The 72,089-nt window shown below is 47.4% G+C and overlaps 1 protein-coding gene and 1 pseudogene across 1 annotated transcript; one reads left to right on the plus strand and one right to left on the minus strand.

Annotated features, from left to right (window-relative positions):
• The first annotated feature begins 2,999 nt into the window (after window positions 1–2,999).
• LOC134984546 (5S ribosomal RNA) lies at window positions 3,000–3,118 on the plus strand (annotated as a pseudogene).
• A 9,055-nt stretch (window positions 3,119–12,173) lies between these two features.
• LOC134984545 (oocyte zinc finger protein XlCOF22-like) lies at window positions 12,174–45,497 on the minus strand. The gene is made up of 7 exons (XM_063950105.1): window positions 45,415–45,497; window positions 43,260–43,451; window positions 42,542–42,620; window positions 42,326–42,423; window positions 41,841–42,166; window positions 17,073–17,307; window positions 12,174–13,292 (listed from the first exon to the last, which is right to left on the minus strand). The coding sequence occupies exons 3-7, from the start codon at window positions 42,582–42,584 to the stop codon at window positions 12,369–12,371; spliced, it is 1,626 nt and encodes a 541-aa protein (XP_063806175.1). The 5' UTR covers window positions 42,585–42,620; window positions 43,260–43,451; window positions 45,415–45,497; the 3' UTR covers window positions 12,174–12,368.
• Between the last annotated feature and the right edge of the window lie 26,592 nt (window positions 45,498–72,089).

Genomic DNA, 72,089 nt, shown 5'->3' on the forward strand with positions numbered 1-72,089 from the left:
TTTATGTGCATGTATTAAGTATCGTCTCACAGTAATATTGAAACTGAGAGTCGCATTGGTAATTGTAAATGCTTACCCAATTAACAAGGGAGGGACTACTTAACCCCGGGCGGTATATGGTTATTAACAGCCGCAGGCAGTAACAAATGAGCATCTCTGTCATATTGCACGTATATGCATTAAGCAATATATAGAAGTAATACTTAATGGTGCATACAAAATTTAGCATCCAGGTACAACGATACTAATTACCGTGTGATGCGCTGTGTATACATCCACCTATTCTGATTGATGTGCACATTTGTGGCACAATTTTAGGTGTCAGATAGTCTCACCGCATGGAACAGACATACTAAGTTTAACGTGAGGCACCCACATTATATATACTATTATTATTAGTGGAGAAACCTTAGTGCCTCTTCAATGATATTTATGAAGAATTGTCAGTCCAAAGCATAATGTAATTTTTGGCAGGACATGGCAGGTTTATTGTTATGTGTGGTAACAAATTAATAAAGCCTGGGAAGCTTTTAACCACCCATAACGTGTATTATCATCATTAACCATTGGAGGCAGTGTGAATGTGGCGAGCTGCCAGTGAATACTCAGAACACCAGCCCTAGCATATCAATATTTCTATCTGGTATTTAATTATCTCAAAAGGGCTTGGCACACAATAGACCTGATTAAATAGGTGTATAACAACCTGTAATACTATTTAAAAGATCATTGTCAATGGAGTCATGATACATGCTACATCTAGACCCATGCAATAGACATGATCTTATTGTATGTGGAAGATTAACTGACAGGGTTTACACCAGGGTCTTGAGCCAATGGAATTCCTTTAATAGGAACTATTGACGACATGCTTTTTTCCTGCTAACAATTCCATCTCATAGTATAATTAACTTACATCACTACATTTAGATGCACAATAAGGGACTAGATTTGTCCTATTATTTTTGACTTCAATACTTACCTTAGGTCTGTTTCATACTGGGACTACTTACCTACATATAATACGTGCAAGATATGCTGTCTTGATTCATATTGATGCATAACAAGTACCAAGATAAGTTGATAATCTAATCATTTAATACCAATAAATAAATGCGTACAAAGTCAGTGACATTTATTCAGAATAAAATTGAGTGAAGCAATTGTCACAGCACAGTGAATCAACTTTTATTTATTAAAAACTTTTCAAGCACATAATTTAATTCACTCCAGTGCACAATTTATTTATACATTTTTTTCACCTATATGTTTCTCAATTGCTAGGCAATTGTTTATTCATTAGATACTAATAAAAGTTATATTTTAAATAAACAAAAATTTTCTCTCTCAAAAGTGCGCCAACGAAGAGACAATCCTTTTTCTGTCCTTTGTCGTTGTCTGCCAACATGGACTGATCCTCCTGCAGCCTACTCGTCTGAGCCATCTTCTGTCCCGCTCATCTGCCCTGCTGTCTACCGAAACGGACTGATCTTCCTGCCGTCTTCCGCAGCCAACCTGTTTGAGTCATCTTCTGTCCCGCTCGCCTGCCCTGCTGTCTGCCAACATGGACTGATCCTCCTGCCACCTCCTGCAGCCTACTCCTCCGAGCCATCTTCTTTCCCGCTCGTCTGCCCTGCTGTCTACCGAAACGGACTGATCTTCCTGCCGTTTTCCGCAGCCGACCTGTTTGAGTCGTCTTCTGTCCCGCTCGCCTGCCCTGCTGTCTGCCAACATGGACTGATCCTCCTGCCACCTCCTGCAGCCTACTCCTCCGAGCCATCTTCTGTCCTGCTCGTCTGCCCTGCTGTCTACCGAAACGGACTGATCTTCCTGCCGTCTTCCGTAGCCAACCTGTTTGAGTCGTCTTCTGTCCCGCTCGCCTGCCCTGCTGTCTGCCAACATGGACTGATCCTCCTGCCACCTCCTGCAGCCTACTCGTCTGAGCCATATTCTGTCCCGCTCGTCTGCCCTGCTGTCTGCCTAAACGGACTGATCTTCCTGCCGTCTTCCGCAGCCGACCTGTTTGAGTCATCTTCTGTCCCGCTCATCTGCCCTGCTGTCTGCCTAAACGGACTGATTCTCTTGCCGTCTTCCGCAGCCGATTCCTCCGAGCCGTTCCACAGGGTCATACTCTCCAGGGAAACAGGAATCTGCATTGCGCTGGATTCCAGCCTCCGCAGCGGCACACTATTTCATTGGTAATCAAAACTTTTCTGCATTTTACATCAGAGACCACCGCTACGGGAGATCAATACTTATATATTATTTTGTAATTATCTACCAGCGGGGCACCACGTCTCTTTTATAATAATGAAAGTGATCCAAACTTGAGCTTATTTACATATATAGCAAGCCTGTCGCAGGATCAACCTGTGGCAACAATATTCACATTTTGATTAGACATATGTTCTCCTAGCTTATCTCTAGTATTTTGCAACACTATTTCATTGCAGTTTCAAATGACATTTGTTATACTATAAAATCTCTTTTCTTCTTTTCTCTTTGTTTTCTGGACCAATTGATTCAATATTTGTGTGCAACATTAGCAGTTTATTGAGTGTTTATATGGAACATTCACACCCCATCTTTCTGCTCGTGATTCATTTAGCCCTTTCTTTATCAGCTATAGTCCTTATAGCCACTAATTGTTAATTAAGCATCTCCCTTATTTTCTTAATTTTTACCACAGTATTACCTGCTAACCCAGCAAGTTGTTTTTGTGTGTTCATCCATACTGTTACTATTTACAGTATTCTTTGTTTGCCAATATCAGGACCTTTTTTAGCACCAGTTTCATATTCCCATGTCAACATTACTTTCTTTCATGTCTTTTCTATCTTTCTGGACTCTCACCAACGATTCAGTCTCCCATCTCTGTCTAACGCTGACAGCAGAGCCATCTATTCTCTTTCCACTTTACTTTTCTGTTGCCACCTGTTTTAATTTTTTCATGAACTCTCATCAGTGACTCCAGAGTGACAAAAATCATCTATGTACCACTCTACTATCATACCACACTGGAAACGCCCGAATCCATCCCATCTTGGAAGCTAATCAGTGTCGGGCTTAATCAGTACTCAGGTAGGAGACTCCTGAGGAAGATCCGGTTTAGTAGAGCACGATTACCATGTCCAGTGTTTAACACTGACAGCAGATTCACACTTTTCTAATTTTTCTACTCTTAATTTTACTCACTCATCACCTTCTTTTGGCGGCTCTCATTGTCTGACCGAACAGATGTCTTGAAATTATTGCATAGGCTCAGGTGTGTTATATATCCCTTTGATCATCGAATTTGATTAAATTATGTACTGTGATCAATCTGTGAACCTACCATATGCAGGATAATCCTCAATTAACTACCAAAGCATAGCAGACAGTAGTGATTTGTAAATTATCACCAATCTTTATTGTTATTTTTGTTATTAATTTTGTTATCTTTAAATAATCAATCAAACTACTGATATATTTTACTAGGAATTTAATAAAAGTGAATTTATTTAATATTTTCATGATTCATTACTTCTATTGACTTTCCTATGATACAAAGAGTGCACCCACAAAAGAGTCTTTTTCTTCTCCCTCTGTGTCTGCAAAGCTTTATACTGACTCAGGGTGCACCACCCAATGTAGATCTGGATCGAAAATATTATTTTCTCAGACTCCATTACTTTAGCTTGGTACTTAGAATCTAACATTATATCTAGCCTGTGCGGCATACCTCCATTGCTAACATTTATACCGACTCACAATATGCATATTGTGAGTCGGTATAAATGTTAGCAATATATACCCAGCGGTAGCCTGCACAGCACATTTTACAGCTAAGAAGCTAGTACAAGAATTTGTATCTAGATATGGTATTCCAGAGATCATTGAGTCCGATCAAGGCACAACTTCACAAGTAAGGTTTTCCAAGAGATGTGTAGGATCATGGGTATAGAGTCCAAACTTTATTGTCCTTATAGACCTCAAGCGGCAGGCCTCGTATAAAGAGTTAATTATACCATAAAGAACAAACTTTCCAAGGTCATAGAAGAGACAGGCCTAAACTGGGTAGAGGCACTGCCCATCGTACTACACAGCATTAGAGTGACTCCCAAACCTCTCAGTCTGTCCCATTATGAGGTGTTATTCAGAAAACATCCCAATCTGATGATAGGCCCAGAAGAAAGCCACTCCACTCTACACGATCTAACCACAAAATATGTCCTAGACTTGCATGAACAATTCAAACAGATACACAAGGGACTAATTCTCTCTAAAGCTGCTAATCAAAGTGACTAGAAATGCCATGATGTGAAACCAGGAGAATTTGTGATGGTTAGAAATTTCTTACGCTCTGGTTCATTTGTAGACAGGTGGGAGGGCCCATACCAAGTACTGTTGACCATGCCCACGGCTATAAAGGTGGCAGAGAAATCGGCTTGGATACATGCATTGCATTGCAAGAAAGTGACTGAGGACGGAAAGAGCAAAGAGTCCCAGAAAAGCCCACCAGAGGAAGAAGCTGCAGAAACATTGAACTTGCAGGCTCTTTTTGAGGAACCCCAGTAACCAGAGACTAAGAGATAAAATGGCCTGGTTTGGTAAGATGTATGTTGAAAATGATATGGGACAATCCGTGTTGCTAAACCCCAACCAGGTGCAGAAAAGATCCAGAAGGGCTACCGAAATTGGAGTATTGGTTCTAAGCCTGGGAGTAATAATATGGATGGGGGGATTGTTGACTTACTACTTACTAACTAGGATGACTGAGGGTCCAAGGCAGGGGCAGTCTGATGAGGTGGCTTCCCCAGAGGGTATGTCTCTGATGACCTTTGAGGATGTAATACATCCCTATCCTAGTCATGTACCTCTCATCACACCCCTAGACACAAGAAACAAAAGAAAAGAGGAAAAAGAAGAGTACCCAAACAGATGTCAACAGCTACCCCTGATAGCCAGATGTATTTGTAAATATTGCGGACGAAACCCTGAACAAAGATGAATAGGTTGGTGCCGCGATGATCCACTGCTTTTTGGAGGTGCACGCACAGTCAGGGCCCCCATAGAACAGACCGAGTGTCACAAGATGGTAAATATGTATAGATGTATCTGTGTACACTGTGGGAGAATCTCCCAGAATGATTGTATAGTATGTTGTTATGAAGGTGAGGAGAGAAATCAGACACAACACTCAGACACACACCATACAATCCATGGGGGAATCAGGAATGATCAGGAATGGCTCCCCGAGGAAAGGGAAAATAAGAATAAAAACACAAAGACAGATGAAAACCCCTATGAGGGCCCAGTGAGAAAAGCTGGAGTATATGAGAGGAACACCTTTGTAGAACTGGCCCCAGCTGCCGCCCATAGTAATGCTTTCTGTGTAGTACCACCCAAACATGTGGGAGAAGCTTATAAGACCTGCTTTATATGCATTCCAATAACAATAGAAGAAATGCAGAAGATAGAATTGCTATCAGGAAAAATATCACCTTTATAGACATTAACATGGAAACATTAGGGACCAACAATCCAGAAGATAAAATCGGGCGGTATCTCACCACCAGGTATAAGCTGGAGATCCAGCCTAGTATATCTGAAAAGAACTGTTGGTATATTATTGGTGGTAAGCCACAGTTTGAGTCTTTAGGGGTTACCCCAAAGTGTATTTCCTTGGTAACAATAAGCAGCCCTAGAATTGACATATACATGCCCAGGGGCTTATTTTTAGTATGCAGAGATATTGCATTCTCCTATTACCCAGCAAATCACAGGAGTTTGTTATTTGGGCAGACTCGCCTTTGTAGCAGCTCATGCAAACATAACTACTTTGGACTCTCACAGTAAAGAAAAAAGGTCTTTAGATCATGATTGCAGATCAGACTTACCATTACTTAGCGAGGCACAATACTCAGCATTAGCCTTTTCACTCATAGGAGCCCCAGGACTCAGCCTGTATAACACAAGGGTGATAAATAGCATAGCCTGTGGATTGGCTAAAACCATAAATGCCACCAGTATGGCTATTGCTCTTATAAATGAAGAACTCAGAGAAGTAAGAGATGGTATGATACAAAATAGAGTAGCCATTGAGTGGTTGTGAACAATTTAAAGGAATGTGTTGTTTTAACATCTGAGATAATTATAACCCCATTGAACAGAAGGTTAAGTTATTGCAGGATATACAAGAACATATGGCCCAATCGGCTGGTTGGGACCCCTTCGGATGGATAGGAGCCAGAATCTCAAAATGGCTTTACCACATACTACACTATGTTATGATAATAATACTTAGAATTTTTATAAGTTATGTAACAATCAAATGACTGCCTGTCCTTGGCCGATTATGTGGTAGAGTACTCACACGGCCTGAAAGGAAGCCAAGAACCAAGCTTATGGTAATGACTCCGGTTACCTACACTGCAGTAGCCACACACAGTGAATCAGTAGTATTATCACACAGTCAGATTATCAGAAATATACCCTAATAGGTACTTACACGCTTCATATATGTACACTTAGTAAGAAGGAACCTCCACCTATAGCCAGGTTGAAGAAGAATAGAACACATTCTGTTGCTACCTCTTTCATTTCCCTCATCTGTCCAAGTTTTCTAGAGAGTTGAGACTTTTTGCATCGATACTCAATGGACTCGTGCTGGCGATTGCATCCACAGAACGGATTTTCCTTTTCCTATCTCATATCTCACACTCATTTGAAAATTAATTTTAATATAATGAAGATTTGATTTACTATATGTTGTGTTTAGAGATGAAACAAAAGACAGGAATGATGGGAGGAAAAATGAAATATACATCTGTATTGCCTCAGAAATTGTGCTTTCAGACTTATAGTTATATATCTGTAATTGGCACTTTAATTCCCATAATGCTCAGTCTTTCTTACAGTGGAGTTTTCTGTCATCCTTTGTCCTAGCTTGTGACTAAGACTGTACGTGTCTAAATAGAAACCCTTGTATTTAGATAACCAGAACTTAATGACATTTTATGGGGTTTGATAAATAAATATCAGATGAACCTTCAGCTCTGAAAAGAGCACCATGACATAGGAACAGGAATAACCTCTTTGCTGACGAAGCTTATTGAGCGACTCTATTGATGTGAATGGGAGATCCAAGACTCATGGAACCAGTCTGCCATCTTCAGGAGAAGATTAGCCATTACATCTAGCCCAGCTGACCATATTTGAGATTTCCTGTTGGTGACCAACAACCAATCTATAATCCCCTTGTTATCTGAATACACGCCCCATTGATTAATCAATTATGAATTATTGTATAATTATGTACTATATATGTAAGCCTGAAATCCCCTGAAGGGACGGACATCATTGATGAAGTCTGTGTAGGGTCACGTCTCTCTGCGCAGAAAAATATAGGCGTGGCCTCTTCTTTGATAATAAATTCTATATGCTGAATATTATCACAATGGAGACTCCCCAATTCTTTTAAAATAATTAGGCATTAACATAGTGATTGACATTAAGTGGGTGTTTCTGGGTGTCAGCTGACCGTTTTCATGGAGTGTTCAAAAAAATGCAGGCGTGCCAGGAAAAACGCAGGCGTGGCTGGGTGAACGCAGGGCGTGTTTGTGATGTCAAATCAGGAACTGAACAGTCTGAAGTGATCACAAGCGCTGAGTAGGGCTGGAGCTACTCTGAAACTGCACAAAATTATTATGTAGCCGCTCTGCGATCCTTTCTTTCGCACTTCTGCGAAGCTAAAATACACTTCCAGTGGGCGGCGGCTTAGCGTTTGCACGGCTGCTTAAAACTGCTAGCGAGCGAACAACTCGGAATGACCCCCACAGTCCTCTGTACTGGACGATCCTCTTTTTTTACATTTATAATAAAAAAAAATTCAAACTTTTTTTTATGTGTTTGAAAAATAGTTGTTGCCCTTACCCTAGTCTCTTACTCCAAGTGACCTGTATTGAGGTCATTAGTACCACAGCGTTGGTTTCTTGACCTCATTGTCCCGGACTTCTGATCATTGTGATCTATGCACTTCTTATGTTCCTTCTAAAAGCATTGTTCAGAAATCTGCACTTCATCTTCTCTCCCCAATGTATGGTGGCAGCGCTGATATTCTGTGGGATACGCCTGATTCCTCTACTGGTTACTGTTGGTATAGTCCTTGCTACAAAGGCTCTTGTTCTCCTGATAGAGTCAATGAATCCAGACCAGAATTGGTGATTTTCTTCTATTTTTTATATATAAAGTTTTTTTTATTTTTTTTACTTGTGTTGTGTTTTTCTTGTTTAATTAATGGCTGTTAATGCAAATGTAATTTTGTGTAACATATTTTTGAAAAAATCACAGGGTCAGCGAGACGTTATGGAGCCAATGTATCATTTACTATTTGCTTCTCATTCCCCCAAAAACAACCGGACCTCCCAAATGTAAGTAGAAGGAACTGAAGCAGGTATCTCCCATACCTTCATACATGGACATTTCCAGGCAAGGGTCAGGTAAGTTTTTTTTTTTAAAACAACAACCCTAATTCACCTACAAGTTGTCAAAGTAAAATTGCACATTTCGATATTTAGAATACACTATGGAATTTACCAATGGATGTGTCCACGATGCATGCGTCAAATACGCATGCTAATGGCTAATACGGTAGGGGCTGCGAATGACTGTAACGGCAAGTTACTGTGCGCATTACGGTAGAAGATGCATTTGTTAATAAATATACTGTAACAAAATAGCAAATATTTCTTACATACACTCAAATGTATTACAGCCAGAAATATAAATTCCTATAGTGTGTAACATACAGTATCAGATTGCTCTGTCCAAACAGCCATTGTTTCCATGGAAGATAGACCTTGGACTGAGTGAATGTGTAAATACCGTTGTTTGCCCCAATTGCTAACACGAACAATTGCGTCTCGGTCCCGTGTTGCTCTAACAAACAATAAGACAGATACGATACAATAGCTAAAGATACACAGATTCTTCATTGTGTACTTAACACACATTCATGCACACCAGAATCCTGTGTATTTATATTCAATAAAATACAGACCAGATATTGATACTTGTATTAAGAGTGATATGTCATATGTATTATGTATTCTGGCTTTATGGTTTACACAGCACTGACCTGTCCCCTACACAATGAGTTATACATAGCCTTTACACAACTGGTTAACTGTGTGTGTGTGTGTGTGTGTGTGTGTGTGTGTGTGTGTGTGTGTGTGTGTGTGTGTATGTATGATATATATATATAGGTATTGTTCCATTGAATATCAAGGACACCGTGTGTGGGATCAAATTGTTCAGGGTCACATAAGTAATAATTCGGTGGTTGTGAGGATATTGTCACATATTGCGGCAACAAGTTATTAGCGATACCGGATTCATGTATATTACTGTATGATACTGTGGTCGGTTTGAACTGGTCTTTAGGTGGGAGCCCAGAAGTAACCTGTAATCACATCACAAGATTAGGTGTCGCTCAGTGTTCCAGCTGACCAATGACCCACGGTGTACTGAATATGTCCCGCCCCTGAACCAATGGAAGATCTTACATTCCCCATTGTACTGTTATTGGAACATTGTATAAAAGGACGCACCTGGCCCAGGTTTCAGTCACCTTTCTCAGAGGTCATCTTGTAAGACGACTGAGGCCTGGAATCCGGTGGTGCAGCGTATGTATGAAGGTAACTGATCCTATTGTATTGGAATAGTTGTATTGCTAATTGTACTTGCATTTATTTCCCGTCTGTTGTATATTATTGTACTTATTACTGTATCTTTGAATTGTATTGTGTTGCTACAGTGCAGCATTGTTATCCCTTTGTGTCCACTAGGGACTAATATATATAGTTATTGGGTTGGACCTTTAATCCAAACTCACCCATCTGTCTCGACTAAGTTATTTTGTTAATCTGGCGAAGCGTCAGGGACACTTCCGACACTCTACTAAGGTCTAAGTGTGTTATATTGCTGTAGCCATATATATTCACCAAGGTGTTACGAGAGCGTCACACCGCTCAAAAGGTACGCTAAGTGGCGCTACACGTAGCGTAACATTGAGGAAACTGCGCAACTGACTTATTGTCCATCGGTTTACTTTAAAAACAGTTTATCACAAAGTAAAAGAAAAAAACAGAACATTTGAATAGACAATTTATTTAAAACCAACAAATTATAAAATTAATTACACAGAGACTCTCCCTCCCCCCCGTAATATCATCCCACTATTCAAATGAGCTGTCAAAATCACACATAGCCAAAATTACACCGGAAATCTTTTGTTTTTAAACAACTTTTTTTCATATCTTTAATACCAATATTTTTGTCTATATTTGAAACTTAAAAAATACTTTACTCTGCACAACAGCCTATGGGGGTCATTCAGACCCAGCCGCTATAGCGGCCCACAGCAGTTTGCTGGTGGTGGCAAAATATACATGCGTAGCAGCCGCGCAGACACACACATTGCGGTCGCATCCCTGAGGGGTGAATGCGGGCGGGGCAGGATCATTTTCCAGGGGCTGTGTGATGTCACATCTGCGATCATGTCTGATTAACCCCCTATAAGCTTCCAGAGTGCACCTCATATCTCATCTTTTCCAAGTTACTACAAATGATATGAGATCGGTAGCAGCACTACTTTCAGGATTATTACACAGAACACACATAAAGGCTGACACAGCAAATAACAGTAACACATACAAGGGATTAATTAGAAAGAATAATAATCATTAAGTCTATCAACTGATTCTGTGCGGAACACATACACCTCTTTACTGTCTCCAGCAGCCCCTGGTACTACACTGCGGCCACTCGCCCTGTCTCCCACCCACTACTGCCACTCGCCCTGTCTCCCCACTACTGCTACCCACCTTGTTTCCCCACCTACTGCCACCTACCCTGTCTCCCCCACCACTGCTACCCATCTCCCCACTACTGCTATCCACCCCGTGTCTCCCCCCACTACTGCCCCCTGCCCTGTCTCCCTCCTCAGCGCTGCTTGGGGACATTACCCACTTAGACACTGCCTCCAGCAGCCCCCGCTACTGCACTACTGCCACCCACCGTCTCCCCTGACATCTAAGCACTGCTTGGGAATCTATGGTACTGCTAACAGTCCTTCATCAACAGATGGAAGAAACCAGGGCAGTACGGAGGCAGAAGCTGCTTCTGGTACCATGGTCATGCAAGGCTGGGAGTCAGTAAATTATTTAATAGAGGGCCTAATTCAGTAAGGATTGCAGATGCTGCTAATTAGTCAAGTTTGAAATACTTTTCCTTGCGCGCTAGGGGCCGCCCATCGCAGGGTAAGGCCACCCAGCATGCTGACCACCGCCTCCCCCCTTGATGAAGCAGAAATTGCAATTGCCTCACAATTTCTGCTCCATCGTAGAAATTAGTGAAGCCTCCTGCTGCCGCAGGAGGCCCGCCGCATTCTCCTCAATCACAGCGGCTGCATCTGATGTCACAAAGCCACCGTGATCATGCCCATTTGTCCTCCTCTGCCCTCCGTTCGTGCCACACTGCCCCCACACTGATCCGTCTCCTCCCTGGAAACGGAGCATTCCCCGCCACCCCAGTGACTGCCTCTGCCTGACAGGCAATCGCATTTTCTGTGGCCCATCCACAGAAAACGCGGGTGGATGCGCCCGCAACTTTTACTGAATAATTCCGTTTGGATCACACACTGCGATCCGACCTGAATTAGGCCCAGAGTCACCATCTTACAGCAGCCGGTGAAGGGAGCAGAGAATGGGTTTATGTGGCAGGAACGGGCTGGTTAGGTAACAGTCTGGCTGCTGCATTCTGTACAAGCTACAAGCGGTGCAATTCTTTTGCTGGGAGACCCAGGTAGAGGACATTGCAGTAGTCTATGCGTGATGAAACAAGTACATGTATGACTGTAGGTAGATCTTCTGAGGGAAGTAAGTGCTGGAGTCTGGCTATGGTCTACAGATGAGGATCTGATTGTGGCTGATACCTGATGTCTAAGTGTCAGTCCACCATCCAGGACACCAATATTCCGCACAGGATCAGCATTTTGTAACTCTGAACCCCCAACCGTAAGTCTGGTTTACGAAGCTGAGCTGTAGCCCTGCCCTTTGTTGGTGAGCTTCTACCATAAGAACCTGTTTCACCAGGACTGAGTAACAGCCAACTGGCATCACCCACACCTGGAGCTCAGCTAGACATTTAGGATTGGTACTGGGTTTTCAGTACGCGGAGCAAAAGACAGATCTGCATAGCAGTGGTAGATGATGGCATGACATCTGATTATTATACCCAGTGGTAGCATGTATATTGAAAAAAGCACAGGAGGTAGGATAAGAACCTTGAAGAACATCGCATGGCAATGATAAGTATACTCCAGAAGATTAAAATGGCTTCTCACCTGTATGTCTTCTCTGGTGTGTAACAAGTTGTGATTTCTGTGTAAAACATTTCCCACACTCAGCACATGGAAATGGCTTCTCACCTGTGTGATTTCTGTGATGTATAACAAGAGCTGATTTGTCTGCAAAACCTTTCCCACACTCAAAGCATGGAAATGGATTCTCACCTGTGTGACTTCGCTGATGTCTAACAAGATGTGATTTTTGTGTAAAACATTTCCCACACTCAGAGCAAGAAAATGGCTTCTCACCTGTGTGACTTCTCTGATGTTTAATAAGATATGATTCATGTGCAAAACATTTCCCACACTCAGAACATGGAAACGGCTTCTCACCTGTGTGACTTCTCTGATGTTTAACAAGTTGTGATTTCCGTGTAAAACTTTTCCCACACTCAGAGCAAGTAATTGGATTCTCACCTGTGTGACTTCTCTGATGTCTAACAAGTTGTGATTTCTGAGTATAACATTTCGCGCACTCAGAGCAAGAAAATGGCTTCTCACCTGTGTGATTTCTCTGATGAAAAACAAGATCTGATTTGTGTGCAAAACATTTCCAACACTCAGAACATGGAAATGGCTTCTCACCTGTGTGACTTCTCTGATGTATAACAAGTTGTGATTTCCGTGTAAAACATTTCCCACACTCAGGACATGGAAATGGCCTCTCACCTGTGTGACTTCGCTGATGTCTAACAAGTTGTGATTGCCGGGTAAAACATTTCCCACACTCAGAGCAAGAAATTGGCTTCTCACCTGTGTGACTTCGGTTATGACTAACAAGATCTGATTTCTGTGCAAAACATTTCCCACACTCAGGACATAGAAATGGCTTCTCACCTGTGTGACTTCGCTGATGTATAACAAGTTGTGATTTCCATACAAAACATTTCCCACACTCAGAACATGGAAATAGATTTTTACCTGTGTGACTTCTCTCATGTGTAACAAGTTGTGATTTCCGGGTAAAACATTTCCCGCACTCAGAGCACGAAAATGGCTTCTCACCTGTGTGTCTTCTCTGATGTGTAACAAGAGCTGATTTGTATGCAAAACATTTTCCACACTCAGAACATGGAAATGGCTTCTCACCTGCCTTAGCTGGCTGATGGGTAATAAGCTTTGTGTTCTGTGTAAAACATTTGGCATCTATAGAACAGGGAAACACTGTATCTCTCAGAGCTGTAACAGATGCTCCAACATTAGAGTGATCAGGAGAACATTTCCCAGGATCAGAGGGATCAGCTGATAGAGCTGGATGTATAATTGGGGAAATGGGGTTATCTCCTGGAGAATCCTGTCTACTGTCATTATCTTTTATGTCACAATCCGGGGATAACATTAGATGTCCTTCTGAGATATTCCTGCTTGTGTGTCCATCTGCTGGAAATAAAATACATTGTGGAAATGTGAAATTTTCTGTAACAATATTAATACTGTAAACAATAGAAGACGACTGTCTGGGACACTTAATTGTAAATGTGTGTGTATAATAAAATATCTTTTAATGAAGGCTTTATAATAATGTCTCCTAACGTTACTCCTGGAAGCATTGGTGAGGTAGCATTCCTTTAAGCGTGTGCTCATACGCTGGTAAGCCTGTACATGTGTTACTCACCCTTATATAAGGTATATTGCTACAGCAGAGTAGGTGTGGAACAAGGTATTTTACATGCAATACACCATATAATACACTGCAATCGTCATCATCATCTGCTAGGTTAACATCCACTCTTACACCCCCATCATCAGTGTCTTACCTCTATATTCACAATAGTAATAAGGATGATGTGTGTACAGTAAGTATGATACAGAGAATTACATATCAGAATCTATACAGCTGCCGCCATACTTCTGCTTCTCATACATGTGCTACTGGCAGCAGTGAACATCCGAGTCAGAGTGCAGGGTAGACAGCAGAGTTTAATGAGAGAGACTGGATCCGCCTTTGCAGGGATATACCACACCTGTCACCCCTGTTAGTATATAAAATAATAAATAAGAGGGGCATGGTCCATCCAGACGTGCTTTCTGGAGCTCTCATTACTAAGTGATTTTCTTATCTACCCTACCTGATAGCTCTGTGCCGCTGCTGGGACCAAGACCCAATCTATTGAGTCTCCTACTGCCCTAAAGCCGCTCACTCCGGGCACCGTTCACTGCTGCAGCCTAGTGACGCAGCTGAAGCCACGGGCTGTATTCTGGGGCTAAGTGTGCCCAGTCTTTCCTGCATGCTCCGGAGACCTGACTTGGAGGTGCTTTTGCCTCAGGTGGGAGCACTGGCTCTTCCACTACTGCTGGGGACAGAACGGGCTGCGCACAGTCACCGGAGCCCGGCAGTGATATTGGAAAGTGAGGTGATGAGCACTCTTGCTCCGTTGCCCTTTCTCCGAATTCCACTAGCCGATCTGCTAAGGTATCCATGTCGCCTCCCCCCCATTCCCAGGACGTTGGACCTCCAGTCCTGCTAGGTATGAGACATGGCTGCTGCTAGTAGAGAGGGTGGGGCTTGTGGGTCTCACCGGTTCAGTACGAAGGTCCACTGGTAGGCCGCCATCTTCGATGCCAACGCCCTTAGCACTCTTTACCGCCGCCTCGCAGGACTCCTCCAAGCTCACAAGTGCCGCCCTCATGACACTTCTGGACTCGTTGAAAGGGATATCCACACCCATCTCCTGATACACGATCTACCAATCGTCCTTAGACATTCCGCTGAAGTCTGCCATCTTGTGCGTACTCCTGCACTGCAGTTACTCCTCTATTAACTTGGCTTCTCCAATCAGGTGACCGAAAAGCCACCTAGGATTATCCCACTGCTATGCCACATGTACGAAAGCCCTCACCCTGCCTTGCGCCCCCGCCCCAGAATGTATGTTTAGGTCACACGGGATCTGGCCAATTATGGGGATTCCTACTTACTGTCAGTAACCACCCACTGCGCTGAATGCACCCTGGACAGCCGGAAAATGGAACTATGTTTGGCATAGCACTGCAGGTTACAGGATGAAGCTGTCATCTTGAGGAAGATGTTTATTCACCCAGTCTTAAAAGAGACTCTTCCCTATTGCTAGGGACAACAGCAATACAGCAAGAGGTTTACAGCAGAGTGAAAATGGTATAATACCTCTGGAGGCTCACAGGCCTCCTCTTTTTATCTTACTCCAATACACATACCACAGGGGGTAAGTCCACCATGCTGTTCTCAACCAATCATTGTTTACCCATGTGATGTGAATGCCTTGGCCACATGCACAGCTATCATTATCCTCTATCGACGGTGGGGAGTAGTCACTCTCCTTTGACCGTCCCATCCTGGAGGGTTAGTATCCGCCCTGGTGACGCTCAGTCTAGGCTGGGGGAAGTTTTCCCATCTAAACTACTTCCATGAATCTGCCCGGGTACCCAGCTCACCATCTCCAGCCTAAACTTGGGCTCCAGAGATGGGCAGCCTAGAGCCCCGGTCAGGGTTTCCTGCCAACGAAGGGTGATCCCTATGGAGCTCCAGAAAACCACTCAGTTTGCTTTAAAGCTGAGCTGCTTCTCTCTCACCCTATGATACTTCCATGTAGGAGGCTAGAGAGGAAGTTATTCCATTTTGGGGGAAAAGTACTGAGGGAATCCAACAGCCTGCACAGTAATGGATTCCCCCCTCCTGGGACACACAACCAAGTGCATTTCACTTTAAATACAATTCAAATACACTATACACATTGTTGCTTAAATACACTGAGCCTGAAGCCTATTGGATTCATTTTCTTGGAGCACTAGCACCAAAGTGACTAAATGAACAGAATCCTTTAAATATTTTTTTGTGATTTTTTTTCTGGTTCGGGGATTCGAGTCTGTTGGGGTCATCTTCCATGGTACACCCATTGTTCCAGCCCTATGCGTATATATTTTTTCGCATAGTTGTATATGTTTGTATTTGTATGTTGTGTTTCTCTTGTTTATTAATTTATGTTTTTATGTATATTTTACACCTTATGTTTGAGTGGCAGTGTGGAGCTGCTTATGCCAGTTCAGCCTTCCCAACATGATTTACTACATATAGGTGGTCATTCCGAGTTGTTCGCTAGCTGCATTCGTTCACTGTGCAGCAATGAGGAGAAAAAAAAGGCAGTTGTGCGCATACGTATGCGGCGCAATGCGAACGCGTGACGTACTATTACAACGAACGATGTCGTTTCAAATAGGGTCTAGCGAAGCTTTTAGGTCGCACTGCTGGCCGCAGAGTGATAGACAGGAAGAGGGCGTTTTTGGGTGTCAACTGACCGTATTCAGGGAGTGTTTGAAAAAACGCAGGCGTGCCAGGAAAAACGCAGGCGTGGCTAGGCAAACGCAGGGCGTGTTTGTGACGTCAAAATTGGAACTGAACAGTCTGAAGTGATCGCAAGCGCTGAGTAGGTTTTGAGCTACTCTAAAACTGCACAAAAAAAACAACTTTGTAGCCGCTCCGCGATCCCTTCGTTCGCACTTCTGCAAAGATAAAATACACTCTCAGTGGGAGGCGGCATAGCGTTGCACGGCTGCTAAGAACTGCTAGCGAGCGACCAACTCGGAATGACCACCCTAAAGCGGTTTCTGGTTAAATTAGTATATTATATGGTCTTAAAGTAAAATATCTAAATATGGCTCCCAGTGTGGGTGTAAAATGTAAATATCGCTGTGTGGGTATATATGTCCCAACCTGCATGATTATCATGTCTGCATTGTGCGGGTCACGTCTACACCACTTCCGCCTTGTGCTTTCCACAGCGGGACCAGCTGACAGGAAATGACACGCATTGGCGGAAGTGGGTGCGTTCCAGCTACAGCAGCGTGCGTTCCACCTGTGGATCACAGCCTCTTCAAAAACGTGTGGGTCCCCGAGGACGCGCTCCGCTGCAGCCAATTCCTGGCTCTCAAATGACTGCTCTTCCTGCCTGTAAAGAGGAGGTGGAGCATTACCACTACCAGTCCTCTGGCGGTGCCTCCCCTTCCTGGTCACATGCAGCCGCGGATTCACACGGGGGCCGGGCAGAGAATGAAGACGGCTCTACGGCTGCTCTACGCTGTGCTGCGGGCGGGAGGTGAGCGCCGGTGACAGCGCAAGTGGTGTGGGGTAGGGTAAGTAGCCTAAGAGCGGGTGGCTGAACTTGGGTGGTGCCTAACCCCCCCTTACCCACAGCCTAAACCTAACCCCCCTTACCCCCAAGCCTAACCCTAACCTCCCCCAGCAGTGCCTAAACCTAACCCCTCTTACCCACAGCCTAACCCTAACCTCCCCCCAGCAGTGCCTAACCCCCCCCTACCCACAGCCTAACCCTAACCTCCCCCCAGCAGTGCCTAACCCCCCCCTTACCCACAGCCTAACCCTAACCTCCCCCCAGCAGTGCCTAAACCTAACTCCCCTTACCCACAGCCTAACCCTAACCTCCCCCCAGCAGTGCTTAAACCTAACCCCCCTTACCCACAGCCTAACCCTAATCTCCCCCCAGCACTGCCGACACCTAACCCTCCCACTCACAGCCTAACCATAACCTCCCCCCAGCAGTGCCTAAACCTAACCCCCCTTACCCACAGCCTAACCCTAATCTCCCCCCAGCACTGCCGACACCTAACCCTCCCACTCACAGCCTAACCCTAACCTCCCTTACCCACAGCCTAACCCTAACCTCCCTTACCCACAACCTAACCTCCCCCCAGCAGTGCCTAATCCTAACCCCCCTTACCCACAGCCTAACCCTAACCACCCTTACCCACAGCCTAACCCTAACCCCCCTTACCCACAGCCTAACCCTAACCACCCTAACCACCCTTACCCACAGCCTAACCCTAACCACCCTTACCCACAGCCTTTTCAGGACACTATAGTGTGTATAATAGCGTCTCTCCCCCTTATTTACACCCCTGTACCAGTTTCCTGTGTATCCTGAGTGTCTGGAGGGGCTGTGTGTACTTGCTGCTGCAGCTGTAAGCAGAGGAAGGCGCAAAAACGCCACTGGTCTCGCTCTAAGGAAGCTCCGCCCCCTTGTAATGGCGGCAGAGCTATACATTTATACTGGCAAATGTCTCCTAACAGGTGTAAAACGTAACATGAATGCCTGTTTCCACCACCGCTGCCAGTGTACACAGGGGGCTATAGCGGATCCCTCCGTAGAGCGTCCGTATGCCGCTCCTGTGATCGCGCTGCAGCAAGAGCCGGGGGACCCCCCTAGCGGGGCCCCCGGTTTGTACTCACCACTCTTCTCACCTCCCGGCATTGTTAGGGGGTGTGCGGCGTGCTGCGATTGCGTTTGCTAATGCACAATGCCCAGCGGTACCAACAACCTCTCAGGACGGTGGTGCTGCAGCGGGGAAGCGGCTCTGACGCCTGAAGAGACCGGTAACCGCCCCCACCCCCCCAACTCCCTCAGTGCAGGTATACTGTTATACTGTTGCCCAAACAGCATACCGACAATAACAACGTTTAAAATAAACGGAGGAAAAATTCTCTGGAGCTCCAGAGTGGCATCCTCTCCTGAGGGCACACTGTTCTAAACTGGCTGCAGGAGGGGGCATAGAGGGGAGGAAGAAAGCACACCCAGTGGAAGAAATCTAAAGTACACCGGCTCCTTTGGACCCCCTCTATACCCCATCGTACAAAGTCCCCAATATCCCTTGTAGATGTTAGAGAAAATAGGATTTTAATACCTACCGGTAAATCCTTTTCTCTTAGTCCGTAGAGGATGCTGGGGTCATCATAAAACCATGGGGTATAGACGGGATCCGCAGGAGACATGGGCACTTCAAGACTTTGAAAGGGTGTGAACTGGCTCCTCCCTCTTAGCCCCTCCTCCAGACTCCAGTTATAGGAACTGTGCCCAGGGAGACGGACATTTCGAGGAAAGGAATTATTGTTAAACTAAGGTGAGATTCTTACCAGCTCATACCTCAAGAATGCCGCAGAACGTGGCATTCAACAGAACACAAGCCAACGGCATGAACAATTGCAGCAACATGCTGACAATAACGTAACACAACGTGTGTGTAACCACAACTAATAACTGCAGATACAGTACGCACTGGGACGGGCGCCCAGCATCCTCTACGGACTAAGAGAAAAGGATTTACCAGTAGGTATTAAAATCCTATTTTCTCATACGTCCTAGAGGATGCTGGGGTCATCATAGAACCACAGGGTTATACCAAAGCTCTAGAACGGAAGGGAGAGTGCGGATGACTCTGCAGCACCGACTGACCAAACTTAAGGTCTTCATTGGCCGAGGTGTCAAACTGTAGAACTTTGCTAATGTGTTTGACCCCAACCAAGTAGCTGCTCGGGAAAGTTGCAATGCCGAGACCCCCCGGGCAGCCGCCCAGGATGAGCCCATTTTTCTAGTAGAATGGGCCTTCACAGATTTCGGTAACGGCAATCCAGCAGTGGACTGAGCATGCTGAATCGTGTTACAGATCCAGCGTGCAATGATCTGCTTGGAAGCAGGACACCCAATCATGCTGGGAGCATACAGGACAAACAGAGCCTCTGTTTTCCTAATCTGAGCCGTTCTGGAGACATAAATCTTCAAAGCTCTAACCACATCCAGAGATTTTGACTCAGCGAAGGCGTCAGTAGCCACAGGCACCACAATAGGTTGTTTCATGTGGAAAGAGGAAACCACCTTCGGTAGAAATTGTTGAGGTGTCTTCAATTCAGCTCTATCTTCATGGAAGATCAAATAAGGGCTCTTGTGAGACAAGGCCGCTAACTCAGACACCCGCCTTGCAGATGCCAAGGCCAACAGCGATGACCACTTTCCAGGTGAGGAATTTCAACTCCATCGTCCGTAAAGGTTCAAACCAATGTGATTGAAGGAACTGCAAGACCACATTAAGATCCCATGGTGCAACTGGAGGCACAAATGAAGGTTGGATGTGCAACACGCCTTTCACGAAAGTCTGACCTTCTGGAAGGGAGGCCAATTGTTTCTGAAAGAAAACCAATAAGGTCGAAATCTGTACCTTAATTGAGCCCAATTTTAGGCCCGCATCCACACCTGCTTGTAGAAAATGGAGAAAACATCCTAGCCGAAACTCTTCCGTAGGAGCCCCCTTGGATTCACACCAAGAAACATATTTTTTCCAAATACGGTGGTAATGTTTAGACGTTACCCCTTTTCTGGCCTGAATAATTGTGGGAATGACTTCACTGGGAATACACTTACGATCTATGATTTTGCGCACAACCGCCATGCCGTCAAACGTAGCTGTGGTAAGTCCTGATACACGCACGGCCCCTGTTGTAACAGGTCCTCGCGCAGAGGAAGAGGCCAGGGATCTCCTATGAGTAATTCCTGAAGATCTGGATATCAAGCCCTCCTTGGCCAATCTGGGACAATGAGGATCGCCCGGATCTTTGTTCTTCTTATGATCTTTAGAACCTTTGGAATGAGAGGAAGTGGAGGTAATACATACACCGACTGAAACACCCATGGTGTCACCAGTGCATCCACTGCAATTGCTTGAGGGTCCCTTGACCTGAAACAATATCTCTGAAGCTTCTTGTTGAGACAAGATGCCCTCATGTCTACTTGAGGAACTCCCCAACGACTTGTCACCTCTGCGAAGACTTCCTGGTGGAGGCCCCACTCTCCTGGTTGGAGATCGTGTCTGCTGAGGAAGTCTGCTTCCCAGTTGTCCACTGCTGGACTGAAGATCGCTGACAGAGGGCTTGTATGCTTTTCCGCCCAGCGGAAAATCCTTGTGGCTTCTGCCATTGCCGCTCTGATTTTCGTTCCGCCCTGATGGTTTATGTACGCTACTGCTGTTACATTGTCCGACTGGATCAGTACAGGCAGATCTCGAAGATGTTCCGCTTGCAGAAGGCCGTTGTAAATGGCCCTCAACTCCAGAACATTTATGTGGAAACAAGTTTCCTGACTTGACCATCTTCCTTGGAAGTTTTCTCCCATTGTGACTGCCCCCCCAGCCTCGGAGGATTGCATCCGTGGTCAGCAGGATCCAGTCCTGTATCCCGAACCTGCGCCCCTCTATGAGGTGAGAGCTGTGCAGCCATCACAGGATTGATACCCTGGTCTTGGAAGACAGGATTATCCTCCGGTGTATGTGTAGGTGGGACCCGGAACACTTGTCCAACAGGTCCCACTGGAACACTCTGGCATGGAACCTGCCAAACTGAATGGCCTCGTAGGCCACAACCATCTTCCCCAGCAACCAAATGCATTGATGGATTGACACTCTTGCTGGTTTCAGAATTTGTTTGCCCAGACTCTGAAGTTCCAGAGCCTTGTCCACTGGAAGAAAGACTCTCTGTAGTTCTGTGTCCAATATCATTCCAAAAACGACAACCGCGTCGTCGGAATCAACTGTGATTTTGGCAAGTTTAGGGGCCAACCATGTTGCTGAAGAACCGTCAGGGAGAGTGCAACGTTTTGCACCAACTGGTCCCTGGATCTCGCCTTTATCAGGAGATCGTCCAAGTATGGGTCATTGCTTGCGAAGGAGAACCATCATCTCCGCCATCACTTTGGTGAAAATCCTTGGAGCCGTGGACAGACCAAACGGCAACGTTTGAAATTGGTAATGACAATCCTGAATTGCAAACCTCAGGTAAGCCTGATGTGGAGGATAAATGGGAACATGTAAGTAGGCATCCTTTATGTCCACCGACATCATAAAATCCCCTTCATCCAGACTGGAGATCACTGCTCCGAGAGACTCCATCTTGAATTCGAATTTCTTTAGGTAGAAATTTAGGGATTTCAGGTTTAGGATTGGTCTGACCGAGCCGTCCGGCTTCGGGACCACAAACAGGCTCGAATAAACACCTTCTCCCTGTTGTGACTGGGGAACCATGACGATAACTTGATTTTGACACAACTTTTGTATTGCGTCGCAAACTACCACCCTGTCCGGAAGAGAAGCTGGTAAGGCCGATTTGAAAAAACGGCGAAGGGAAACATCTTAAAACTCCAGCTTGTACCCTTGGGATACTATTTGTAAAACCCATGGGTCTAGGTCCGAACGAACCCAAAACTGACTGAAGAGTTCGAGACATGCCAATTCCACCGCATAGGAGCCCCAACGTCATGCGGTGGAATTGGCAGAAGCCTGGGAGGACTTCTGCTCCTGGGAGCCTAACAAGGCTGGTGATCGTTTACCTCTTCCCCTTCCTCTAGCAGCAAGGAAGGAAGAACCTCGGCCCTTTCTGTATTTATTGGGCCGAAAGGACTGCATCTGATAGTGATGCGTTTTCTTTTGTTGTGGAGGAACATAAGGCAAAAAGGATGACTTACCTGCGGTAGCTGTAGATACCAAATCATCACGGCCGTCACCAAATAAGGCCTTACCTTTATATGGTAGAGACTACATACTTTTCTTGGAATCAGCATTCCATTGGTGAATACACAACGCTCGTCTAGCTGAGACTGCCATGGCATTGGCCTTTGATCCCAATAGACCAATATCTCTCGCAGCTTCCTTAAGGTATGCTGCAGCGTCCTTGATATAACCCAGCGTTAAGAGGATGCTATCCCTATCTAGGGTATCTATTTCAGAAGACAAGTTGTCTGCCCACTTTTCAATAGCCCTACTTACCCACGCAGACGCAATGATAGGTCTGAGTAGCGTACCTGTGGTCGCATAAATGGACTTTAACGTAGTTTCTTGTTTACGATCCGCAGGATCCTTAAGGGAAGCCATGTCAGGTGACGGGAGAGACACCTTTTTAGTCAACCTAGACAAGGCCTTGTCCACAGTGGGGGGGGGGTGACTCCCACTTTTCCCTATCCGCCGAGGGAAATGGATAAGCTACCGTAATTCTTTTGGGAATCTGAAACTTTTTGTCAGGACCTTCCCAGACTTTTCAAATGGAGTATTCAGTTCATGAGAGGGAGGAAACGTCACCTCAGGTTTCCTTTCCTTATACATACAGGCCCTTTTATCAGAGACAGCCGGGTCCTCAGTGATATGTAATACATCTTTAACTGCCACAATCATGTATTGAATGCTAGTTGCCAATTTTGGATCTAATCTGGAATCGCTATAGTCGACACAGGAATCAGAGTGTGTCGGTATCAGTGTCTGCCAACTGGGCCAACGTACGTTTTTGTGACCCTGAGGGGACCCGACTTTGCAATAACATATCTTCTACAGATTTCTTCCATGCCTGGGTCTGAGACTCAGACTTATCCAGCCTCTTACTAATAAGAGCCACATTAGCATTCAAGGCGTTCAACACATTTACCCAATCCGGCGTCGGCGGTGCAGACTGGGTCACCCCCGCAGTAGTCTGTGTCCCCAATACAGCCTCCTCCTGGGAAGAGCCTTCAGCCTCAGACATGTCGACACACGTGCACCAAACACCCACAGGCAAACTGGGCATATAGGGGACAGACCCACAGTAAAGTCTGTCAGAGAGACGCAGAGGGCTCACAACCCAGCGCTAAATCAACGGGTGTGAAAACACCAAGAAATTGCCTCAGACCTAAAGCGCTTTTACAGTCACATATATATTGCACCAATTGACCTGCCTCCCCCCGTTTTGTACCCCTGGTACTTGTCAGTGTGAGGAGGACCAGCGTCTCTGCAGCCTGCGGAGAAGAAATGGCGCTGTGAGGAAGAAGCTCCGCCCCCTTAATGGCGTGCTTCTGTCTCGCATTTTCTGATATTTATACTGGCGGGGGTTAGGACAGTGCCGTGGCACTAATGTCTCCACTTGCCAGTGGAATAATGAGGATGATTTTAGCTGCCCAGGGTGCCCCCCCCCCCGCGCCCTGCACCCTGTAGTGCTGTGAGTGGGAGCTCAGCGCGCAGCGTCTGCCCGCTGCGCAGTACCTCAGAAAATGCCGTCAGTGAAGCTGAAGTCTTCTTTTCTTCTGCTACTCACCTGTCTTCTGGCTCTGAAAGGGGTGACGGCAAGCTGCGGGAGTGAGGATCGAGGCGTACCCAGCGATCAGACCCTCAGGAGCTAATGGTGTACTGTAGCCAGAAGCAGAGCCATTGAATTCACTGGAAGTGGGTCATACGTCTCTCCCCCAAGTCCCACGAAGCAGGGAGAATGTTGCCAGCAGCCTCCCTGAACATAAATAACCTAACACAAAGTCTTTTCAGAGAAACTCAGTAGAGCTCCCTGTAGTGCGTCCAGTCTCACTGGGCACAATTCTAAAACTGGGGTCTGGAGGAGGGGCATAGAGGGAGGAGCCAGTTCACACCCTTTCAAAGTCTTAAAGTGCCCATGTCTCCTGCGGATCCCGTCTATACCCCATGGTTTTATGATGACCCCCCCAGCATCCTCTAGGACGTATGAGAGTGGTTTATATATAGACTGGCATGTGCTAATAGAGACACTCTCATTGAATACCTGGCATGTAATACTATAGGCAGAGGTACTGCTAGCACACAGTATGGCTGCTGGTGACACACAGTGACATGATGTGAGGGGAGAGCAGGAGTATAATAGGTGGCTGATGTCTCCTGATGTACGAGATACACTAGAGTGTGGGGAGGAGACTGGTCAGATCTCTGGGCTGGAAACACACAGTGACATGATGTGAGGGGAGAGCAGGAGTATAATAGGGATGATGTCTCCTGATGTATGAGATACACCAGAGAGTGTGGGGAGGAGACTGGTCAGATCTCTGGGCTGGTAACACACAGTGACATGATGTGAGGGGGAGAGCAGGAGTATAATAGGTGGCTGATGTCTCCTGATGTACGAGATACACTAGAGTGTGGGGAGGAGACTGGTCAGATCTCTGGGCTGGAAACACACAGTGACATGATGTGAGGGGAGAGCAGGAGTATAATAGGGATGATGTCTCCTGATGTATGAGATACACCAGAGAGTGTGGGGAGGAGACTGGTCAGATCTCTGGGCTGGTAACACACAGTGACATGATGTGAGGGGAGAGCAGGAGTATAATAGGGGCTGATGGCTCCTGATGTATGAGATACACCAGAGAGTGTGGGGAGGAGACTGGTCAGATCTCTGGGCTGGTAACACACAGTGACATGATGTGAGGGGGAGAGCAGGAGTATAATAGGGGCTGATGGCTCCTGATGTATGAGATACAACAGAGTGTGGGGAGGAGACTGGTCAGATCTCTAGGCTGGTAACACACAGTGACATGATATGAGGAGGAGAGCAGGAGTATAATAGAGGCTAATGGCTCCCGACTCCAAATGAGATTTATGGTAAGAACTTACCATTGTTAAAGCTCTTTCTGCGAGGTACACTGGGCTCAACAGGGAATTACATTGGGGTGTAGAATAGGATCTTGATCCGAGGCACCAACAGGCTCAAATCTTTGACCTTCTTCCCAGAAAGCATAGCGCCGCCTGCTCTATAACCCCGCCTCCGTGCACAGGAGCTCAGTTTTTGTTAACCAGTCCAATGCAGTAGCAAGGAAAAGAGACAACTGTTAGTAGCCACACACACACACACAACACATTCTCATGACAGGAGAAAGTGTCAGCGGCTAATGCCATACCAACCCAAAAAAGCTAAGTGCATCAGGGTGGGTGCCTTGTGGAGCCCAGTGTACCTCGCAGAAAGAGATTTAACAACTAGTTCTTACCATAAATCTCGTTTTCTGCTGCGGGGTACACAGGGAATGACATTGGGGATGTCCTAAAGCAGTTCCTTATGGGAGGGGACGCACTGTAGCGGGCACAAGAACCCGGCGTCCAAAGGAAGCATCCTGGCCTCGGAGGCGGAAGTATCAAAGGTATAGAACCTTATGAACGTGTTCACTGAGGACCATGTAGCCGCCTTGCACAATTGTTCAAGGGTTGCACCACGGCGGGCCACCCAAGAAGGTCCAACCGACCGAGTAGAAAGGTCCTTTATGGTAGCAAGAGCTGGAAGGCCAGCCTGTACATAAGCATGTGCAATCACCATTCTAATCCATCTGGCCAGGGTCTGCTTGTGAGCTGGCCAGCCACGTTTGTGAAAAACAAACAGAACAAAGAGAGAATCCGACTTCCTGATGGGAGCGGTCCTCTTCACACAGATACAGAGAGCCCATACCACATCCAAAGACCTCTCTTTGGAAGACAAGTCAGGAGAGGCAAAGGCCGGAACCATGATTTCCTGATTAAGGTGGAAAGAGGACACCACCTTCAGTAAATACCCGGGACGTGTTCTAAGAACCGCCCGATCACGGTGAAAAATCAGATAAGGTAACCTACAAGATAAAGGCACCCAAATCCGACACCTGTCTAGCAGAGACAATAGCCAGCAGAAACAATACCTTAAGGGAAAGCCACTTAAGGTCTGCAGATTCAAGAGGCTCAAACAGAGACCCTTGCAACGCCTCCAGAGCCACCGACAGGTCCCAAAGAGCCACAGGCGGGACATAAGGAGGTTGATTCCGCAACACACCCTGAGTGAACGCATGCACATCAGGTAAGGTCGCAATTTTTCTCTGGAACCAAACCGACAAGGCAGAAATATGAACATTGATGGAGGCCAGACGAAGGCCCAAGTCCAGGTCCTGTTGTAGAGGGGCCAAAAGTTTGGCCGTACTAAACTTGTAAGCGTCATAATTGTTAGATGCACACCTAGCAAAGTAAAAATTCCAGACCCTATGGTAAATCCGAGCAGAGGTCGGTTTCCGGGCCTTCAACGTGGTTTGAATGACCGCCTCAGAAAATCCTTTGGCCTTCAAGACGGAAGCTTCAAGAGCCACGCCGTCAAAGCCAATCGGGCTAAATCCTAATATACACAGGGGCCCTGAACGAGGAAATCTGGACACTGCGGAAGTAGAAGGGGATTCTCTATCGAGAGACCCTGAAGGTCTGAGAACCAATGCCATCTGGGCCACGCTGGAGCGATCAGAAGCAGGATTCCTCCTTCTTTCTTGAACTTCCTTATTACTCTGGGCAGGAGTGACACCGGAGGGAACATGTATGGCAGCCGAAAGTTCCATGAAATTGCCAGTGCGTCCACGAACACTGCTTGAGGATCCCTTGTCCTTGCTCTGAAGACCAGAACCTTGTGATTGTGTCCAGATGCATACGGGTCCACATCTGGAAGGCCCCACTTGTCCACAAGGAGTTGAAACACTTCTGGATGGAGGCTCCACTCTCTGGCATGTACGTCCTGACGAATGAGAAAGTCCGCTTCCCAGTTTAGGACCCCCGGAATGAACACTGCCGATATGGCTGACAGATGACGTTCCACCCACTGAACAATCCGTGATACTTCCCTCAATGCCATGTGGCTTTGAGTGCCGCCTTGATGATTGATGTACGCCACCGTGGTGGCGTTGTCCAACTGTACTTGAACAGGTCTGTTCTGTATTAAATGAGGGCCAAGTTCAATGAGTTGAACACCGCCCGCAATTCCAGAATGTTTATCAGGAGGAGAGACGACTCCTTGATCCACCAACCCTGAAGGGAGTGTTGTTCCAACACAGCACCCCAACCTCTCAGACTGGCATCCGTCGTCAGAAGGACCCAGCTGAAGATCCAGAAGGGACGAACCCTGCTAAATCGTTGGTCCTGAAGCAACCAGCTCAGTGACAGATGGACCTCCAGAGACAAGGAAATCATTTGAGACCTGATCCGGTGAGGCAAGTCGTCCCACTTGGTAAGAATTAGCTTCTGCAGAGGGCAGGAATGGAATTGAGCATACTCCACCATGTTGAAAGCAGACACCATGAGACCTAGCACTTGCATTGCCGAATGTATCGACACTTGCGGACAAGATAGGAAGCATCGAATCCTGTCCTGAAGATTCAGGACTTTCTTCTGAGACAAAAACAACTGCTGGTTGTGAGTGTCCAACAACGCCCACAGGCAGGAGCAGATTGGGAACAAAAAGCATCCCTGGAAAAAATAAGAATTTACTCACCGGTAATTCTATTTCTCGTAGTCCGTAGTGGATGCTGGAAAAGGACCATGGGGAATAGCGGCTCCGCAGGAGACTGGGCACAGATAAGAAAGCTTTAGGACTACCTGGTGTGCACTGGCTCCTCCCCCTATGAACCTCCTCCAGACCTCAGTTAGGGTACTGTGCCCGGAAGAGCTGACACGATTAAGGAAGAATTTTGAATCCCGGGTAAGACTCATACCGGCCACACCAATCACACCGTACAACTTGTGATATTAAACCCAGTTAACAGTATGATAACAAGTGGAGCCTCTGAACAGATGGCTCTCAACAATAACCCGATTAGTTAACAATAACTAATGTACAAGTATTGCAGCAATCCGCACTTGGGATGGGCGCCCAGCATCCACTACGGACTACGAGAAATAGAATTGCCGGTGAGTATATTCTTATTTTCTCTGACGTCCTAGTGGATGCTGGGAACTCCGTAAGGACCATGGGGATTATACCAAAGCTCCCAAATGGGCGGGAGAGTGCGGATGACTCTGCAGCACCGAATGAGCAAACTCAAGGTCCTCCTCAGCCAGGGTATCAAATTTGTAAAATTTTGCAAAAGTATTAGACCCTGACCAAGTAGCCGCTCGGCAAAGTTGTAAAGCCGAGACCACTCGGGCAGCCGCCCAAGATGAGCCCACCTTCCTTGTGGAATGGGCTTTCACTGATTTAGGATGCGGCAGTCCCGCCGCAGAATGTGCAAACTGAATTGTGCTACAAATCCAGCGAGCAATCGTCTGCTTAGAAGCAGGAGCACCCAGCTTGTTGGGTGCATACAGGATAAATAGCGAGTCAGTTTTCCTGACTCTAGCCGTCCTGGAAACATAAATTTTCAGGGCCCTGACAATGTCCAGTAACTGGGAATCCTCCAAGTCACTAGTAGCCGCAGGCACCACAATAGGTTGGTTCAAGTGAAAAGCTGATACCACCTTCGGGAGAAAATGGGGACGAGTCCTCAATTCTGCCCTATCCATATGGAAGATCAGACAAGGGCTTTTACAAGACAAGGCCGCCAATTCTGACACACGCCTGGCCGAAGCCAGTGCCAACAACATGACCACTTTCCACGTGAGATATTTCAGATCCACCGTTTTAAGTGGCTCAAACCAATGTGATTTCAGGAACCCCAAGACCACATTGAGATCCCAAGGTGCCACTGGGGGCACAAAAGGGGGCTGAATATGCAGCACTCCCTTGACAAATGTCTGAACTTCAGGCAATGAAAACCAATTCTTTCTGGAAGAAAATCGACAGAGCCGAAATCTGGACCTTAATGGACCCCAATTTGAGGCCCATAGTCACTCCTGCTTGCAGGAAATGCAGAAATCGACCCAGTTGAAATTCCTCCGTTGGGGCCTTCCTGGCCTCACACCACGCAACATATTTTCGCAAAATGCGGTGATAATGTTGTGCGGTTACATCCTTCCTGGCCTTGATCAGGGTAGGGATGACTTCCTCCGGAATACCTTTTTCCTTCAGGATCCGGTGTTCAACCGCCATGCCGTCAAACGCAGCCACGGTAAGTCTTGGAACAGGCAGGGTCCCTGCTGGAGCAGGTCCCGCCTTAGCGGTAGAGGCCATGGGTCCTCTGTGAGCATCTCTTGAAGTTCCGGGTACCAAGCTCTTCTTGGCCAATCCGGGACCACGAGTATCGTTCTTACTCCTCTCCTTCTTATAATTCTCAGCACCTTGGGAATTAGAGGCAGAGGAGGGAACACATAAACCGACTGGTACACCCACGGTGTCACTAGAGCGTCCACTGCTATCGCCTGAGGGTCCCTTGACCTGGCGCAATATCTTTTTTGTTTTATTGTTGAAGCGGGACGCCATCATGTCCACCTTTGGCCATTCCCAACGGTTTACAATCATTTGGAAGACTTCTGGATGAAGTCCCCATTCCCCCGGGTGGAGGTCGTGCCTGCTGAGGAAGTCTGCTTCCCAGTTGTCTACGCCCGGGATGAACACTGCTGTCAGTGCTAACACGTGATTCTCTGCCCATCGGAGAATCCTTGTGGCTTCTGCCATTGCCCCCCTGATTCTTGTGCCGCCCTGTCTGTTTACATGGGCGACCGCCGTGATGTTGTCTGATTGTATCAGTACCGGCTGGTTTTGAAGCAGAGGTCTTGCCTGGATTAGGGCATTGTAGATGGCCCTTAATTCCAGAATATTTATGTGAAGAGAAATCTCCTGATTTGACCACAGTCCCTGGAAATTTCTTCCCTGTGTGACTGCCCCCCAGCCTCGAAGGCTGGCATCCGTGGTTACCAGGACCCAGTCCTGTATCCCGAATCTGCGGCCCTCTAGGAGATGAGCACTCTGCAGCCACCACAGTAGCGACACCCTGGTCCTTGGCGATAGGGTTATCCTCTGATGCATCTGAAGATGCGATCTGGACCACTTGTCCAACAGGTCCCACTGGAAGGTTCTTGCGTGGAAGCTGCCGAATGGAATTGCCTCGTATGAGGCTACCATCTTTCCCAGGACTCTCGTGCATTGATGCACTGACACCTGTCCTGGTTTTAGGAGGCTTCTTACTAGAGACGACAACTCTTTTGCTTTCTCCTCCGGAAGAAACACTCTTTTCTGGTCTGTATCCAGAATCATCCCCAGGTACAGAAGGCGTGTCGTAGGAACCAGCTGTGACTTTGGGATATTGAAAATCCAACCATGCTGTTGCAACACTTCGTGAGAAAGTGCTACCCCCACCAACAACTGTTCCTTGGACCTCACTTTTATCAGGAGATCGTCCAAGTACGGGATAATTAAAACTCCCTTCTTTCGAAGGAGTATCATCATTTCGGCCATTACCTTGGTAAAGACCCTCGGTGCCATGGATAACCCAAACGGCAGCGTCTGGAACTGGTAGTGACAGTCCAGTACCACAAACCTGAGGTACTCCTGGTGAGGAGGGTAAATGGGGACATGCAGGTAAGCATCCTTGATGTCCAGTGATACCATGTAATCCCCTTCCTCCAGGCTTGAGATAACCGCCCTGAGCGATTCCATCTTGAACTTGAACCTCTTTATATATGTGTTCAAGGATTTAAAATTTAAAATGGGTCTCACCGAACCGTCCGGTTTTGGTACCACAAACATTGTGGAATAGTAACCCCTTCCTTGTTGAAGGAGGGGCACCTTGATTATCACCTTTTGTGAATACAGTTTATGTATAGCCTCTAACACTGCCTCCCTGTCGGAGGGAGTTTTCGGTAAGGCAGATTTTAGGAAACGCCGGGGGGGAGGCGTCTCGAATTCCAGTCTGTACCCCTGAGATACTACCTGAAAGATCCACTTGTGAGCGAGCCCACTGTGTGCTGAAATTCTTGAGACGGGCCCCCACCGTACCTGGGTCCGCCTGCGAAGCCCCAGCGTCATGCTGTGGACTTGGCGGAAACGGGGGAGGACTTCTGCTCCTGGGAGCTGGCTGTCTGCTGCAGCTTTTTTCCTTTACCTCTGCCTTTTGGCAGAAAGGACGCGCCTCTCGCTCGCTTGCCCTTATGGGGCCGAAAGGACTGTGCTTGATAGTACGGTGCTTTCTTTTGTTGGGGGGCAGCTGTCGCTGTCGCCGTGGAAACGAGGTCCGACAGACCTTCCCTAAATAACTCCTCCCCTTTATAAGGCAAAACTTCCATGTGCCTTTACGAGTCGGCATCACCTGACCACTGCCGAGTCCATAACCCTCGCCTGGCGGAAATGAACATTGCACTTACTCTTGATGCCAGCCGGCAAATATCCCTCTGTGCATCACGCATGTATAGGAGCGCATCTTTTATATGCTCTAGAGTCAGTAATATATTGTCCCTATACAGGGTATCAATATTCTCTGTCAGGGAATCTGACCACGCAGCCGCAGCACTATACATCCATTCTGAGGCAATAGCTGGTCGCAGTATAACACCTGTATGTGTGTATATACACTTTAGGATAGCCTCCTGCTTTCTATCAGCAGGTTCCTTTAGGGCGGCCGTATCCGGAGACGGTAGTGCCACCTTCTTTGACAAACGTGTGAGCGCTTTATCCACCCTAGGAGGTGTTTCCCAACGTGCCCTATCCTCTGGCAGGAAAGGGTACGCTAACAATAACCGTTTAGAAATTACCAATTTCTTATCTGGGGAAGCCCACGCTTATTCACATACGTCATTTAATTCCCCAGATGCAGGAAAAAATAAGAATTTACTTACCGATAATTCTATTTCTCGTAGTCCGTAGTGGATGCTGGGAACTCCGTAAGGACCATGGGGGGGGATAGCGGCTCCGCAGGAGTCTGGGCACATCTAAAGAAAGCTTTAGGACTACCTGGTTTGCACTGGCTCCTCCCCCTATGACCCTCCTCCAAGCCTCAGTTAGGATACTGTGCCAAGACGAGCGTAGACAATAAGGAAGGATTTTGAATCCCGGGTAAGACTCATACCAGCCACACCAATCACACTGTACAACTTGTGATCTGAACCCAGTTAACAGCATGATAATAGAGGAGCCTCTAGAAAAGATGGCTCACTACAGCAATAACCCAAAATTCTTTTTGGTAACAATAATTATGTACCAGTATTGCAGACAATCCGCACTTGGGATGGGCGCCCAGCATCCACTACGGACTACGAGAAATAGAATTATCGGTAAGTAAATTCTTATTTTCTCTGACGTCCTAGTGGGTGCTGGGAACTCCGTAAGGACCATGGGGATTATACCAAAGCTCCCAAACGGGCGGGAGAGTGCGGATGACTCTGCAGCACCAAATGAGAGAACTCCTGGTCCTCCTCAGCCAGGGTATCAAATTTGTAGAATTTTACAAACGTATTTGCTCCTGACCAAGTAGCTGCTCAGCAAAGTTGTAAAGCCGAGACCCCTCGGGCAGCTGCCCAAGATGAGCCCACCTTCCTTATGGAGTGGGCATTTACAGATTTTTGGCTGTGGCAGGCCTGCCACAGAATGTGCAAGCTGAATTGTACTACAAATCCAACAAGCAATAGTCTGCTTAGAAGCAGGAGCACCCAGCTTGTTGGGTGCATACAGGATAAACAGCGAGTCAGATTTCCTGACTCCAGCGGTCCTGGAAACATATATTTTCCGGGTCCTGACAACGTCTAGCAACTTGGAGTCCTCCAAGTCCCTAGTAGCCGCAGGCACCACAATAGGTTGGTTCAGGTGAACGCTGAAACCACCTTAGGGAGAAACTGAGGACGAGTCCTCAATTCCGCCCTGTCCGAATGGAAAATCAGATAAGGGCTTTTACAGGAAAAAGCCGCCAATTCTGACACGCGCCTGGCCCAGGCCAGAGCCAACAGCATGACCACTTTTCCTGTGAGATATTTTAACTCCACAGATTTAAGTGGGTCAAACCAATGTGACTTTTGGAACCCAAAAACTACATTGAGATCCCAAAGTGCCACTGAAAGCACAAAAGGAGGCTGTATATGCAGTACCCCTTTAACAAACGTCTGAACTTCAGGGACTGAAGCCAGTTCTTTTTGGAAGAAAATTGACAGAGCCAAAATTTGAACCTTAATGGACCCCAATTTCAGGCCCATAGACACTCCTGTTTGCAGGAAATGTAGGAATCGACCCAGTTGAATTTCCTCCGTCGGGCCTTACTGGCCTCGCACCACGCAACATATTTTCGCCAAATGCGGTGATAATGTTTTGCGGTTACATCCTTCCTGGCTTTGATCAGGATAGGGATGACTTCATCCGGAATGCCTTTTTCCTTCAGGATCCGGCGTTCAACCGCCATGCCGTCAAACGCAGCCGCGGTAAGTCTTGGAACAGACAGGGTCCTTGCTGGAGCAGGTCCCTTCTTAGAGGTAGAGGCCACGGATCCTCCGTGAGCATCTCTTGAAGTTCCGGTTACCAAGTCCTTCTTGGCCAATCCGGAGCCACGAATATAGTGCTTACTCCTCTCCATCTTATAATTCTCAGTACCTTGGGTATGAGAGGCAGAGGAGGGAACCCATACACTGATTGGTACACCCACGGTGTTACCAGAGCGTCTACAGCTATTGCCTGAGGGTCCCTTGACCTGGCGCAATACCTGTCGAGTTTTTCCCAACGGTTTATAATCATGTGGAAGACTTCTGGGTGAAGTCCCCACTCTCCCGGGTGGAGGTCGTGCTGAGGAAAACTGCTTCCCAGTTGTCCACTCCCGGAATGAATACTGCTGACAGTGCTATCACATGGTTTTCCGCCCAGCGAAGAATCCTTGCAGCTTCTGCCATTGCCCTCCTGCTTCTTGTGGCACCCTGTCTGTTTACGTGGGTGACTGCCGTAATGTTGTCCGACTGGATCAACACCGGCTGACCTTGAAGCAGAGGTCTTGCTAAGCTTAGAGCATTGTAAATGGCCCTTAGCTTCAGGATATTTATGTGAAGTGATGTCTCCAGGCTTGACCATAAGCCCTGGATATTCCTTCCCTGTGTGACTGCTCCCCAGCCTCGCAGGCTGGCATCCGTGGTCACCAGGACCCAGTCCTGAATGCCGAATCTGCGGCCCTCTAGAAGATGAGCACTCTGCAACCACCACAGGAGGGATACCCTTGTCCTTGGTGACAGGGTTATCCGCTGATGCGACCCGGACCATTTGTCCAGTAGGTCCCACTGGAAAGTTCTTGCGCGGAAACTGCCGAATGGGATTGCTTCGTAGGAAGCCACCATTTTTACCCAGAACCCTTGTGCATTGATGCACTGAGACTTGGCTCGGTTTTAGGAGGTTCCTGACTAGCTCGGATAACTCCCTGGCTTTCTCCTCCGGGAGAAACACCTTCTTTCTGGACTGTGTCCAGGATCATCCCTAGGAACAGAAGACAAGTCGTCGGAACCAGCTGCGATTTTGGAATATTGAGAATCCAATCGTGCTGCCGCAACACTACCTGAGATAGTGCTACACCGACCTCCAACTGTTCCCTGGATCTTACCCTTATCAGGGAATCGTCCAAGTAAAGGATAACTAAAATTCCCTTCCTTCGAAGGAATATCATCATTTCGGTCATTACTTTAGTAAAGACCCGGGGTGCCGTGGACCAGCCCTACGGCAGCGTCTGAACTGATAGTGACAGTTCTGTACCATAACCTGAGGTACCCTTGGTGAGAAGGGTAAATTTTGACATGAAGGTAAGCATCCTTGATGTCCCGTGACATCATGTAGTCCCCTTCTTCCAGGTTCGCAATCACTGCTCTGAGTGACTCAATCTTGAATTTGAACCTCTGTATGTAAGTGTTCAAAGATTTTAGATTTAGAATCGGTCTCACCGAGCCGTCTGGCTTCGGTACCACAATAGTGTGGAATAATACCCCGTTCCCTGTTGCAGGAGGAGTACCTTGATTATCACCTGCTGGGAATACAGCTTGTGAATGGCTTCCAAAACTGCCTCCCTGTCAGAGGGAGACGTCGGTAAAACCGACTTTTGGAAACGGCGAGGGGGATACGTCTCGAATTCCAATTTGTACACCTGAAATATTACCTGAAGGATCCAGGGGTCTACTTGCGAGTGAGCCCACTGCGCACGGAAATTCATTGAGAACGGGCCCCCACCGTGCCTGAGCTTGTAAAGCCCTAGCGTCATACTGAGGGCTTGGCAGAGGCGGGAAAGGGTTTCTGTTCCTGGGAACTGGCTGATCTCTGCAGCCTTTTTCCTCTCCCTCTGTCACGAGCAGAAAAGAGGAACCTTTTGTCCGCTTGCCAACAAGGACTGCGCCTGATAATACATCGTCTTATTTTAAGAGGCGACCTGGGGTACAAACGTGGATATCCCAGCTGTTGCCGTGGCCCCCAGGTCTGAAAGACCGACCCCAAATGTCCCCTTTTTTAAGGCAATACTTCCAAATGCCGTTTGGAATCCGCATCACCTGACCACTTTACTGGCAGAAATGGACAACGCACTTATACTTGATGCCAGTCGGCAAATATTCCGCTGTGCATCACGCATATATAGAAATGCATCTTTTAAATGCTCTATAGGCAATAATATACTGTCCTTATCTAGGATATCAATATTTCCAGTCAGGGAATCCGACCACGCCAACCCAGCACTGCACATCCAGGCTGAGGCGATTGCTGGTCGCAGTATAACACCAGTATGTGTGTAAATACATTTTAGGATACCCTCCTGCTTTCTATCAGCAGGATCCTTAAGGGCGGCCATCTCAGGAGAGGGTAGAGCCCTTGTTCTTACAAGCGTGTGAGCGCCTTATCCACCCTAGGGGGTGTCTCCCAACGCACCCTAACCTCTGGCGGGAAAAGGTATACTGCCAATAACTTTTTAGAAATGATCAATTGTTATCGGGGGGAAACCCACGCATCATCACACACCTCATTTTATTTCTCAGATTCAGGAAAACTACAGGTAGTTTTTCCTCACCAAACATAATACCCCTTTTTGGTGGTACTCGTATTATCAGAAATGTGTAAACATTTTCCATTGCCTCAATCATGCAACGTGTGGCCCGATTGGAAAACACGGTTGTCTCTTCACCGTCGACACAGGAGTCAGTATCCGTGTCGGCGTCTGTATCTGCCATCTGAGGTAACGGACGCTTTAGAGCCCCTGACGGCCTACGAGACGTCTGGACAGGCACAAGCTGAGTAGCCGGCTGTCTCATGTCAACCACTGTCTTTTATACAGAGCTGACACTGTCACGTAATTTTCAACAGTACATCCACTCAGGTGTCGACCCCCTAGGGGGTGACATCACTATTACAGACAATCTGCTCCGTCTCCACATCATTTTTCTCCTCATACATGTCGACACAAACGTACCGACACACAGCACACACACAGGGAATGCTCTGATAGAGGACAGGACCCCACTAGCCCTTTGGGGAGACAGAGGGAGAGTTTGCCAGCACACACCAGAGCGCTATATATATATATATACAGGGATAACCTTATATAAGTGTTTTTCCCTTTATAGCTGCTGTATGTTTTAATACTACGCCTAATTAGTGCCCCCCTCTCTTTTTTTAACCCTTTCTGTAGTGTAGTGACTGCAGGGGAGAGCCAGGGAGCTTCCCTCCAACTGAGCTGTGAGGGAAAATGGCGCCAGTGTGCTGAGGAGATAGGCTCCGCCCCCTTTTTGGCGGCCTTATCTTCTGTTTTTCTGTATGTTCTAGCAGGGGTTAAATGCATCCATATAGCCCAGGAGCTATATGTGATGTATTTTTTGCCATGTAAGGTATTTGTTTTATTGCGTCTCAGGGCGCCCCCCCCAGCGCCCTGCACCCTCAGTGACCGGAGTGTGAAGTGTGCTGAGAGCAATGGCGCACAGCTGCGGTGCTGTGCGCTACCTTATTGAAGACAGGAACGTCTTCTGCCGCCGATTTTTCCGGACCTCTTCGCTCTTCTGGCTCTGTAAGGGGGCCGGCGGCGCGGCTCCGGGACCCATCCAGGCTGGACCTGTGATCGTCCCTCTGGAGCTAATGTCGAGTAGCCAAGAAGCCCAATCCACTCTGCAAGCAGGTGAGTTCGCTTCTTCTCCCCTTAGTCCCTCGATGCAGTGAGCCTGTTGCCAGCAGGTCTCACTGAAAATAACAAACCTAATCTAAAACTTTCACCAAGAAGCTCAGGAGAGCCCCTAGTGTGCACCCTTCTCGTTCGGGCACAGAGATCTAACTGAGGCTTGGAGGAGGGTCATAGGGGGAGGAGCCAGTGCACACCAGGTAGTCCTAAAGCTTTCTTTAGATGTGCCCAGACTCCTGCGGAGCCGCTATCCCCCCCCATGGTCCTTACGGAGTTCCCAGCATCCACTAGGACGTCAGAGAAACTACGGGTAGTTTTTTCTCACCAAACATAATACCCTTTTTAGTGGTACCTGGGGTAATGTCAGTAATGTGTAAAACATTTTTCATTGCCTCAATCATGTAACCGGTGGCCCTATTGGAAGTTACATTAGTCTCCTCGTCGTCGACACTGGAGTCGGTATAAGTGTCGACGTCTGTATCTGCCATCTGAGGTAGCGGGCGTTTTAGAGCCCCTGATGGCCTTTGAGACGCCTGGACAGGCACAAGCTGAGTAGCCGGCTGTCCCATGTCGTCAAACCTTTTGTGTAAGGAGTTGACACTTTCACGTAATTCCTTCCATAAGTCCATCCACTCAGGTGTCGACCCCGCAGGGGGTGACATCACATTTACAGGCATTTGCTCCGCCTCCACATAATTCTCCTCAACATACATGTCGACACAGCCATACCGACACACAGCACACACACCGGGAATGCTCTGATAGAGGACAGGACCCCACTAGCCCTTTGGAGAGACAGAGGGAGAGTATGCCAGCACACACCAGAGCGCTATATATACTGGGATATCACTATACAGAGTGTTTTCCCTTATAGCTGCTTTTATATCATACACTGCGCCTAAATTGAGTGCCCCCCCCTCTCTTTTTTACCCTTTCTGTAGTGCAGGACTGCAGGGGAGAGCCAGGGAGCGATCCTTCCAGCGGAGCTGTGAGGGAAAATGGCGCCGGTGTGCTGAGGGAGATAGCTCCGCCCCTTTCTCGGCTGACTTTCCCCCGCTTTTTCTGGAAATCTGGCAGGGGTTAATTTACACCTATATAGCCCTTTGGACTATATATGGTGTATATTCGCCAGCCAAGGTGTGTTATTGCTGCTCAGGGCGACCCCCCCCCCAGCGCCCTGCACCCGTCAGTGACCGCAGTGTGAGGTGTGCATGAGGAGCAATGGCGCACAGCTGCAGTGCTGTGCACTACCTTGATGAAGACTGATGTCTTCTGCCGCCGATTTTCTGGACCACTTCTTGCTTCTGGCTCTGTAAGGGGGACGGCGGCGCGGCTCCGGGACCGGACGACAGAGTTTAGGCCTGTGTTCGATCCCTCTGGAGCTAATGGTGTCCAGTAGCCTAAGAAGCCCAAGCTAGCTGCAAGCAGGTAGGTTCGCTTCTTCTCCCCTCAGTCCCTCGTAGCAGTGAGCCTGTTGCCAGCAGGTCTCACTGAAAATAAAAAAAACTAAATCTAACTTTCTTTCTAGGAGCTCAGGAGAGCCCCTAGTGTGCATCCAGCTCAGCCGGGCACAAAGATCTAACTGAGGTCTGGAGGAGGGTCATAGGGGAGGAGCCAGTGCACACCAGGTAGTCCTAAAGCTTTCTTATTTGTGCCCAGTCTCCTGCGGAGCCGCTATTCCCCATGGTCCTTACGGAGTTCCCAGCATCCACTAGGACGTCAGAGAAATATGCACTAGTGGCCCCACATGGGCAGCACCAGAGGTGTAAGGTCTAGCCATGGGCCAGGGCAGCAGCTCCCTCCCCCCAAGACTTTCCAGATAGTGGGCATGTCCAGCATCAAGGGGGAAGTTAAAAATAAATAAAATTACATATTATGAGCACATTATATGATACACCTTCAGAATTTAGGAAACTATATAATTCTTTAGGTAGATATATTTTCTTGCTTATTACACCAACCGCGTATCCCAATCACTATTCACTCACTCTTATATGTCAGCCAAGCAGGCAGACAGAGCATACACTAGATCATCTGCAATCACAGGCTAAGTGGCAAAGTCATTTTCATATATGCAAATTATTTTGTATCTTATTCATTATGTCTATAAAAAGGATCACGTCCTCAAACAAAACAGGCCCCACAGGTGTGTCGGCCTACCGGGAATCTTCCTTGCAAGCCCTATGGCCAATCCGCCTCTACCCACAGGTGCACCATGCTCCAAGCAGGGACCAGGGAAGATTTCTTCCAGTTGATGAGCCACCCGTGGGCTTGCAGAAACTGGATAGTCAGATGCAGATGGCGTAGGAGAGTTTCTGGGGAATTTGCCAGGATCAACAAGTCGTCCAGGTATGGTAGGATCCTGACCCCTTGACGGCGGAGCACAGCCGTCATGACCACCATAACCTTGGTGAAGACTTGCGGAGCCGTGGTCAAACCAAAGAGTAACGCCCAAAATTGGTAATGGAGGTTGCCAACCGCAAACCTCAGGTATTGCGGATGCGACATTGCAATGGGAATATGCAGGTAAGCATCCTGTATGTCCAGGGAGACCATATAATCCCCAGGTTCCAATGCCAGAACAATAGAGCGAAGAGTTTCCATACGAAACTTGGAGACCTTCACAAATTTGTTCAAGGACTTGAGGTTGAGAATGGGCCGGGAAGACCCATTCGGTTTCGAGGACTAGGAACAGCGGTGAATAGTACCCCTTGCCTCTCTGAGCCAGAGGCACCTGTACTACCACTCCTGTGTCCAGTAGGGACTGTACCACCGAATGAAGAGTTTTTGCCTTTACCTGATCCGAAGGGATGTCTATCAGGCAAAATCTATGAGAGGGGCGATTTTTGAAAGATACGGTGTAACCTCAAGTGACGACTTCCCGTACCCAGGCATCGGAAGTGGTCTTCAACCATTCCTGGGTATACCCTAGAAGTCGCCCCCCCACCCTAGGATCCCCCATGCGGCAGGCAATTTAGTTTTGGAAGCAGGCTGACGGGTAGCCCAGGCCAGTTTGTGCTTATTTGGTTTGGAAGTGCGTACCTGTTTCGAGTACGCCTGACCCTTTGCTTACCCTGAAGGACAAAGGAGTACTCTTAGCCTTCGGCAACGAAGGGGCAATACTAGGTAAACACGTTGTTTTAGCAGAAGCTAAGTCAGCCACTATCTTATTGAGGTCTTCTCCGAAAAGAATGTCTCCCTTAAACGGGAGTACCTCCAGGGTTTTCTTAGAAGACAGATCCACAGACAAGGACTGCAACCATAGAATCCGGCGAGCCAGTATGGACGTAGTAGAAACCTTGGCCGCCAGAATACCTGTATCCGAAGCCGCCTCCTTAATGTAATGACACGCTGTGACAATATATGACAAGCATTGTCTAGCATGATCAGAAGCGTTGGACGGCAACTCCGCCTCCAGCTCCTGAGCCCACGCTTCCACAGCTTCTGCAGCCCATGTCGCGGCAATGGTGGGCCTATGTGCAGCACCGGTTAGGGTGTAAATTGCCTTTAAACAACCCTCCACACGCTTATCCGTCGGCTCTCTCAGGGACGTGACAATAGTTACGGGCAGAGCTGAGGATACCACCAGCTGCGCCACCTGCGAATCCACTGGCGGGTGTGATTCCCAATTTTTACTTAGCTCCGCAGCGAGGGGGTAGCGAGCCAGCATCTTCTTGTGAGGCATGAATTTCTTTAAAAAGCTATTTCCTGGGGCTGCAGCACCCGTGTTGTATGCCTGCTTACTGCATGGCACCAACTACAAAACTGAGCTCCTGTGCACAAAGGTGGGGTTATAGAGGAGGCGGCGCTATGCATTCTGGGAAGAAGGTCAAAGCTTTGAGCCTGTTGGTGCATCGGATCAAGAGCCTACTCTACATCCCAATGTCATTCCCTGTGGAGCCCAGTGTACCCCGCAGCAGAAATACATATTCCACATTAGTCTGTACTGACAGAGGAGGGTGTAGGATAAGAGATTGCTGTAGTGACTGAGCAATGAGAATATGTGACTTCTGTAATAAGTGTTTATTACTCACCTGTGCTGATATCTGTAGGGATCTCCTCCTCCTTACACTGCTGATCACCCCTCATACGTATCTTCTTCTTCATCTGCATCTTCTGCCTTCATATCAGTCACATACGTCTCTTCTTCTCCCTTCATATCAGTCACATACGTCTCTTCTTCTCCCTCTATATCTTCTGCCTTTATATCAGTCACATACGTCTGTTCTTCTCCCTCTATATCTTCTGTTTTAATATCAGTCACATACGTCTCTTCTTCTCCCTCTATATCTTCTGCCTTTATATCAGTCACATACGTCTCTTCTTCTCCCTCTATATCTTCTGCCTTTATATCAGTCACATACGTCTCTTCTTCTCCCTCTATATCTTCTGCCTTTATATCAGTCACATACGTCTCTTCTTCTCCCTCTGTATCTTCTGTTTTAATATTAGACAGACGTTCTACCTAGAAATAAAATAACAAAACCTATAATGACATTTGCATACAGTCAGGTTAAACTGAGGTGAAACAATATAATATCAGTGTATAAGACGCACAGCTCCTCTACAGATCATATAGTGACAGTCACTTTGGTATATTGGGGAGACCCTAAATACCGCCTACCTGATCCTCCTGTGGGATCCTGTGATTCTCCTCTGTACAATCCTGGGAATACAGGGGACGGGGACATCTCTCTGGGGTATCTCTGTTACTGGGCCCATCTATAGGAGACACACAGTGACTGAGTACAGTGTATATATGTGATTATCAGGTGATGTGTGTATATAGGGGCCCCCATACCTGTTCTCCCCTGTACAATACATGACAGTCTCCTCTTACCCAGTGATGTGAGGGGCCGGTGATTCTCCATCATCACGTCCATGTAAAGACCCTTGTGTTCCTCTATATACTCCACCTCCTGCATGGAGACATAGACAGTGACATCCTGACACCTTATAGGAACCTGACACACACAGTGATACAGTCATCACCCAGACACATCCCCTGGTGTTACTGTATAATGCTCCATTCCCAGCAGTCACCTCTCCAGTCATCACCCAGACACATCCCCTGGTGTTACTGTATAATGTCCCATTCCCAGCAGTCACCTCTCTAGTCATCACCCAGACACATCCCCTGGTGTTACTGTATAATGCCCCATTCCCAGCAGTCACCTCTCCAGTCACCACCCAGACACGTCCCCCGGTGTTACTGTATATATCCCATTCCCAGCAGTCACCTCTCCAGTCATCACCCAGACACGTCCCCTGGTGTTACTGTATAATGCCCCATTCCCAGCAGTGACCTCTCCAGTCATCACCCAGACACATCCCCTGGTGTTACTGTATAATGTCCCATTCCCAGCAGTCACCTCTCTAGTCATCACCCAGACACATCCCCTGGTGTTACTGTATAATGCCCCATTGCCAGCAGTCACCTCTCCAGTCATCACCCAGACACGTCCCCTGGTGTTACTGTACAATGCCCCATTCCCAGCAGTCACCACCCAGACACGTCCCCTGGTGTTACTGTATAATGTTCCATTCCCAGCAGTCACCTCTCCTTTCAGCAGCTGAATGATCTTGTTGGTGAGTTCCAGGATCTTCTCGTCACTGTGTCTCTCATGTATCAGTGAGTGAGGTGGAGGCACTGTGATGGGGCTGTGGGTCGTGCTTAGTCCGCCTGACACACGAGGATGGCTGCTGGGTGTCTCACACTCACCAGATATCTTCTTCACTACTGTGTAACCCTGCAAAATGGGGAGACATCAATATAGCTGCAAATACTCCCAGATCCCCTCACTTCCCCAGTCACGTCCCTGTATTATTACTAGAGATATAAGTTATGTCACAGTGATGCTCACAGATCCCCTCACCTCCCCAGTGATATTTCTGTATTATAGCTATAGATATAAGTGATGTCATAGTGACACTCCCAGATCCCTTCACCTCCCCAGTCATGTACCTGTACTACAACTATAGATATAAGTGACGTCACTGTGATGGTCCCAGATCCCATCACCTACCCAGTCATATTCCTGTATTATTACTATAGATATAAGTAATGTAAATGTGACGCTCCCAGATCCCCTCACCTCCCCAGTCATGTCCCTGTATTATTACTATAGATATAAGTGATGTCACTATGATGCTCCCAGATTCCCTCACCTCCCCAGTCATGTCCCTGTATTATTACTATAGATATAAGTGATGTCACTGTGATATTCCCAGATGCCCTCACCTCCCCAGTCATGTCCCTGTATTATTACTATAGATATAAGTGATGTCACTGTGATACTCCCAGATCCCCTCAGCTCCCCAGTCATGTTCCTGTATTATTATTATTAGTATTATAGATATAAGTGATGTCACTGTGATATTCCCAGATGCCCTCACCTCCCCAGTCATGTTCCTGTATTATTATTATAGATATGTTATGTCACTGTGACACTCCCAGGAGTCTGATATACATTTACTTCATACTGCTCCAATTATCAGCTGATACACATGCCAGGGATATTACGGTCTCTGCTTTAATACATCCTAGATTTTGAGCAATATTTCCAATCCCCACAGTATCCCTTATCCAAAATGCTTGGGACCAGAGGTATTTTGGATATTGGATTATTCCGTATTTTGGAATAAATTGCATACCATAATGAGATATCATGGTGATGGGACCCAAGTCTAAGCACAGAATGCATTTATGTTACATATACACCTTATACACACAGCCGGAAGGTAATTTTAGCCAATATTTTTTTATAACTTTGTGCATTGAACAAAGTTTGTGTACATTGAGCCATCAAAAAACAAAGGTTTCACTATCTCACTCTCACTCAAAAAAGTCTGTATTTCGGAATATTTGGATATGGGATAATCAACCTGTAGTAATAATAATAACGACACTAAAGGCTGCACCCCAGTATAACAATAATAACAGATGTATTTAAAAGCAGGACACCTCAGACCATTCCTCCTGTATTGTAGGAAATCACCATCACTCCCAATGTATAATAATAATACCAGGACAGCACAAGCTGCTGTCCCTGTATAATAATAACCGCACACAAAAACCTGCTCCCCCTGTATAACACTAATAACAACACACCCCATTCTGCTCTCCCTTTATATTAATAATAAAATCACACAATAGGCTGTTCCCCCAGAAAAAATATAATAGGACACTACAAGTCGCTCCCCCTGTATAATAATAACAGGACACCACATGCTGCTCCTCTGTATAATAATAATAACAGGACACCACAAGCTGCTCCCCCTGTATAATAATAATAATAACAGGACACCACAGGCTGCTCCCCCTGTATAATAATAATAACAGGACACCACAGGCTGCTCCCCCTGTATAATAATAATAACAGGACACCACAGGCTGCTCCCCCTGTATAATAATAATAATAACAGGACACCACAGGCTGCTCCCCCTGTATAATAATAATAACAGGACACCACAGGCTGCTCCCCCTGTATAATAATAATAATAACAGGACACCACAGGCTGCTCCCCCTGTATAATAATAATAACAGGACACCACAAGCTGCTCCCCCTGAATAATAATAATAATAACAGGACACCACAGGCTGCTCCCCCTGTATAATAATAATAACAGGACACCACAGGCTGCTCCCCCTGTATAGTAATAATATCAGGACACCACAGGCTGCTCCCCCTGTATAGTAAGACGCCATTACCTGATCTCCACGTACACTGCGAGGCAGCAAGCAGTCGATGAAAACTCACTTCCTGTATGTGGAACGCACAGTCCGGAAGTAAGGTGGAACGCACAGTCAGGAAGTAGGGCATGATTGGCAAAGGCTGCTTTCTGGTTATTGGCCCCTCCCCTCTACACCACGCCCGCACCTCCGCCCCCAGTAATATTTAAACCATAAAAGTCCTCAGTGCAGGAGGCCGGCGGCCATTTTCTTGTAGACCAGTCCGGCAGCAGCAATAAGAACAAACCGCAATAGATTCCCTGACCGTCTAGTGACGTCATGAGCGGCGGCCATTTTCCCCTGGTCTGAGCTCCGCCTTCCTTCTATCATTCCCACAAGGCAGCAGGAGCAGAGAGCAGCCATTGCTGTGTCTGGCAGCAGGTAATGATATTATTATTATTATTCTATAGGCTGAGCAGCTCTGGTGTCAGGTTCTGTACTACAGGGGGAGCAGCCTCTGGTGCCTTGTTATAGTGCAGCTGGAGCAGCCTCTGGTGCTGCACTATCCCTGTACAGGTGACTGACACTCTAGTGTCCTATTACCGTAATACAGGTGGAGCAGACCCCGCCATTACCGTAATACAGGAGGTGCAGACCCCGCCGTTACCGTAATACAGGTGGCGCAGACCCCGCCGTTACCATAATACAGGTGGCGCAGACGCCGCCGTTACCGTAATACAGGTGGAGCAGACCCCGCCGTTACCGTAATACAGGTGTCGCAGACCTCGCCGTTACCGTAATACAGGTGACGCAGACCCCGCCGTTCCCGTAATACAGGTGGAGCAGACCCCGCCGTTACCTTAATACAGGTGACGCAGACCCCGGCGCTAACGTAATACAGGTGGTGCAGACCCCGACGTTACCGTAATACAGGTGGCGCAGACCCCGCCGTTACCGTATTACAGTGGCGCAGACCCCATAGTTACCGTAATACAGGTGGCGTAGACCCCGTAGTTACCATAATACAGGTGGCGCAGACCCCGTAGTTACCATAATACAGGTGGCGCAGACCCCGCCGTTACCGTAATACAGGCGTCGCAGACCCCGCCGTTACCGTAATACAGGCGTCACAGACCCCGCCGTTACCGTAATACAGGCGTCACAGACCCCGCCGTTACCGTAATAAAGGTGGCGCAGCCCCTGCCGTTACCGTAATACAGGTGGCGCAGACCCCGCCGTTACCGTAATACAGTGGCGCAGACCCCGCCGTTACCGTAATACAGGTGGTGCAGACCCCGCCGTTACCGTAATACAGGTGGAGCAGACCCCGCCGTTACCTTAATACAGGTGACGCAGACCCCGGCGCTAACGTAATACAGGTGGTGCAGACCCCGACGTTACCGTAATACAGGTGGCGCAGACCCCGCCGTTACTGTATTACAGTGGCGCAGACCCCATAGTTACCGTAATACAGGTGGCGTAGACCCCGTAGTTACCATAATACAGGTGGCGCAGACCCCGTAGTTATCATGATACAGGTGGCGCAGACCCCGCCGTTACCGTATTACAGTGGCGCAGACCCTGCCGTTACCGTAATACAGGAGGTGCAGACCCCGCCATTACCGTAATACAGGTGGTGCAGACCCCGGCGTTACCGTAATAAAAGCGGCTTAGACCCCGGAGTTAAAGACCCCGGCGTTACCGTAATACAGGTGGTGCAGACTCCGGCGTTACAGTAATGCAAGCGGAGCAGACCCCGGAGTTTAAGACCCCGGCGTTACCGTAATACAGGTGGCGCAGACCCCAGCTTTACCGTAATACAGGTGGCGCAGGCCCCGCCGTTACCGTAATACAGGTGGCGCAGAGCCCGCCGTTACCGTAATACAGGTGACACAGACCCCGCCGTTACCGTAATACAGGTGGCGCAGACCACGCCGTTGCCGTAATACGGGTGGAGCAGACCCTGCCGTTACCGTAATACGGGTGGCGCAGACCCCACCGTTACTGTATTTCCATAAATGGAGCTTTACAGGTGTTGTGTGTTGTGTCCTTTGGCATTGTACTATACAGGGGGAGCGACCTGTGTTGTATTAATATTCAGGGGAGCAGCATGTGTTGTCATAATATACAGGGGTAGCGGCCTGTACTGTCATAATATACAGGTGGAGGGTCCTGTGGTGTCTTATTATTATTATATAGGGTGAGCGGCATGTATTGGCTTTCTATATTAGCATCCTGTGCTGTCCTAGTATACAGGGGGAGCGGCCTGTGTTGTCATAATATACAGGGATAGCATCCTGTGCTGTCATAGTATACAGCGGGAGCGGCCTGTGTTGTCATAATATACAGGGGTAGCATCCTGTGCTGTCATCGTATACAGGGGGAGCGGCCTGTATTGTCATAATATACAGGGGTAGCATCCTGTGCTGTCATATTATACAGGAGGAGCGGCCTGTGTTGTCATCCTGTGCTGTCATAGTATACAGGGGGAGCGGCCTGTATTGTCATAATATACAGGGATAGCATCCTGTGCCGTCATTGTATACAGGGGAGCGGCCTGTTCTGTCATAGTATACAGGGGCAGTGGCCTGTGTTGTCATAATATACAGGGATAGCATCCTGTGCTGTCATACTATACAGGGGGAGCGGCCTGTGTTGTCATAATATACAGGGGTAGCATCCTGTGCTGTCATCGTAAACGGGGGGAGCGGCCTGTATTGTCATAATATACAGGGGGAGCATCCTGTGCTGTCATAGTATACAGGAGGAGCGGCCTGTGTTGTCATCCTGTGCTGTCATATTATACAGGGGGAGTGGCCTGTGTTGCTATAATTTACAGGGGTAGCATCATGTGCTGTCATGGTATACAGGGGGAGCGGCCTGTGTTTTCATTATATACAGGGGTAGCATCCTGTGCTGTCATAGTATACAGGGGGAGCGACCTGTGTTTTCATAATATACAAGGGTAGCATAATGTGCTGTCATAGTATACAGGGGGAGCGGCCTGTATTGTCATAATATACAGGGGTATCATTCTGTGCCGTCATTGAATACAGATGGAGCGGCCTGTGCTGTCATAGTATACAGGGGGAGGGGCCTGTGGTGTCTTGTTACTATTATTATATAGGGAGAGCAGCATGTATTGGCTTTCTATACAGAAGGAGTGGCCTGTGCTGTCATTGTATACAGGGGTAGCATCCTGTGCTGGCATAGTATACAGGGGGAGCGACCTGTGTTGCTAAAATACACAGGGGTAGCAGTCTGTGTTGTCATAGTATACAGGAGGAGCGGCCTGTGTTTTCATAATATACAAGGGTAGCATCCTGTGCCGTCATAGTATACAGGGGGAGCGGCCTGTGTTGTCATAGTATACAGGAGGAGCGGCCTGTGTTTTCATAATATACAAGGGTAGCATAATGTGCTGTCATAGTATACAGGGGGAGCGGTCTGTATTAACATAATATACAGGGGTAGCATCATGTGCTGTCATAGTATACAGGGGGAGTGGCCTGTGTTTACATAATATACAGGGGTAGCATCATCTGCTGTCATATTATACAGGTGGAGCGGCCTGTGTTGTCATAATATACAGGGGTAGCATCCTGTGCCGTCATTGTATACAGGGGTAGTAGCATAATATACAGGGGCAGCGTCCTGTACTGTCATAGTATACAGGAGGAGCGACCTGTGTTGTCATAATATGCAGGCGGAGAGGCCTGTGGTGTCTTGTTACTATTATTATATAGGGAAAGCAGCATGTATTGGCTTTCTATACAGAAGGAGCGGCCTGTATTGTCATAATATACAGGGGTAGCATCCTGTGCCGTCATTGTATACAGTGGGAGCGGCCTGTGTTGTCATAGCATACAAGGGGAGCAGCCTGTGATGTCTTGTTACTATTATATAGGGTGAGCAGCATGTATTGGCTTTCTATACAGAAGTGGCCTGTGCTGTCATAGTATACAGGGGTAGCATCCTGTGCTGTCATAGTATACAGGAGGAGTGGCCTGTATTGCTGTAATATACAGGGGTAGCATCCTGTGCTTTCATAGTGTACAGGGGGAGCGGCCTGTGTTTTCATAATATAGAGGGATATCATTCTGTGCCGTCATTGAATACAGGGGGAGCGGCCTGTGCTGTCATAGTATACAGGGGGAGGGGCCTGTGGCGTCTTGTTACTAATATTATATAGGGTGAGCAGCATGTATTGGCTTTCTATACAGAAGAAGTGGTCTGTGCTGTCATAGTATACAGGGGTTGCATCCTGTGCTGTCATAGTATACAGGGGGAGCAGTATGTGTTGTCATAATATACATGGGTAGCATCCTGTGCTGTCAAAGTATACAGTGGGAGCGGCCTGTGTTGTCATAATATACAGGTCTAGCATCCTGTGTCGTCATTGTATACAGGGGTAGTGGCATAAGTATAGTTTTTTCACTGGTATGCTACGCTGGGCTTTCTGGCTTATGCTGGTGTTTTGGGGTGCCACACCCTGCACCTAGATATAGCGCTAGGGACCCCAAATATACAGAGACGCCTTGATGCGGCTTTGGGGCTTATTCACACATTTGCGCAAATATGTGTAACGAAGATCTCTGAATTCTATTATCATGTGGGATTTAGATCTGGTTACGGTTATCATTCAGGGTACTGGGGGAAACCAATTGCCTTTCTTTCTTGCTCAGAAATACCCCTCCCTTTCGAGCACCTGAATGATATCACTAAGCTAATTGAGCATCTACCATTATATATGTTTGTAGTGGCATAATATACAGGGGTATCGTCCGGTACTGTCATAGTATACAGGAGGAGCGACCTGTGTTGCCATAATATACAGGCGGAGGGGCCTGTGGTTTCTTGTTCCTATTATTATATAGGGTGAGCGGCATGTATTGTCTTTCTATACAGAAGGAGTGGCGTGTGTTGTCATAATATACAGGGGTAGCATCCTGTACTGTCATAGTATACAAGGGGAGCGGCCTGTGTTGCTATAATATACAGGGGTAGCATCCTGTGCTGTCATAGTATACAGTGGGAGCGGCCTGTGTTGTCATAATATACAGGTCTAGCATCCTGTGTCGTCATTGTATACAGGGGTAGTGGCATAACTATAGTTTTTTCACTGGTATGCTACTCTGGGCTTTCTGGCTTATGCTGGTGTTTTGGGATGCCACACCCTGCACCTAGATATAGCGCTAGGGACCCCAAATATACAGAGACGCCTTGATGCGGCTTTGGGGCTTATTCACACATTTGCTCAAATATGTGTAACGAAGATCTCTGAATTCTATTATCATGTGGGATTTAGATCTGGTTACGGTTATCATTCAGGGTACTGGGGGAAACCAATTGCCTTTCTTTCTTGCTCAGAAATACCCCTCCCTTTCGAGCACCTGAATGATATCACTAAGCTAATTGAGCATCTACCAATATATATGTTTGTAGTGGCATAATATACAGGGGTATCGTCCGGTACTGTCATAGTATAGAGGAGGAGCGACCTGTGTTGCCATAATATGCAGGCGGAGGGGCCTGTGGTTTCTTGTTCCTATTATTATATAGGGTGAGCGGCATGTATTGTCTTTCTATACAGAAGGAGTGGCGTGTGTTGTCATAATATACAGGGGTAGCATCCTGTGCTGTCATAGTATACAAGGGGAGCGGCCTGTGTTGCTATAATATACAGGGGTAGCATCCTGTGCTGTCATAGTATACAAGGGGAGCGGCCTGTGTTGCTATAATATACAGGTGTAGCATCCTGTGCTGTCATAGTATATAGGGGAGCGGCCTGTGTTGTCATAATATACAGAGGGAGCGGCATGTGCTGTCATAATATACAGGGGTAGCAGTCTGTGTTGTCATAGTATACAGGAGGAGCGGCCTGTGTTGTCATAATATACAGGGGTAGCAATCTGTGCTGTCATAGTATACAGGGTGAGCGGCCTGTGTTGTCATAATATACAGGGGTAGCATCCTGTGCTGTCATAGTATACAAGGGGAGCAGCCTGTGTTGCTATAATATACAGGTGTAGCATCCTGTGCTGTCATAGTATATAGGGGAGCGGCCTGTGTTGTCATAATATACAGAAGGAGCGACCTGTGTTGTCATAATATACAGGGATAGCATCCTGTACTGTGATAGTATACAGGGGGAGCGGCCTGTGTTGCTATAATATACAAGGGTAGCATCCTGTGCTGTCATAGTATATAGGGGAGCGGCCTGTGTTGTCATAATATACAGGGCTAGCATCCTGTGTTGTCATAGTATACAGGGGGAGCGGCCTGTGTTGTATTTATTTTAATATTTATTTATTAGCAGTTTCTTATATAGCGCAGCATATTCTGTTGAGCTTTACAATTAAAACAACAGTAATAGAACAAAATTGGGTAAAAACAGACAGACATAGAGGTAGGAAGGCCCTGCTCGCATGCTTACAATATATGGGGAAATAGGCATTGATGCACAAGGATAGATGCTACCTGTTGCATAATGGTCCACCAGCTTGCCAGTTTCTTAATGGGTTGTATGATATGATCACCCAGCGATGAGATGAGGTATAGATTGAGAACAGCAGAGGACTTAAGTCTGAGCCTTGCGGTACTCCAGCTGATAGAGGTAGAGAAGAAGAAATAGAATCAGAGAAGTGACCACTGAAAGAGCGATTAGATAGTTAGGATGAGAACCAGGAGAGGGCCGTGTCCTGAAGACCTAGAGATTGTAGTATTTGTATGAGAAGAGAGTGGTCAGCAGTGTCATAAGCTGCAGAGAGATCTAGAAGAATGAGTAGTGTGTAATGGGCTTTAGATCTAGCAGTGACTAGATCATTCACTACTTTGGTCAGTGCCGTCTCTGTGGAGTGTTGGGCATAAAAGCCTGACTGAAGTGGGTCCAATAAGTAGTGGGAGTTAAGAATGTGTGTAAGGCGAGTGTAGGCAAGTCTCTCAAGTAGCTTGGAGGGACTGGGTAGCTGAGAAATGGGACGGTAGTTAGAGAGTGTGTTTGGGTCAGAGTTGTGTTTGTTTAGAATGGGAGTAATCACTGCATGCTTAAACAGAGAAGGAAAGATACCAGTAGAGAGAGAGAGATTACAGATTTTAGTTAAGGTTGGGATAAGCACAGGAGACAAAGTTTTACTGACCTGTGAGGGTATAGGATCAAGAGGAGAATGTTGATACTTCATCTTCACTTGTGGGATCAAATGAAGAGAAAGTGCCAGAGGGTTCAGGTAGGGAATTGAGCAGGTCACTGGCTGAGGAAGAGCGTACCATTGCATCTCAGATTTTATCACTCTTATCCTTGAAGTAGGAGGCAAGTTCTTGTGCACTGATAGTAGCTAGTGGGGGAGGTGAGGGAGGGTAAAGAAGTGATTTATATGTATTAGAAAGTCGCTTGGGGTTGGTGACATGAGAAGAGATAAAAGATTGGACAAAGTTTGGCAGTGTCCAGAGCCTGTTGATAGGAGTGGTAGGGTGGTCTTATATGTGAGGAAGTCACTTGGATTCTGAGATTTACGCCACTGACGTTCTACTTTACGTGACAGTTTTTGTAGGTGTCTTGATGATTTAGAGTGCCATGGTTGGCATCTAAGCCTACGTGGAGTGTGATGGGAAGCTGGAGCCACTTCATCAAGGGCACTCTCTAGGGTCTTGTGCAGGTGGGATACAGCAGTGTCAGGTGTGGTAAATGTAGAGATTGGTGAGAGCAGTTGTTGCAGAGAAGTGGAAAGTTGGTGAAAATGTATATTGTTAGTATTTCTGCGGGTTAGAGGAGGCTTGCTAGGTTTTAGTGTCATAGAATTTAGAGTAATAGAAGAGATTGTGAAGGTGATCAGGATGTGATCAGAGAAAGGGAAAGGAGTGTTAATGAATTCAGAAACTGAGCAGAGCCTGGTGAACACAAGATCAAGGCAGTGGCCTTCCTGGTGTGTAGAGGAGTCGGACCATTGGGTGAGGCCAAGAGAGGAGGTTAGAGAGAGGAGTTTGGGGGCATGAACAGTTTGTGGAGTGTCAAGAGCTATATTGATATTGACCCATATTGATGGTGGAGATGTCAGGGGATAAGATGTGTGGGAGCCAGGAAGAAAAATCTTCTAGAAATTATTGTTTGGGTTGCCCAGGAGGGCGATAGATAGCTGCAACACCCAGAGAGAAGGAAGTGAAAATCCTGATAGAGTGATCTTCAAATGATGTGAATGCGAGTGATGGAACCTGAGGTAGAACAGTGTATGTCAAAAGTTGGGACAGTAAGATTCCAACCCCACCACCTTTACTATTACCAGGCCTGGGTGGGGGGGGATGAAGTGGAAACCACCGTGTGACAGTGCACGGGAGGCCGTGTCTGATTGTGTGAGCCAGGTTTCTGTTATAGCCAGCAGATTAAAGTTGTGAGATATGAAGAGGTCATGGATGGATGTTAATTTGTTACAAACAGAGCGTGCATTCCATAAGCCACATTTTAGTGACTTGGAGGGGGATGGGAGACACGTGATATTTATGAGGTTAGATGGAGTTCTATGTTGTTTTGAGACAGCTGAGTGTGAGAGGGACAGGTGGTTGGGGCCTGGATTTGGTGATATGGCACCAGCTAATAAAAGCAGAACACTGAGATAAATATTGGTGGATGTTTGCGAGTGTTTATTCTGGTGGCCAATTGTGGTTGTCAAAGTACTTGCAGAGAAGTAAGTATAAAGCTCATGAGTGTTTAGAAGAGGGGAGTGGAGAATAGAAGCTGTAATGTGTACAGAGGGGAGAGTTTTATGGTGAGTGGAGAATGTGTTACATTTGGTGAGAATTTAATGAATTGAAATAAGAAACAGTAGTGTGATGAACATGCTGTGGTTGTTTGTGAGATAATTTTGGGTTAAGTGGTTTAAGTAAGTTACCTTTCCTTGTTGGTGCTCAATGTTTGTTCAGCTGTTTTTTTAACTGTTTGGATAACACACTTCTTAATTCCACACTTATTAAATTCCCCAGCAAGCTGACCCCTTGACACAGTGACATCGGGGGACGTGTCTGGGTGATGACTGGAGAGGTGACTGCTGGGATTGGCGCATTATACAGTAACACCAGGGGATGTGTCTGGGTGATGACTGGAGAGGTGACTGCTGGGAATGGGACATTATACAGTAACACCAGGGGGCGTGTCTGGGTGATGACTGGAGAGGTGACTGCTGGGAATGGGGCATTATACAGTAACACCAGGGGACGTGTCTGGGTGATGACTGGAGAGGTGACTGCTGGGAATGGGACATTATACAGTAACACCAGGGGATGTGTCTGGGTGATGACTGGAGAGGTGACTGCTGGGAATGGGACATTATACAGTAACACCAGGGGATGTGTCTGGGTGATGACTGGAGAGGTGACTGCTGGGAATGGGACATTATACAGTAACACCAGGGGATGTGTCTGGGTGATGACTGGAGAGGTGATTGCTGGGAATTGCACATTATACAGTAACACTAGGGGATGTGTCTGGGTAATGACTGGAGAGGTGACTGCTGGGAATGGGGCATTATACAGTAACACCAGGGGATGTGTCTGGGTGATGACTGGAGAGGTGACTGCTGGGAATGGGGCATTATACAGTAACACCAGGGGACGTGTCTGCGTGGTGACTGGAGAGGTGACTGCTGGGAATGGGACATTATACAGTAACACCAGGGGACGTGTCTGGGTGATGCCTGGAGAGGTGACTACTGGGAATGGGACATTATACAGTAACATCGGGGGGCGTGTCTGGGTGATGACTGGAGAGGTGACTGCTGGGAATGGGACATTACACAGTAACACCAAGGGATGTGTCTGGGTGATGACTGGAGAGGTGACTGCTGGGAAAGGGGACATTATACAGTAACACCGGGGGATGTGTCCGGGTGATGACTGTGGAAGTGACTACTGGGAATAGGGCATTATACAGTAACACCAGGGGATGTGTCTGGGTGATGACTGGAGAGGTGACTGCTGGAAATGGGCCATTATACAAAAACATCAGGGGATGTGTCCGGGTGATAACTGTGGAAGTAAATGCTGGGAATAGGGCATTATACAGTAACACCGGGGGATGTGTCTGGGTGATGACTGGAGAGGTGACTGCTGGGAATGGGACATTGTACAGTAACGCCAGGGGACGTGTCTGGGTAATGACTGGAGAGGTGACTGCTGGGAATGGGACATTATACAGTAACACCGGGGTATGTGTCTGGGTGATGACTGGAGAAATGACTGCTGGGAATGGGACATTATACAGTAACACAGAGGGACGTGTCTGGGTGATGATTGGAGAGGTAACTGCTGGGAATGGGACATTATACAGTAACACCGGGAGAGGTGTCTGGGTGATGACTGGAGAGGTGACTGCTGGGAATGGGACATTATACAGTACCACCAGGGGATGTGTCCGGGTGATGACTGGAGAGGTGACTGCTGGGAATGGGGCATTATACAGTAACACAGGGGGATGTGTTTGGGTGATGACTGGAGAGGTGACTGCTGGGAATGGGGCATTATACAGTAACACCAGGGGATGTGTCTGTGTGATGACTGGAGAGGTGACTGCTGGGAATGGGACATTATACAGTAACACCAGGGGATGTGTACGGGTGATGACTGTGGAAGTAAATGCTGGGAATAAGACATTATACAGTAACACCGGGGGATGTGTCTGGGTGATGACTGGAGAGGTGACTGCTGGGAATGGGACATTGTACAGTAACGCCAGGAGACGTGTCTGGGTGATGACTGGAGAGGTGACTGCTGGGAATGGGACATTATACAGTAACACCGGGGGATGTGTCTGGGTGATGACTGGAGAGGTTACTGCTGGGAATGGGACATTATACAGTAACACAGAGGGACGTGACTGGGTGATGATTGGAGAGGTGACTTCTGGGAATGGGACATTATATTGTAACACCGGGGGAGGTGTCTGGGTGATGACTGGAGAGGTGCCTGCTGGGAATGGGGCATTATACAGAAACACCGGGGGATGTGTCTGGGTGATGACTGGGGAGTTAACTGCCGTGAATGGGTCATTATACAGTAACACCGGTGAACGTGTCTGGGTGATGACTGGAGAGTAGACTGCCGGGAATGAGACATTATACAGTAACACCAGGGGATGTGTCCGGGTGATGACTGGAGAGGTGACTGCTGGGAATGGGGCATTATACAGTAACACCAGGAGACGTGTCTGGGTGATGACTGGAGAGGTGACTGCTGGGAATGGAACATTATACAGTAACACCAGGGGATGTGTCTGGGTGATGACTGGAGAGGTGACTGCTGTGAATGGGGCATTATACAGTAACACCAGGGGATGTGTCTGGGTGATGACTGGAGAGGTGACTGCTGGGAAAGGGACATTATACAGAAACACCAGGGGATGTGTCCGGGTGATGACTGGAGAGGTGACTGCTGGGAATGGGGCATTATACAGTAACACCGGGGGATGTGTCTGGGTGATGACTGGAGAGGTGACTGCTGGGAATGGGGAATGGGGCATTATACAGTAACACCATGGGATGTGTCTGGGTGATGACTGGAGAGGTGACTGCTGTGAATGGGACATTATACAGTAACACCAGGAGACGTGTCTGGGTGATGACTGGAGAGGTGACTGCTGGGAATGGCGCATTATACATGTCACGATCCGGGTATCTGGACGCCATTACTTACCCTTCAGATGCCTCCTAAGGCGGGCTCAGTGTTCCAGGACCGGATTCCGCTGTTCCTGAGTTTCCACATGCAGAGTGTCAGAGTGGTGTTTTCATCAGCCGCGGCCTCCGCTGTGCCCGCGTGGTTAAATGTGCATCTATCAGCCTGGCGTCTCCTGTCTCCGGTGGCCGGCGCCGCCATTACTGTTTCCCAGACCACATGGATTACAAACCAAACTTCCCTCCAAGTGTCTGCATGGGCGCAGCCATCTTGGATTCTGTCATCTGATCATTTCCACCAATCTGCTGTCTGTATTGTTGATTTGCATAATTGCCTAGCCAACCCCTTCCTTGCTGCAGGTATAAGTAAGCTGTACCTGAGCAAGGAAGACGTCAGTGCTTTGGTTGTCAAACCTAGTTCCTGTTTGTCTCTCTCCTGTGATTGTCTTCCAGGTTCCAGCTCCTGTCTCAAGACTTCCACCATAGAGACCCGCACCAGTATTCCACCTGCGGTTTAGCCTGACTCTCCAATCCATTGTGGATTCATCTGTTTCCAGCTACAACATTACCTGCTTCCAGCTCAGCTTCCAGCAGAGTACAGCTTCCCTTAAAGGGCCGGTGTCCTTTCTACACTTTACCACTCTCCACCGGTATTATTATTTCTCCGCTCTCAAGTTCTACATTTCAGTTCATATTTCATCGCTCCCAAGTTCATTTATTATTTAACTGGTTCCAGCCAGTATCCACTCCGTGCTAACAACAGTCTGGTTCCAGCCAGTATCCACAGCAGCTGTTTTACCTTCAGCAACCCAGCTTTTCCTGGAACACCAGCTGGCACAATCCTGGGTTATCTCCATTGCTACAGTCGGGCCTGGTAAGGACTTTCCATCTAGAAGATCATAAGAACTATCTCACACTACCAGTGCCCTGTGGCTCCTGCCACCCTGTAGTACTCAGGAACTGTATTTATTCTTTGCTGACTTTTACGTTTTCTTTCTGCTGCTGTGTTGCGGAGTTGTCATAATAAACATCATTGACTTTTATCCAAGTTGTCGTGGTCACGCCTTCGGGCAGTTATTATTCATGTTACTTACATGTCCAGGGGTCTGATACAACCTCCCAGGTTCCGGTACATCTCAGCCCCTACAACTGAGGCTGCCTCCCGTCAGCTCAGGCCCTCAGTTGTGACAGTAAGCACTGACCTAATGAATCCAGCCGGAGACCAGGATCAAGCGGCCAGGCCGATGCAAGAACTGGCAGCCCGACTAGAACATCAGGAGGCTGCACAGGGCCACATCATCCGCTGTCTCCAGGATCTCTCTACTCGGCTGGATGGGATTCAGACAACTCTCCGTGGATCAGGCGCGTCTGGTGCGTCAACCACAGTGACTCCAGCTATAACCCCACCCACCTTACCCATTTCTGCTCCACGTCTTCATCTTCCAACGCCAGCAAAATTTGACGGATCTCCAAGATTCTGCAGGGGATTTCTCAACCAGTGTGAGATTCAGTTTGAGCTACAACCTGGCAATTTTCCCAGTGACCGTACAAAAATTGCCTACATTATTTCTCTTCTCAGTGGCTCAGCCCTTGATTGGGCATCACCGTTATGGAAGAGGTCCGACACCCTGCTATCTTCTTACACTGCATTCGTGTCAACATTCAGGCGCATCTTCGACGAGCCAGGCCGGGTAACTTCAGCTTCGTCTGAGATTCTCCGTTTACGCCAGGGATCACGTACTGTAGGACAATATCTTATACAGTTCCAGATCCTGGCATCCGAACTGGCATGGAACGACGAGGCCCTGTATGCTGCATTGTGGCATGGTTTATCCGAGCGTATTAAAGATGAGTTAGCTACCAGAGACTTACCCTCCAAGTTAGATGAGCTAATCTCACTTTGTACGAAAGTTGACTTACGTTTCAGAGAGAGAGCAACTGAGCGTGGAAGATCATCTGCTCCAAAATCTTCTGCTCCTCCTCCTCGCCAACTGTCACCAACTAAAGATGAACCCATGCAAATTGGCCGTTCCCGTTTAACTCCTGCTGAGCGCCGAAGACGTCTCTCCGAGTTTCTCTGTCTGTATTGTGCAGCTCCGTCTCACACCATTAATGCCTGTCCCAAACGTCCGGGAAACTCCAAATCCTAGCTCGCCAAGGAGAGGGCCGGCTAGGAGTAATGATCTCCTCTCCATCTTCTCAAGATTGTAACCTCCCAGTCTCGCTTCAAGTTGCTCAACGTTATCAGAACGTCATTGCCCTCCTGGATTCCGGAGCAGCTGGGAACTTTATTACCGAAGCCTATGTTAAACGGTGGTCCCTACCCACCGAGAGACTTCCTTCGTCCTTTTCCTTAACTGCTGTGGATGGCAGTAAAATTTTTGATACAGTTATTTCTCTAAGGACTCTACCAGTTCGTCTGAGAGTGGGAGTTCTTCATTCCGAACTTATTTCACTTTTAGTGATTCCAAGAGCCACACATCCTGTGGTCCTGGGCCTTCCATGGCTCCGTCTTCACAATCCTACAATTGATTGGACGACTACGCAAATCCTGGCATGGGGTTCCTCCTGTACTAAGACATGTTTGTTTAAAGTGTTGCCTGTCTGTTCTTCCTCCCCCAGGTCGTCTGATGTTCCACCTCCTCCATATCAAGATTTCACGGATGTGTTCAGTAAAGCTTCTGCTGATATCCTTCCTCCTCATAGAGAATGGGACTGCCCGATTGATCTCGTTCCAGGGAAGGTTCCACCTCGAGGCCGAACTTATCCGTTGTCTCTCCCCGAGACGCATTCTATGGAGGAATACATTAAAGAGAACCTAGCAAAGGGGTTCATTCGACCTTCTTCTTCTCCAGCCGGCGCAGGCTTCTTTTTTGTAAAGAAGAAAGATGGTGGTCTGCGGCCGTGCATCGACTACAGAGGTTTGAACGACATTACCATCAAGAACCGCTATCCTTTACCCCTGATTACTGAGCTCTTTGACAGAGTTAGCGGAGCTACCATCTTTACAAAGCTGGACCTGAGAGGTGCATACAATCTCATCCGGATCCGTGAGGGTGACGAGTGGAAGACCGCATTTAACACCCGTGACGGACATTATGAGTACCTCGTCATGCCCTTCGGATTGAGCAATGCTCCAGCTGTCTTCCAGCATTTCGTCAATGAGATCTTCAGAGACATTCTATACCGTCATATCGTGGTCTATCTAGATGATATCCTCATTTTTGCCAACGATTTAGAGGAACATCGTTTCTGGGTAAAGGAGGTTCTGTCCCGTCTCCGTGTCAATCATCTCTACTGCAAATTAGAGAAATGCGTCTTTGAAGTCAAGTCCATTCCGTTTCTAGGGTACATTGTGTCCGGTTCCGGACTAGAGATGGATCCTGAGAAACTACAAGCAATCCAGAATTGGCCGGTACCCTTAACCCTCAAAGGGGTCCAGAGGTTCTTAGGGTTCGCCAATTATTACCGAAAGTTTATACGAGACTTTTCCACCATTGTGGCGCCTATTACTGCTTTCACCAACAAGGGTGCTAACCCGTCCAAGTGGTCTGAAGAAGCCATGCAAGCTTTTCATCTTTTAAAACAGAGGTTCATCTCTGCACCTGTCCTGAAACAGCCTGACATCGACTCTCCTTTCATCTTAGAGGTGGATGCCTCCTCCGTTGGAGTAGGAGCGGTGTTATCTCAGAGGGCTAAAGATGGTCATTTACATCCTTGCAGTTTCTTCTCACGGAAGTTCTCCCCAGCGGAGCGCAACTATGCCATTGGCGACCAGGAGTTGCTAGCCATCAAGCTCGCTCTAGAGGAGTGGAGATATCTGTTGGAGGGAGCTTCTCATTCAATCACCATCCTTACAGACCACAAGAACCTTCTATATCTAAAAGGCGCACAATGTCTCAACCCTCGTCAGGCCAGATGGGCACTTTTCTTTTCCAGGTTCGACTTTAAACTCCAGTTCTGTCCGGGCTCTCAGAATCGCAAGGCCGATGCCCTTTCCCGCTCATGGGAGCAAGAAAATGAGTCAGAGTCTTCAGACAAGCATCCTATTAAAAATCCGTTGGCATTCTCCACGGTAGGGATGGACTCTACGCCCCCATCAGGGAAAAGTTTTGTGAAGCCGACACTAAGGAAGAAGCTCATGCATTGGGCCCATGCTTCCCGTTTTGCCGGACATACAGGTATCCAAAAAACCCTGGAGTTTATCTCTAGGTCCTATTGGTGGCCAACTCTGAAAAAGGACGTTTTGGAGTTTATTGCATCTTGCCCAAAGTGTGCTCAACATAAAGTATCCCGCCAGTCGCCTGCTGGGCAACTGGTTCCACTATCTGTTCCCCGTCGACCATGGACCCATTTGTCGATGGATTTTATTACAGATTTGCCCATGTGCAACAAGTTCAATACCATCTGGGTGGTAGTTGACCGGTTCACCAAGATGGCACACTTCATTCCTCTCACCGGTCTTCCGTCAGCTTCCAAGTTGGCTCAAGTATTCATACAAGAGATCTTCCGACTCCACGGTCTTCCAGAAGAAATTATCTCAGATCGAGGAGTTCAATTCACAGCCAAATTCTGGCGAAGTTTATGTCAAGTCCTCCAAGTCAAGTTAAAGTTTTCCACGGCTTACCATCCTCAGACCAATGGTCAAACTGAGAGGGTGAATCAGGACTTGGAGGCCTTCCTCCGCATCTATGTGTCCTCCTCTCAAGATGACTGGGTTCAATTACTTCCCTGGGCCGAGTTCTGTCATAACAACCAGTATCATTCTTCATCTTCTTCAACACCATTCTTCACCAACTTTGGATTCCACCCTAAAGTCCCTGAGTTCCAACCGCTTCCAGCAACTTCTGTTCCCGCAGTGGATATCACCTTGCATCAGTTTGCCAATATCTGGAAGAGCGTACGATCAGCTCTGCTCAAGGCATCGTTCAGGTACAAGAAGTTTGCGGATAAGAAGCGTCGAGCAGTTCCTGCTCTCAAGGTGGGTGATCGGGTATGGTTATCCACGAAGAATTTGAGGTTAAGAGTTCCCAGTATGAAGTTTGCACCTCGCTACATCGGTCCTTTTAAAATTGATCAAGTCATCAATCCTGTTGCTTACAGACTCCAGTTACCTCCCTTCTTAAAAATACCCAGGACATTCCATGTTTCCCTGTTGAAACCGCTAATCTTGAATCGGTTTCATTCCTCACTTCCACCAACTCCGAAAGTCCAAACTCAACGAGGCGTTGAGTATGAAGTGGCCAATATTCTGGACTCACGTCACCGTTACGGTCAACTTCAGTATCTCATTGACTGGAAGGGCTATGGTCCTGAAGAACGCTCTTGGACCAATGCCTCTGACGTCCATGCTCCTGCCTTGGTCCGAAATTTCCACGCAAAGTTTCCTTTAAAGCCTAAGAAGTGTCCTGGGGCCACTCCTAAAGGGGGGGGGTGCTGTCACGATCCGGGTATCTGGACGCCATTACTTACCCTTCAGATGCCTCCTAAGGCGGGCTCAGTGTTCCAGGACCGGATTCCGCTGTTCCTGAGTTTCCACATGCAGAGTGTCAGAGTGGTGTTTTCATCAGCCGCGGCCTCCGCTGTGCCCGCGTGGTTAAATGTGCATCTATCAGCCTGGCGTCTCCTGTCTCCGGTGGCCGGCGCCGCCATTACTGTTTCCCAGACCACATGGATTACAAACCAAACTTCCCTCCAAGTGTCTGCATGGGCGCAGCCATCTTGGATTCTGTCATCTGATCATTTCCACCAATCTGCTGTCTGTATTGTTGATTTGCATAATTGCCTAGCCAACCCCTTCCTTGCTGCAGGTATAAGTAAGCTGTACCTGAGCAAGGAAGACGTCAGTGCTTTGGTTGTCAAACCTAGTTCCTGTTTGTCTCTCTCCTGTGATTGTCTTCCAGGTTCCAGCTTCTGTCTCAAGACTTCCACCATAGAGACCCGCACCAGCATTCCACCTGCGGTGTAGCCTGACTCTCCAATCCATTGTGGATTCATCTGTTTCCAGCTACAACATTACCTGCTTCCAGCTCAGCTTCCAGCAGAGTACAGCTTCCCTTAAAGGGCCGGTGTCCTTTCTACACTTTACCACTCTCCACCGGTATTATTATTTCTCCGCTCTCAAGTTCTACATTTCAGTTCATATTTCATCGCTCCCAAGTTCATTTATTATTTAACTGGTTCCAGCCAGTATCCACTCCGTGCTAACAACAGTCTGGTTCCAGCCAGTATCCACAGCAGCTGTTTTACCTTCAGCAACCCAGCTTTTCCTGGAACACCAGCTGGCACAATCCTGGGTTATCTCCATTGCTACAGTCGGGCCTGGTAAGGACTTTCCATCTAGAAGATCATAAGAACTATCTCACACTACCAGTGCCCTGTGGCTCCTGCCATCCTGTAGTACTCAGGAACTGTATTTATTCTTTGCTGACTTTTACGTTTTCTTTTACTGCTGCTGTGTTGCGGAGTTGTCATAATAAACATCATTGACTTTTATCCAAGTTGTCGTGGTCACGCCTTCGGGCAGTTATTATTCATGTTACTTACATGTCCAGGGGTCTGATACAACCTCCCAGGTTCCGGTACATCTCAGCCCCTACAACTGAGGCTGCCTCCCGTCAGCTCAGGCCCTCAGTTGTGACAATACAGTAACACCGGGGAACGTGTCTGGGTGATGACTGGAGAGTAGACTGCCGGGAATGAGACATTATACAGTACCACCAGGGGATGTGTCCGGGTGATGACTGGAGAGGTGACTGCTGGGAATGGGGCATTATACAGTAACACAGGGGGATGTGTCTAGGTGATGACTGGAGAGGTGACTGCTGGGAATGGAGCATTATACAGTAACACCAGAGGATGTGTCTGTGTGATGACTGGAGAGGTGACTGCTGGGAAGGGGACATTATACAGTAACACCAGGGGATGTGTACGGGTGATGACTGTGGAAGTAAATGCTGGGAATAAGACATTATACAGTAACACCGGGGGATGTGTCTGGGTGATGACTGGAGAGGTGACTGCTGGGAATGGGACATTATACAGTAACACCGGGGGATGTGTCTGGGTGATGATTGGAGAGGTGACTTCTGGGAATGGGACATTATATAGTAACACCGGGGGAGGTGTCTGGGTGATGACTGGAGAGGTGCCTGCTGGGAATGGGGCATTATACAGTAACACCGGGGGATGTGTCTGGGTGATGACTGGGGAGTTAACTGCCGTGAATGGGTAATTATACAGTAACACCGGGGAACGTGTCTGGGTGATGACTGGAGAGTAGACTGCCGGGAATGAGACATTATACAGTAACACCAGGGGATGTGTCCGGGTGATGACTGAAGAGGTGACTGCTGGGAATGGGGCATTATACAGTAACACCGGGGGATGTGTCTGGGTGATGACTGGAGAGGTGACTGCTGGGAATGGGACATTATACAGTAACACCAGGAGACGTGTCTGGGTGATGACTGGAGAGGTGACTGCTGGGAATGGAACATTATACAGTAACACCAGGGGATGTGTCTGGGTGATGACTGGAGAGGTGACTGCTGTGAATGGGGCATTATACAGTAACACCAGGGGATGTGTCTGGGTGATGACTGGAGAGGTGACTGCTGGGAAAGGGACATTATACAGAAACACCAGGGGATGTGTCCGGGTGATGACTGGAGAGGTGACTGCTGGGAATGGGGCATTATACAGTAACACCGGGGGATGTGTCTGGGTGATGACTGGAGAGGTGACTGCTGGGAATGGGGCATTATACAGTAACACCAGGGGATGTGTCTGGGTGATGACTGGAGAGGTGACTGCTGGGAATGGGACATTATACAGTAACACCAGGAGACGTGTCTGGGTGATGACTGGAGAGGTGACTGCTGGGAAAGGGACATTATACAGAAACACCAGGGGATGTGTCCGGGTGATGACTGTGGAAGTGACTGCTGGGAATTGGGCATTATACAGTAACACCACGTGATGTGTCTGGGTGATGACTGGAGAGGTAACTGCTGGGAAAGGGACATTATACAGAAACACCAGGGGATGTGTCCGGGTGTTGACTGTGGAAGTAAATGCTGGTAATAGGGCATTATACAGTAACACCGGGGGATGTGTCTGGGTGATGACTGGAGAGGTGACTGCTGGGAATGGGACATTGTACAGTAACACCAGGGGACGTGTCTGGGTGATGACTGGAGAGGTGACTGCTGGGAATGGGACATTATACAGTAACACCGGGGTACGTGTCTGGGTGATGATTGGAGAGGTGACTGCTGGGAATGGGACATTATACAGTAACACCGGGAGAGGTGTCTGGGTGATGACTGGAGAGGTGACTGCTGGGAATGGGGCATTATACAGTAACACCGGGGGACGTGTCTGGGTGATGACTGGAGAGTAGACTGCCGGGAATGAGACATTATACAGTAACACCAGGGGATGTGTCCGGGTGATGACTGGAGAGGTGACTGCTGGGAAAGGGACATTATACAGAAACACCAGGGGATGTGTCCAGGTGATGACTGTGGAAGTAAATGCTGGGAATAGGGCTTTATACAGTAACACCGGGGGATGTGTCTGGGTGATGACTGGAGAGGTGACTGCTGGGAATGGGACATTGTACAGTAACACCAGGGGACGTGTCTGGGTGATGACTGGAGAGGTGACTGCTGGGAATGGGACATTATACAGTAACACCGGGGATGTGTCTGGTTGATGACTGGATAGATGACTGCTGGGAAAGGGACATTATACAGAAACACCAGGGGATGTGTCCTGGTGATGACTGTGGAAGTGACTGCTGGGAATAGGGCATTATACAGTAACACCAGGGGATCTGTCTGGGTGATAACTGGAGAGGTGACTGCTGGGAATGGGACATTGTACAGTAACACCAGGGGACGTGTCTGGGTGATGACTGGAGAGGTGACTGCTGGGAATGGGACATTATACAGTAACACCGGGAGAGGTGTCTGGGTGATGACTGGAGAGGTGACTGCTGGGAATGGGGCATTATACAGTAACACCGGGGGACGTGTCTGGGTGATGACTGGAGAGTAGACTGCCGGGAATGAGACATTATACAGTAACACCAGGGGATGTGTCCGGGTGATGACTGGAGAGGTGACTGCTGGGAAAGGGACATTATACAGAAACACCAGGGGATGTGTCCAGGTGATGACTGTGGAAGTAAATGCTGGGAATAGGGCATTATACAGTAACACCGGGGGATGTGTCTGGGTGATGACTGGAGAGGTGACTGCTGGGAATGGGACATTGTACAGTAACACCAGGGGACGTGTCTGGGTGATGACTGGAGAGGTGACTGCTGGGAATGGGACATTATACAGTAACACCGGGGGATGTGTCTGGTTGATGACTGGATAGATGACTGCTGGGAAAGGGACATTATACAGAAACACCAGGGGATGTGTCCTGGTGATGACTGTGGAAGTGACTGCTGGGAATAGGGCATTATACAGTAACACCAAGGGATGTGTCCGGGTGATGACTGTGGAAGTAAATGCTGGGAATAAGGCATTATACAGTAACACCGGGGGACGTGTCTGGGTGATGACTGGAGAGGTGACTGCTGGGAATGGGACATTATACAGTAACACCGGGGGATGTGTCTGGGTGATGACTGGAGAGGTGACTGCTGGGAATGGGACATTATACAGTAACACAGAGGGACGTGTCTGGGTGATGATTGGAGAGGTGACTGCTGGGAATGGGACATTATATAGTAACACCGGGGGAGGTGTATGGGTGATGACTGGAGAGGTGACTGCTGGGAATGGGGCATTATACAGTAACACCGGGGGATGTGTCTGGGTGATGACTGGAGAGTAGACTGCCGGGAATGAGACATTATACAGTAACACCAGGGGATGTGTCCGGGTGATGACTGGAGAGGTGACTGCTGGGAATGGGGCATTATACAGTAACACCTGGGGGATGTGTCTGGGTGATGACTGGAGAGGTGACTGCTGTGAATGGGACATTATACAGTAACACCAGGAGACGTGTCTGGGTGATGACTGGAGAGGTGACTGCTGGGAATGGGACATTATACAGTAACACCAGGGGATGTGTCTGGGTGATGACTGGAGAGGTGACTGCTGTGAATGAGGCATTATACAGTAACACCAGGGGATGTGTCTGGGTGATGACTGGAGAGGTGACTGCTGGGAAAGGGACATTATACAGAAACACCAGGGGATGTGTCCGGGTGATGACTGGAGAGGTGACTGCTGGGAATGGGGCATTATACAGTAACACCGGGGGATGTGTCTGGGTGATGACTGGAGAGGTGACTGCTGGGAATGGGGAATGGGACATTATACAGTAACACCAGGGGATGTGGCTGGGTGATGACTGGAGAGGTGACTGCTGTGAATGGACATTATACAGTAACACCAGGAGACGTGTCTGGGTGATGACTGGAGAGGTGACTGCTGGGAATGGGACATTGGGGGTAATTCCAAGTTGATCGCAGCAGGATTTTTGATAGCAATTGGGCAAAACCATGTGCACTGCAGGGGAGGCAGATATAACATGTGCAGAGAGAGTTAGATTTTGGTTGGGTTATTTTGTTTCTGTGCAGGGTAAATACTGGCTGCTTTATTTTTACACTGCAAATTAGATTGCAGATTGAACACACCCCACCCAAATCTAACTCTCTCTGCACATGTTATATCTACCCCTCCTGCAGTGCTCATGGTTTTGCCCAATTGCTAACTTTCTTGCTGCTGCGATCAACTCAGAATGAGGGCCATTATACAGTAACACCGGGGGATGTGTCTGGGTGATGACTGGAGAGGTGACTGCTGGGAAAGGGACATTATACAGAAACACCAGGGGATGTGTCCAGGTGATTACTGTGGAAGTGACTGCTGGGAATAGGGAATTATACAGTAACACCAGGGGATGTGTCTGGGTGATGACTGGAGAGGTGACTGCTGGGAAAGGGACATTATACAGAAACACCAGGGGATGTGTCCGGGTGATGACTAGAGAGGTGACTGCTGGGAATGGGGCATTATACAGTAACACCAGGGGACGTGTCTGGGTGATGACTGGAGAGGTGACTGCTGGGAATGGGACATTATACAGTTACACCAGGGGATGTGTCTGGGTGATGACTGTATCACTGTTTGTGTCAGGTTCCTATATAATGTGTCAAGATGTCACTGTCTATGTCTCCATGCAGAAGGGGGAGTATATAGAGGAACACAGGGGTCTGTACAAGGACGTAATGATGGAGAATCACCGACCCCTCACATCACTGGGTAAGAGGAGACTGTCATGTATTGTACAGGGGAGAGCAGGTATGGGGACCCCCTATATACACACATCACCTGATAATCACATATATACACTGTACTCAGTCACTGTGTGTCTCCTACAGATGGGCCCAGTAACAGAGATACCCCAGAGAGATGTCCCCGTCCTCTGTATTCCGAGGATTGTACAGAGGAGAATCACAGGATCCCACAGGAGGATCAGGTAGGTGGAATTTTGGGTCTCCCCAATATACCAAAGTGACTGTCACTATATGATCTGTAGAGGAGCTGTGTGTATTATACACTGATATTATACTGTTTCACCTCAGTTTAATCTAACACTATGCAAATGCCATTTTATTTGTTTTTTGGGTTATTTAGGAAGAACGTCTGTCTGATATAAAGTCAGAAGATGTAGAGGGAGAAGAAGAGACGTATGTGGCTGATATAAAGGCAGAAGATACAGAGGGAGAAGAAGAGACGTATTTGACTGATATAAAGGCAGAAGATATAGAGGAAGAAGAAGAGACGTATGTGACTGATATAAAGGCAGAAAATACAGAAGGAGAAGAAGAGACGTATGTGACTGATATAAAGGCAGAAGATACAGAGGGAGAAGAAGAGACGTATGTGACTGATATGAAGGCAGAAGATATAGAGGGAGAAGAAGAGACGTATGTGACTGATATAAAGGCAGAAGATACAGAGGGAGAAGAAGAGACGTATGTGACTGATATAAAGGTAGAAGATATAGAGGGAGAAGAAGAGACGTATGTGGCTGATATAAAGGCAGAAGATACAGAGGGAGAAGAAGAAACGTATGTGACTGATATGAAGGCAGAAGATATAGAGGGAGAAGAAGAGACGTATGTGACTGATCTAAAGGCAGAAGATATAGAGGGAGAAGAAGAGACGTATGTGACTGATATGAAGGGAGAAGAAGAGACGTATGTGACTGATATAAAGGCAGAAGGTACAGAGGTAGAAGTAGAGACGTATGTGACTGATATAAAGGAAGAAGATATAGGCGGAGAAGAAGAGATGTATGTGACTGATATAAAGGCAAAAGATACAGAGGGAAAAGAAGAGACGTATATGACTGATATGAAGACAGAAGATATAGAGAGAGAAGAAGAGATGTATGTGACTGATATGAAGGCAGAAGATATAGAGGGAGAAGAAGAGACGTATGTGACTGATATAAAGGCAGAAGATACAGAGGGAGAAGAAGAGACGTATGTGACTGATATAAAGGCAAAAGATACAGAGGGAAAAGAAGAGACGTATATGACTGATATGAAGACAGAAGATATAGAGGGAGAAGAAGAGACGTATGTGAGGGGTGATCAGCAGTGTAAGGAGGAGGAGATCCCTACAGATATCAGCACAGGTGAGTAATAAACACTTATTACAGAAGTCACATATTCTCCTTGCTCAGTCACTACAGCAATCTCTTATCCTACACCCTCCTCCGCCATCAGCCCTGTTCTCAGTTGGGTGTTTATAACACAAGGCTATCCATGGCAAACATCACATGTAGAGAGATATTACACACAACAGTATTACAAATAACAAGCAGAAGTTTATTATTAGTGATTATATATAAATGTGTATATATGTATGTATGTATGTATATAATATAATTAGTATTGTTTTTTTGTGGAGTTCCCAATTTATATGCATTTTGTTAGATGATACAGTTATGATACATTTCCTGCTATACAGTAGACCTGAGATCACCAAATACAATTCGTATAAGATTGAGAAATAAAATGAAATTTGAATCTAGAACTTCAAGTAAAACAGATTAAAAGCTTATCACAAGTACACATCTGTATAATCAGAAGACAAGCGTTTTGCACGTGTTGTCACCCTTGCATGGGCGTGCTTGTTCTTATTCACTCCAATTCACTCTAAATCCAAATTGCGTGTCTTCCAACGCGTTTCGTCAATAGTGACTTCTTCAGGGGTGTTTTCTGTTAAAGGCTTTATTCTCAAATATCAGTTGTGTAGACTTGAAATAATTGTGTAACCTTCAGACAGTAATTGTGGACTTGTTCATGATGAACACATTCCTAATTACTTGTGAATAATAGTTCCTGCTCTGTGCAGTTCTGAGGTTATGACTTTAGGGAATGTAATGGCCAGATCCAATATTGCTCAATCTAAGGTCTCCCAGTAGCCTTACTACATACATAAATGTGTCTTGCACTCACTATTTTAACTAACAATAATAAACAGTGGAGTTTTAGTTCATGTATTGCTCAGTGCATTTAAGCCTGCAGCCCCTGACAAGTGACCCCACTATACTGCAGGTCCTACTCTATGGCTCAAAATAATTACCATAAAAACAGCTATCGCATTAGTGTTAACCTTTATGTATGCTCTCAGCGGCAAAACAGTGGCCAAAAGGCTTGGATTGGTTTTCAGAGCACCAGTCTGATGTGCCACATCTCACGTGGCCCTTCAATTCACCAGATCTGGGACTATGGGACTGTTTGGCTGGGTCCGGCATTGTACTGTTGGAGCAGTTCCTGATGGGTTTGTAACGATTGGTGGTTGCTAGGCGCCCTAAATGCCTGTGGTCCCGATTTGTCATGATCTGCTTTCACCCACTGTTCCGCCGCTGAGATTCTTGGGGGTATATGCAATTGCTGTCAAATTCCGAAATTGGCGAAAAACTGGACTTTTTTGCCAAAAAAAAATAATTAGTCAATGCAATTCAGTACTTTCCGTCAAAAAAACGGACTTTCAAAATTCAACTTTTTGAAATTCGACTTTTGACAAATTCGACTTTTTTGCATTGATACAAATGCTGCAATTCGACCAAAGTATATTCAATTGAAGTTTGCAAATTCGACAACAGTGCTTTTAGACAGTAAATTCGTCATTTTCAATCCGCCACACTTTGGTGGGTGAAACTAATAAAAAAAAATTGAAACATTTTTTTTTTGTGTTTATTTTTTGGGTAATAGCATATCTATTTATATTAGAAGGGACTAGGTACTTGGTTTGTCTCTTTTGGAGGCACAAGTATTTTTAAAGATGGAATGGCAAAATCCCGGAAAAAATTGGCGTGGGGTCCCCCCTCCAAAGCATAACCAGCCTCGGGCTCTTCGAGCCGGTCCTGGTTCTAAAAATCCGGGGGGGAAATTGACAGGGGAACCCCCATATTTTTAAAACCAGCACCGGGCTCTGCGCCTGGTGCTGGTGCAAAAAATACGGGGGACAAAAAGAGTAAGGGTCCCCCGTATTTTTTACACCAGCATCGGGCTCCACTAGCTGGACAGATAATGCCACAGCCGGGGGTCACTTTTATACGGTGCCCTGCGGCCGTGGCATTAAATATCCAACTAGTCACCCCTGGCCGGGGTACCCTGGGGGAGTGGGGACCCCTTCAATCAAGGGGTCCCCCCCCCAGCCACCCAAGGGCCAGGGGTGAAGCCCGAGGCTGTCCCCCCCCCCCATCCGCGGGACTGTCGAATCCGTTTTCCATTGAATATGGTGAATTTCTGCAACCACTTGCCGAAATTGGACAGTCGAATTGTGTCGAATTTAAAAACGGCGATAATTTGCCGCGATTCACCGCTAATTGCATATACCCCTTGGTGTCCATGCTTCTTCCACTGTAGCTGGATACTACTCACTGTCTACAAGGGATCATCAACAAACAAATGCCGGTCTCGGCCAAAACCAATGGCTCCCTTTTGCCAGTTGCATCACGTGCACGACCCATGGTTCCATCTGAAAAAGAAACAATGGCCCTCATTCC

Source organism: Pseudophryne corroboree (genome assembly GCF_028390025.1).
Source record: "Pseudophryne corroboree isolate aPseCor3 chromosome 3 unlocalized genomic scaffold, aPseCor3.hap2 SUPER_3_unloc_60, whole genome shotgun sequence".
Classification (NCBI taxonomy): domain Eukaryota; kingdom Metazoa; phylum Chordata; class Amphibia; order Anura; family Myobatrachidae; genus Pseudophryne; species Pseudophryne corroboree.

Bases quoted from the DNA above. Each gene is read 5' to 3' on its own strand.
- LOC134984545 (XM_063950105.1), bottom strand. From the start codon at position 42,584: ATGGACGTGATGATGGAGAATCACCGGCCCCTCACATCACTGG. The intron at 42,424-42,541 runs GTAAGAGGAGAC...TGTCTCCTATAG, and splicing joins CCGGCCCCTCACATCACTGG to ATGGGCCCAGTAACAGAGAT. The intron at 42,167-42,325 runs GTAGGCGGTATT...TTTTATTTCTAG, and splicing joins GGATCCCACAGGAGGATCAG to GTAGAACGTCTGTCTAATAT.